This window comes from Chanodichthys erythropterus, chromosome 19, assembly GCF_024489055.1.
Source record: "Chanodichthys erythropterus isolate Z2021 chromosome 19, ASM2448905v1, whole genome shotgun sequence".
In the NCBI taxonomy this organism is placed as follows: Eukaryota; Metazoa; Chordata; class Actinopteri; order Cypriniformes; family Xenocyprididae; genus Chanodichthys; species Chanodichthys erythropterus.
Window position 1 is genome coordinate 30,415,294 of NC_090239.1, and position 63,651 is coordinate 30,478,944.

The 63,651-nt window shown below is 35.6% G+C and overlaps 3 protein-coding genes across 5 annotated transcripts in view; all 3 read right to left on the reverse strand.

The window, feature by feature from the left end:
* The window catches only part of smarcd2 (SWI/SNF related, matrix associated, actin dependent regulator of chromatin, subfamily d, member 2), a 21,483-nt gene extending 10,678 nt beyond the window's left edge, over positions 1-10,805 (reverse strand). For both annotated transcript variants that reach the window (XM_067369678.1, XM_067369677.1), the window contains exons 1-5: positions 10,453-10,805; positions 5,576-5,772; positions 916-958; positions 707-829; positions 167-286 (exon numbers count right to left, since the gene is read on the reverse strand). In XM_067369678.1, coding sequence (XP_067225779.1) covers positions 167-286; positions 707-829; positions 916-958; positions 5,576-5,772; positions 10,453-10,611 — 642 coding nt within the window. In that variant the 5' untranslated portion in view covers positions 10,612-10,805. The remainder of the gene's footprint in view (positions 1-166; positions 287-706; positions 830-915; positions 959-5,575; positions 5,773-10,452) is intronic.
* A 3,990-nt stretch (positions 10,806-14,795) lies between these two features.
* Positions 14,796-26,709, reverse strand: atxn7l3b (ataxin 7 like 3b). Of its 2 annotated transcripts, none has more exons than XM_067369682.1 (8): positions 26,467-26,709; positions 25,703-25,823; positions 25,333-25,465; positions 19,952-20,123; positions 19,742-19,839; positions 19,574-19,596; positions 19,182-19,227; positions 14,796-16,457 (listed from the first exon to the last, which is right to left on the reverse strand). In XM_067369682.1, exons 2-8 carry the CDS (start codon positions 25,751-25,753, stop codon positions 16,453-16,455), a joined length of 528 nt encoding a protein of 175 aa, XP_067225783.1. In that variant the 5' UTR covers positions 25,754-25,823; positions 26,467-26,709; the 3' UTR covers positions 14,796-16,452. The 2 variants fall into 2 exon arrangements, with proteins under 2 accessions (XP_067225783.1, XP_067225782.1); XM_067369681.1 differs by having other exon boundaries at positions 14,799-15,792.
* A 7,613-nt stretch (positions 26,710-34,322) lies between these two features.
* On the reverse strand, positions 34,323-58,198 carry slc4a1b (solute carrier family 4 member 1b (Diego blood group)). The gene is made up of 17 exons (XM_067368852.1): positions 58,169-58,198; positions 54,724-54,904; positions 53,992-54,127; positions 52,388-52,454; positions 50,799-50,841; positions 50,469-50,653; positions 47,815-48,025; positions 44,768-44,971; positions 41,023-41,171; positions 40,732-40,926; positions 37,038-37,286; positions 36,625-36,714; positions 36,221-36,387; positions 35,500-35,741; positions 35,243-35,412; positions 34,937-35,110; positions 34,323-34,503 (listed from the first exon to the last, which is right to left on the reverse strand). Exons 2-17 carry the CDS (start codon positions 54,890-54,892, stop codon positions 34,423-34,425), a joined length of 2,532 nt encoding a protein of 843 aa, XP_067224953.1. The 5' UTR covers positions 54,893-54,904; positions 58,169-58,198; the 3' UTR covers positions 34,323-34,422.
* Between the last annotated feature and the right edge of the window lie 5,453 nt (positions 58,199-63,651).

Consider the following 63,651-nt stretch of genomic DNA (forward strand, 5'->3'; position numbering starts at 1 on the left):
AAGACTGCCAAATAAAAAGCATCAAGTATAGGGGCGACATGGTCAGCTTTATCTAGATCTGTTACTTGTCATGAAACATTGTAAATGGACTCCACTGCATGATTGCTCAACCTTGCTTAGAGTTACACATACATGCCAACAAGTGAACATGAAAATCATTACATACATCCTCCAGGAGTTTGCCTTCCACTCGAAGTTCCCAGGACGCCACCTTTTCAGCCTCCTCTCCCTCTGGCTTGCCAGGTGTATAGGTGTTAGAAATGTAGATCCTCAGTTTGCGTTTTTGCTGGATGAGTAGAACAAAGTGCAATGAGATGATAAACAATTGATTAATTTCTTTATGTTGGCATAGAGAAAAAAAAAAGTCTAGTAGCCTGAGATTACTGAAGCTAAAGCATAAAGGGTTAGAGTTCAACCAAAAAATGAAAATTTTGTCATTATTTACTCGCCCTTATTTCATTCCAAACCTGTATAACCATCTTTCTTCTGTGGAACACAAAAGAAGATATTTTGAGAAATGGAAGTCAAAGTTCACCCAAACGGTTTGGTTACCAACATTCTTTAAAATATCTTCTATTGTGTTTCACAGAAGAATGTCATACAGGTTTGGATATGACATGAGGGTGAGTAAATGTGTGACCTTCCCTTAAAATTAGCTGAACTAAGAATTAATTTCTGAATTGCTACTCCAGTCTACTACATCTACCGTGATTGGCTTTTTGATGGCCTCCTGTATTTCCATGCGTTTGCGAGCAATGGTCTGGTCCAGCTTTCTCTCAAAGGCCAGAAGGTCCATGTAAGCCTGAGACTCTGGGACCAGATCCCTGATCTGAGAAAAAACAAAATCATGAGAAACTATGTACTTTCACAAAAAAAAAAAAAAAAACTGATTTATACTATTCTGGTTAAACTCACCCTCTGTGGGAGCACTTTGTCAGCCATCTTACGCCTCTTCACCCTGTAAATGTAAAGCAGATGTGTAAGAAACATGACTCAAAGCAAACATATGCTCAAACATTATTTCAATTATAGTACTGGAGATCTAAAGTGTAAGCCACATAATTATTCTCAAACAAACATAACTTTTTCCACACAAGATTTAGAGTGAAACAATCATTATGCTTAATAAAAATGTGAAAATTATGTATCTTTCCTCAAAGGTTGATTGAGCTCAAATGCCGAATTACTTAAACATAGTAAACTTCTTATTCTATTTGAATATATTTCAAAATGTAATTTATTCCTGTAATACAAAGCTGAATTTCAGCAGCCATTACTCCAGTCTTCAGTGTCACATAATCCTTCAGAAATCATTCTAATATGCCAATTTGCTGCTTAAAGGGTTAGTTCACCCAAAAATGAAAATTATCCTATGATTTACTCATCCTAGACTATCTTCTTTCGGACGAACACAATCAGAGATATATTTAAAAATATCCTGGCTCTCCAAAAATGTATAATGTATAGTGAACAGGGCCAAAAATAAATGCATCCATCCATCATAAAAAAAGTCCATAAGGCTCCAGAGGGTAAATAAAGGCCTTCTGAAATGAAGCGATGGGTTTTTGTATGAAAAATATCCACATTTTAAACTTTATTAACTATAATAACTAGCTTCCGGCAGACGGCCGTACGCATCGATTTGTGGTGGAAGAATAACCCCTGACCTGACGCAATGACGAACACGGAAACACAGAGAATAGAGCAAAACAAAACACCGGTCACGATTTGACGCCGGGGAAATACATGCATATAACTACAATATAGGTAGGTTTAAATCCGCGTAATCACTTATATCAATGTTATATAAATCGTCATATCGTTCAGCCCTAAAACATATATAGTTTTATAGTATAGTTTTTGTTAGTGTTTATTTTAAAACACACAATTATGCAGAATATAAGATGGAAAATATTTAATTGATGATTTGTCAACATAATATATAACAATACAATATATATGGAATGATTTTACCTCAAAATCCAACAATTTGACACAAAATGATAACTGCAAATCCATGTTTCTCTGCCTGGAGTCCAGTTGTTTCTGTGAATTGCGCCGATCCATTTGCTTTCTTTTTTCTGTAGCTTTCAGCAGTTTTTAAATACCTCTGGAATACCTCATTATGTATTTGTAGCCTACTTAGTCATTTTGATAGTAGGCTAATATAACTAATATACACTTACAGCCTGTGTTGCCTTCATATAAGGCTTATAGAAGGCTTTTTAATTTTTTGCGGCTCCAGACAGATTTGTTTTTTTGGTCCAATATGGCTCTTTGAACATTTTGGGTTGCCGACCCCTGCCCAAGGGCTGTATGGATTATATTTATGATGGATGGATGCCTTCAGCTATAAATAAGAGATTTCTCCAAGTTTAAATCCATTCTGCCCCAAAATAAAAATAATAATAAAAAAAAAAAATAAATAAAAAAAGATTTTTTTACATTTCCAGTAATTCCATTTGGGCCTGCTTATAACACAGTAAACTAGATACAAGAAGAATGAGATTTATAAGGAGTATCTGTTACTCATTTTGTTAAAATAAATGTGTAGCAGTGCATGAAGCACCACTCACACAGAAGTCACTTTCAAACCATGCATTTCTGTTGGTCAATGTGGCTAATTCGCGAGACCACCTTGAACATGAGTGAAATCCAATGGTGGATGAAGTACACAAATCAAGTACTTGAGTAAAAGTACAAATAAATAAAATACGACTCCAGTATAAGTATTAAGTACTTCTTTTCAATTTTACTTGAGAAAAAGCACAAACGTTGTAGTTTTTTTAGTGCTGTCCGTAAGATTTGCCTTGGATGAATCTAATGTTTGCTGTCAGTCACCATACCGGTGTGGATACTGTACTTCAGAATAACAGATTGTAGTCTTGAAGTATGACCAAAGTAGGAATTTTCACCGGAAAATATCATCTGAACAAGTAAGTAACATGTCTGACACTTTTGTTATGACAAACTGAGGGGAAAAGCATTAGGCCTACAATAAATAGCGCTGCCAATGATGATTAAATCTAACAATCACTTAGCTCATATCATATCGCATCAAACGTGCAAATTATTATTGTTATACATTGTTCTCAAATTGTTAATGTTAACAACATCAGCATTGCATGACTGTGTATTTAGTGTGTATTAGCGTTACCTATAGATTTCAATTTCTGTAGCCACTCCGCAGTCCGAAGTCTTTTGCTTTTGACTACGGCTGAATCTCCAGTTGTCACTGATGATTGTCATTTCTGGATTACAATCCCCCATCAAAATTAGAAGTTTAATCATTTCAGCTGCTGTAAGAAAAGGCTATAAATGATCCGCAGCATCCTATATGCAGGGACTTCTTTCCTTCTGTTTACAGATATGATGTAATGACGCAAAGGCGAACTGCTGTACTCTTGAATTTCTCTCGGAAATCCACCAGTATCGATATATTATAAAACATTATTACAAGCTTACAGTTGTGAATCAGGCTAAAGTACAGAGATAATTTTGAACACTGCCTGGTTATGTACTTGCTCAAAAATTGATTTTGGATCATTTTCAACCAAAAAAAGTTACGGACTGCAGCTTTAAGTTTTAAAAAATACTTACTGATTGCATTTTTTGTTGTTGTTGCAATTTTATATATTCCACCTTACTGCTTTACTGCTCAAAATACGTGTGTACGTGTGCGTGTGTGTGTGTGTGTGTGGGGGGGGGGGGGTGAATGTACTAGACACACAAATATAGCTTAAATAGGATACAACATCAAAACTAACAAATACATCTGGCTTATGGTTCAGTCTTCTAGTTTATATCATGAAATATCTATAAACCATTTTTAATTTCACTGCTATGCTATGCTTCTTTGGTAAAACAAATGAGTCTCTGAGTTAGAAGGACAAAAAAGCCTTTGGTTTTCAGAGACAAGCGCCTATCTGGTGGCAAATGACACTTTGGGTTCAGTACTGGACACTCACTGTTATGTAAGCCGAATCATATGCTCTCTATACGCTGCACCATACACATTGACATTACAATAGAGCCAGACCACTTTATTGACACATTTTTAAAGTCAACTTTAAACGAAGGTTGTGATGCTCTTTTCTTCCCGATTGTGATGTATATCCAAGTAAAACTGCTTCTTGAACAAGAGAAAATGTAAGCACTTTACAGTAAGATTAATAATATTCTGAGTAGGACTGTTGTGATAATCAATATATTGACTTATCGCAAATATTTTGCCATCAGTTTGCTATCAGTTGTCAGAAGATAAAAGTGATTTAGAATAGCCTTTCAACATTTGAGGAGATTTCCTATGACTGGAATCAGCGCTGTTCAATGTATTGAATCAATGAAGTGTATCAGCTTCAGCGTTACCCAGGTGATGAATTGATCGTCAATCATGCTTTGTGAAGTGGCATTGTAAGGTTAAATTAATGTCATCACCTTTTTTAATTGATAAATGAATTCGTGTTTTTAAGTTCATTATGAACAATTTTTTGACGGATATTACGATATTGAGACACTCAAAATCACCACAAGAGAAATTCCTTTACTGCGACAGCCCTAATTGCTTATTCAAAAAATAAATACTGTTTTGGCGCTGTTTTATGTGGCGTGACAGATCACTGTAGCGCAGCGGAGTTCAAGAGAAGCGGCAGCACGACACACGTGAACCAAGGTATGTTAAAAGATACAGTACAACTAACCTAAATCCATATCATGTCAAGTGTAATCGCTCAATCAGTGTTTCAACCACGGAAAGACTTCAATAAAAACAACTTGTAAACCATGTCACGTCACATTTACCTCAGAAAAACCATATTAAGTGACCATAAACTCGTTAGTCAGGTAAAAAATGTTTTACTTCTGATAAATATATGCATCATATTACATATTCATTTTAATTTTTACTGTTATTCAATATTTAATGCATGTTTGAATAAATCAGTTATGACAGCCACGATTTAAATGCTTATATTTCAAAAAACACATTGGAGTAAAAATATGATTAGTATTAAGTATAAGTTAGTATTATAAAACATATAAAAAAAAAAAAAACATCCTTGAGTGTAATTTAAGAGTTTGTATATAAATAAGTTAATTTTAACCTTCAATATTATAGTAATGTAGTACCAACTGACTCTTGATTTTTTTCCTTGAGCAAATTTGCCATGCACTGTATCCGATATATATCCAAAATAATCAATATCGAATCAAATTGAAATCAAATCAAAAGCATGTGAATAGAAATCAAATCAAATTGTGAAAATTTTGTCAATACCCAGTCCTATTAATTATGAGGGCACACAAATTAAAATAATAATAATAATAATAATTATGTGCATAAATAAATCATTAATAATAAATACTGCAATATTCCATTAAAAATAAAAACTACATTTTTATTTTATGGTGACTTTAACATCATCTAAAGCAAACTCAAAGGGGCTCAAAAAATAAAACCCTCCTTTGATTGTAAAGCCCATAACCCAAACCCAGAATTGTGAAGTGATATGAATACTAATGTCACTTCAAATGTTTTGACCATACATGCATAAACAATAATACAAAATGTACTAACCCCCTTCTCGGGCCCATTAGACCCCCGGACTGCTGCTGTTGCTGCTGAAGGAGTCTCTTCCGGGTGGGGTCCATCGCAGCTTGAGGCATCCCGGGTCGCATGGTCATGCCTCCGCTATAAGACGGACCAGGTAGAGGGGAACCCATAGACCCCATGCCCCCCATTGGCATTCCTCGGCTGGGTGGCATACTTGGGCGCTGTGGGTACAATTGTAGGATTTGAGTATATTTTTAACACTCAGATAGCAGACTGTTATTACAGGTAAAGAATGCTCAACGTAAAACTTCATGTAGGACTAAAATAGCCTATAAAGGCAGCTTACAAAACAGTAACACTTAACAATACAGTACCATTTGTTAAAATTAGTATTAGAACTAAAAATGAAAAATACTTCTAGAACATTTAATAACCTTAGTTAATTTTATCATTTACTAATACATTATTAAAATCAAAAGTTGCATAGGTAACACTTTACAATAAGGTTAATTAGTTAAACATTAGTTAATGTATTAACTAACATGAACTAACAATCAATACATTTGTTACTGTATTTACTAATCTTTGTTAACATTAGTTAATGAAAATGCAATTGTTCATTGTTTGTTCATGTTACTTCACAGTGCATTAAAGGTGCAGTATGTAGGATTTCTGTCCGCTACAGTTCGCTAGAGGCCTATTCAAAACAAAGGCGTAGCTTGATGATGCCAAGTTTAAGCGCTGAATCTTGAGACATGTGGTCTTCACCTCAACGGACGGAGGAAACCAATTGGGATAGGACTCGGGAAGAAATCATGTTCATGGATGAGATTATTAACGTTACTGTAGTATGAAGCAGAGCAGGACCGAGTGTTGTGGGAGCTGAACGAGGCCACTGGAGCGATTGCGCAACACACGCCACGAGCAGCGGAACCTTTATTATGCCACAATCACCGGCGCCGCTTCCGCTTTTCCGGTCATGAGTATGAGGTAACGCAGCTCTGTTTATCATATCAGATACATTTGAGAGTGTTGAAAATGATGTTATAACGTTACTCTGAGCGTTCACTCGGTGGCTGCTGTGAGACACTGTTACACACTGCAGTAAGCTAGATCGATTTTAGAATATCATATTAACTGCTGGATGGCTTGTGTTGATAAATGGCATGCAATTCGTTTTAAAATGTATTATATGATGGAGAAAATTCTGTATTACTGTTACTAAAAATAAAGCTGCATCTGATTTTGCTATGTTAGCTACTTCACAAAATAGTGTGTTTCTCTGAGGCATGGTTAAGCATGGTACAGGCAAAAAAAAAAAAAAAAAAAAATCAAGAAAATTACTTTTAAACAATAAGACTAAACGTGTTGAGCTATATAACAATAATTAGTTTTCTGTCTATAAATATATCAAAACAGTTGTTCCCTTGTTTTTTAAAATGTGTAATATATATTAAAGCGTCTTTGGTGTTTCCATGGTTACTACAAAATAAAACCGGAGGGTAATGCGGGTATGACGCAATTGAGTAGTTAAAATTGCAATTATCACGATTTACAAATAGTTGCAAACATTTGGGATATTGTAAGTACTCAAGTGAACAAAAATTATAACACTGGCCTAGTGTTTTTTTGGATATTTTACTGTAAAAATCTTACATATTGCACCTTTAACTAATGTTAACAAGATTTTAATAATGTATTAGTAAATGTTGAAATTAATTGTTGAATATGTTGAATAAACTAATGAACCTTATTGTAAAGTGTTACCATTGCATATATTAATATTTAATGGACCTGAGCTAACGTGAACAATGAACAATTGTATTTTTATTAACTAATGTAAAATAAGATTAATAAATACTGTAACACATTGCTCTTTAAAACCGATTTTAGTTAATTAAATAACTAATGGGAACTTATTGCAAAGTGTTATCAAAAATACTGTAGAGGTACCATGATGCAGTGATGGCTTTTAACTTTCTTTAGATAAATATCATGAGATAATGAATGAACGAACACCATATTCATATACACGGAATTTGCGTGGTATTCAACAGCGCAGTAAATAATATAATAATACATGTTAAAACATCTTGATATTACCATGTTATACATGTCCAAACAAAATCGTATTTCCATGGTATATAACAAAATGGAATCGGTCTTTGTCAGGTGACGTCACACTCGTGAAAACCGAAGTGCATTATGGGTGTCGCCGCCATTTCTGAGGTATCCAAACAATCTCTGTATCAGTGCAGAGTTATTTCTTCTTTGGCTACTTTTCATTGTAAAAATGGCACACTTTTGTTGTGTGAAAAGCTGCAATAATATGTCCCACGATAGAAAATGTCAAAAACTTTACTACGAGATTAGATTTAGTCGGTTTCCTACTTGAAAAAAGGCTGTACGGAGAGTATGTAGAAGCAATAACAGAGGCGCCGGATCGCATGGGTTGCCGCGGTGATCGCAAAACATCACTTTCGTCAAGATATCTCCATTCATGTATGTTTGCTTTCTACATTTCACAAAGGTAAGTTAGAGGTTTCTGTTTTCTAAAGTAGAAAACGTTATAGCAACGCATTGTTTTGGATTGTATGTGCTATGAAACAAGTCAATTTAAACTGAATCCCTTTACTTGAATATGTCTACATTTTTTTCTTAATTTTGCTACAGCATTTTTATACTTAAGGTACGACATTTTTGCTCTGTATCCATATACTGATTCTTATTTTCTGACTACTTTTTACAGCTGTGGTCTGTGGACCTTTTTCATCATTTCATTGCAGATCAGCCTGCTTAAAGATTATGGAGACTGACCCTGACTGGACACCATCCCTCCCTACATTAAGGCCACATCAGCATTAAACACAGGCTGTGTCTCAATCAGCTCCCTAGTTCATTAGTTAGGGCACTGATCAGGACGGTCTCAGTCACAAAATTTGTATACACAATATACTGATTCAAGAGCTCAGAGCTGATTGAGATGCACACACAGATGTAAGGAAAAACAATCCAGTCAGCTACTTGGGTAAAGTTGGTTTTATATTTGCACATTCAGACTTCTGATAAATTGAGACTTTCCAATAAATATGCAATAAATTAATGTTTGCGAATTTTAAGCAGCGACATGATATTGACAACCAACGATTGTCAACTTATAACATTTTTCACAGTAAATCAAAATAGGCAAGTATTGTTTAATGACATATTTACTTGTGAATGTCCACTGAATGTCCAATGTAGTGTGATTAACAAGGCTATTGAATACGGATGTGCGAATATAAAACCAACTTTACCCAAGTTAGTCAGCTAACACTATGGTCCATCAGGCTGGAGAGAGTGATCATCTTCACACTGAGAAGATGCAGGAGGCTGGAGGAGATGGTGATCTGCATGTGCAGAAGTAAACCGACTTGATATGTACAGGATGTCTGATGTTTGTTTTGGAGATGATGATGTTAATGTACTATACGGGTCTGCCAAACCTGGGAACCTTTATGGCGTTATTACAATTTTTTTTTTTTTGTGCCTCTGCGCATGTTTGAATCTTTTGTAGAATTGTTGTGTAAAAATGTGCTGATGCTTTATCCAGTCTTGCATGAACAATAAAGCATGTATAATTAAATTTTTCAGGGTGATTTGTAGATTTATGTTATATGCACTTATAGTATTAACAGGATAATTAATAATATACACAATCTGTAAATCAGATATTTAACTTGCATGACATATCTTTGTTTTTATTATTAAGGCTTTTGGACAAAAAAAAAGACTCATAATGTCATTGACCCAGACAACACAGAGGTAGATGGAGGACAATAATTTACAAATTATTTTGGCTCTAAAAGGTATACTATATCAGAATGTACTGTAATAAAATACACTATTAAATTCTACATACATCTCTGATGATGCCTTGTTTATTGGAACAATGTTTATAGTGTTATACATTGGTTTATGTACTTAATGCAATAAAGAAAAAAATGCATGAAAAAAAGGGTAGTATTAGTTCAAAATTCTTCCTGATAATACTAAACCATCCTTAATCATGCACTTGTTATATACGGTAGTTAACACGACATCATCATCATTATCGTTACTATACTGTGTTATCGCAGTCCTTCCTTCAGAACATAAATAAATCCTGCACCCATTAGTGAAATATCTGTGAGCTTCGAGGGATTTATAGTTTTTAAATTGTTCACTATGCGTTTATGCCATAAACAAGACAGTTAACAATATTTAAGTATGATGATTTAGGTAGCAATGCGGGGTCAGTAGCACTCCAACTTACTGCAGTCAGTTCGTACAGATCTATGTTATGAATGGATGGAAATTTCTCCAAATAACGGTCCCTGGCATCTTTGGTGAGTTTATCGCGATATGAAATTTTAACTTTGTTCTTGTGCTTCTTCATATTTGCGAGTTATTTGCTTGTTATCTCAACTCGTGTAATCTCTTTCATTCTCACAGTCAGCAGGGATACCACAAATATGGCGCCGCGGTGACGTCACACACAACAAAATCACGTGTCTGACAAAGACCGATAGTATTACCATGGTACTTTTTTAGTGGCTGAGCCGATTGTTTGCAGGTAACTTAGTTATTCAAAGTAAAGCACGCGCGTTTTCTTCAGGGCATTCAAATGCGGAAGTACATGTTTGTTCTTCGTGGGCCTCAGCGCTCTTAAAGTGTTTTTAAACCTTTTCTATTTGTATTTTTGTAAAGAAGCATTCTTGTAGATTATTTTCTGACAATATTTAATGACATAAACGTGCAAATAAATCGTAATTGTTGCTAATGAAATGACACTTCCTCTATTAAGACAGAAGGGAAGACTGAAGCTATGGCGTGATGCTAAACGCTTCAGATAAGAAATAAAGAGTGGTTTCTACACTTACTTGGTGATACTGGTTCGGAGTATTGCCCATCCCTCTGTAGGGTGAATTCTGCGGCATTGCTGGCATTCTCAGTGCGCTGCTGTGACCCGGGTTCATGGGGTTCATGCTGGGGTTTATTGGGGTACTGGAGTTGACGGGGAAACCCGATCTAGAAGCCATTTTTGATTATTTTCACCGCTAATAACTGTTAAGAAACGAAATCAAAACCGTTACTGAGTCACTCGACGAACGTAAGTTGAAGTCACGCGCAACCACATCGCGTTCAAATATCGATTTATTCTTCCGTCTCTAATTGTCGATCGCTGAGTGTGTCATCTCTTCCTCTAAGCTTGTCAAACCCCCATTTGTACTAATGGTTTCCTCTCAACAACATTTAAAAGCCTGACCAATGTCTACAGTTATCAGTGTGTGTGGCTTCTCAGATCTCCTCCCCCTGGGTTGCCAAATAACTTTCCCTCATAATAATCTACCTAGGCTCGGGGTTTTCAAACTTTTACATGCCTCGGACCCCCAAATGCGCTGATCACCTTGCGACAAGACCATTTTTTTAAAGTCTATGGACAAGACCCAGGGTTGGTCAAAAATACATCAAAATGTATTTTAAAATAAAATACAAAATACCTTAATTTTAAGTGCATCAAAATAAACTACAAAATAGCCACACCATATATCAAAAACTTTAAAAATACTAAAAAACACTTTTACAAGGGAGCATGAAATTTCTTCGCAAACCTTCCATCAACTGGCCTATTTGATCTAACCCTTCACCATTAATTTACACTGACTCAGTTGATTAAGTAAACAATGTTTGATAGCAACAGCTTTTCTCTGCCTGAATCATGCAATAAATCTGACATATGCAACCAGTTAAAAGGCACAATATGTACAGCAGAATCTTTGGATTAAAATATCTAAAAACCACTAGAACAATGTTATATATTTTGTTGACTTGTGTACTTACATTATCCCAAATGTTTCCAAGAATGTTTAAATCCAGAGAAATATGCAATTTTAACCAGGACACGGGCCGTGTCCGTGCGTCGCCTGTCAATGACATCATACCCACGTTACCCTCAATGTCCATGGAAACACCAAAGACGCATTATATTCCTCATCTGTCTAATAAAACATATGTTTATTAGACAGATGAGGAACTGTTTGGATTCATTCATCGACTGAAAACTAATCATGTTATATAGCTTCTTGTTTAAATCTTGTTTTCTTGATTTACCACGAGAACTATGTTTTACCATGACTAATATCGATCTAGCTTACTGCAGTGCGCAACAAGTGTCTCACAGCAGCTGCCAAGCGAACGCAGAGTAGCATTATAACAACTTTCAGTACACAAATGTATCTAATATGATAAACAGCGCTGCATTACCCCACATACACTAAAAAAGCGGAAGCGGCGACTGTGGCATACTAAAAGTTCTTGTGCTCTTGAGTCATGTCGAGCTAGTCTCTCATTAATCTCTCCAGCGGTCTCATTCAGCTCCAACATCACTCGCCCTGCTCTGCTTCATACTACAGTAATGTTAATAATCTCATCCATGAACATGATTTCTGCCCGAGTCCCATCCCGATTCTTTTCCACTGGCATAGACGTGAAAACAACACATTCCATGATTCCACAAAATCAAGGATAAGCCACAGAATAAGCAACCTCTAGCAGTGAAAATTTACATATTGTGGATTTAACAGATTAAATATTCACATGCGATATCCCTAGATGAAGGATAGTTTTAAAGTAACCAACAGTTTAATTTTTAACAGTTTGTGAATGATTCATAATTGTATCTTAATTTAGTTACTTGGTGTTTGGTAACGAAGGGCCTACTTTGCATCAGCAACACTGACTCAATGACAAACAAGTCATTCATAAGAAGACAACTTCATGGCAACTAGTTTATAACTAATTAATCAATTGATTGTTAATCATAAATATAGGGGGCTGCTGCTCAGTATAATAGTTTTCAAGAACATTATGTAAATTGGTAAATTATTTAGCTTATAGGCAACTAAAACGAACACCAAAACTTAACATCTGTTCTGAACTCAACAAGTCTGGGCAAACCACTGAGTATTAAGCACCAATCAGAGGTTGCATTTTAATGTCATCATGTAGATTTCATACAAAGTATTTTACAGTATTTTAAAACTACAAAAAGACAAAACACAAGTATTTTGATAAAAAATACAAAGCCATTTTCATCAACCCTATCAAATTAAAATTACAAAATACTATTTTGTATTTGAAATACATGTATCATAAATACTGCCCATCCCTGGACAGACATCTTCCTAAAATATAAAGACAGATATAATTTTTAATGTATAAAAGCCTATTTATACTTGTAAAAATATTAAATGTAATAGCCTATTATAAAAAGAGCAAAATTTTAAAGGTGCCCTAGAATCAAAAATTGAATTTACCTCGGCATAGTAGAATAACAACAGTTCAGTACATGGAAATGACATACAGTGAGTCTCACTCGGTTTCCTCCTTCTTATGTAAATCGAATTTGTTTAAAGGACCTCTGAAAAAAACAGGTGAATCTCAACATAGCACCAAATGTTACGTAACAGTCGGGATCATTAATATGTACGCCCACAATATTTGCATATGCCAGCCCATTTTCAAGGCATTACACAAGGGAAGGCAGTATTAACGTCTGGATCTGTACAGCTGAATCAACAGACTAGGTAAGCAAGCAAGAACAATAGCGAAAAATGGCAGATGGAGCAATAATAACTGACACGATCTATGATATCATGATATTTTTAGTGATATTTGTGAATTGTCTTTATAAATGTTTTGTTAGCATGTTGCTAATGTACTGTTAAATGTGGTTAAAGTTACCATCGTTTCTTACTGTATTCATGGAGACAAGAGCCGTCGCTATTTTCATTTTTAAACACTTGCAGTCTGTATAATTCATAAACAACTTAATTCTTTATAAATCTCTCCAACAGTGTGTAATGTTAGCTTTAGCCACAGAGCACTATCAAACTCATTCAGAATCAAATGTAAACATCTAAATAAATACTATACTAACATGATCCGAAGCATGCATGCAGCATGCATGACGAATATCTTGTAAAGATCCATTTTGAGGGTTATATTAGCTGTGTGAACTTTGTAAATGCACTGTATTATAGTCGAGAGCTCGGGGGGCAGGGAGTGCGAGATTTAAAGGGGCCGCAGCCTGAATCAGCGCATAGTTAATGATGCCCCAAAATAGGCAGTTAAAAAAATTAATTTAAAAAAATCTATGGGGTATTTTGAGCTGAAACTTCACAGACACATTCAGGGGACACCTTAGACTTATATTACATCTTGTGAAAGAACGTTCTAGGGCACCTTTAAAAAATTAATTGCCTTTTATACTGTTGTACTAAAGCAAAAAAAAAAAAAAAAAAAAAAGACAGCATATCTGAGATCAACACTAAAGTTATATGCACATTTGATTTTTCTCATGATTTCTGACCAGTCTTTTGAATATTAGAATATGATCCAGTATCGAAAAAACAAACAAACAAAAAAAATTAAATTTTATTAATATCTTGTGTGCATGTAACTTTGACAGCCCTAAAAATACATTTTGTAAAATATTTATTTTCTCTCAAATTTTTTACAGAACCTCTAGGACTTGCTGATTGAGTTGGCCGGTCAAACTCACTTGTAAGAACACAAAGCTTCCGCAAAAAGAAATAGTTCCAAGACGAATGAACACGAAATGAAAGCTGCTATATTTGTGTGCGATTATAGACAGCGGTACGTAATACAGAGTACTACATTTGATAAAGTTTGTGTCATTAAAATGTGTGTTTTCTAAAAGTATCCATGAGTATAGTGTGAGTGCAATCTGGACATACAATATCCGCCATGTTGCCATTGTCAAACACACTACATACTATTTTCGTCTAAACGGGAATATTCAGACACAAGGTCAGTGCTGTTGTACTAAATATCAGAACTCCTGGACTGAAGCTCATACAGTCAATTCTGAGGACCAGAACTATCTGTATATACAAAACTTTGGCTTATTTTGGAACTATTTTCATTGGCAACTAAGAAATATACATATTACTTGGCAAAGCCTCAAACATTGCATTTTACCATGGGACGCACAAACTGTAACAATGTATGTGAGTGGATCCGTTCTGTAATCACCCAGCTCAAACTTCACTTACTTTGAAAAATGATTATTATAAATTTTTGATCCAATTTCATGCAAAATCTCTCTTGGTGGTCCGAAATGAGTGCCTTCACAACACCCACATTTCTGAAATAAATAACTGTAGTACACACATGAAGCATGTTCAGAGTTCTGATTTTTTTTTATTACATGGATGACATGCTCGTAAGCGTATGGCTCACGGTCAGGATAGCAGCATCTTTCACCTAGTCAAATATATATATAAACACACCGTTACAAACAAAGTGAGACCGCACAGGACACTTTACACTGTAAACATCTAATACATAAAAAAAAAAAGAGAAAAGAAAAACAAGTTACAATGATAAAGATATTCTCAAGCCTTAATTCTTTTAGGAGATCTACGCCTCTCTTTATAACCAATAACTTACTATTGAAAAAAAAAAAAAAAAATGTAGTATGATAATATGCTAAAGAACTAGTGACATAACAGTACAAATGTACCACATTTTGGCTATTGAACTACAGAGGAAAGAAACAATTATACTGGGTCATGATTCTCCAAAAAAAAAAAAAAAAATTGTGTAGTAAATACCTGATGGGGAACAGTTCACACTGATTTATGATCTTGATTTGCTATTAATCTTTAACAATTTCATTATTAGATGCAAAATCCTCCCAGAATGAGAAATTACATATGAGAATGTATGCTTTTGAGAGAATCCTGCACCTTAGTTAAGGGAGAGCTCAACTGGCCCAGGTTCTACGACTCGGCTGTTTCTGGCTGCCGATATGATGATCTGAGTTCTAACTTCCTCCCTGAGAGCACCGTGCAAGTTCCTCTATCCTAGATGTGTCATTTTTGAGAGACCAGCCATCAAAGCTGCATGAGCAGGATATGAGAGATTGTGCAAAAATGTCTGAAGACGAAGAAAAAAAAAAGAAGAAAAAAAAAAGAAAAAACTAATGTAAACTGAATGACAGAAGAATTAGTCCACATATCCTCCACTGATCAGCATAATTCAGCTCACACAATCCTGTGATATGGTAAACCGTGTGGCACTGTGGGTAGTGGGTGACTCCTGCTACCCACAGTGTTATTGAGAAAACGTCTCATCTCTTAGCAACACACACGAACTGTCCTGATTCTCCACACGTCGCTTAGGACCCAGCAAAGCTTTAAGAAAATTATTCACCAGACAGTTAATTATAATGTCTTATCTGTTTTTCAATAACTTTCAATGACTTAAACACTGATAGCATACAATATTGCTTGCAAAATTTTTCAACTAGCATGTAAAGCTTTGAAATCGGACATGCGAAATGCACCATAAGAGGCCATTCACAAAGAATCTGTTTTTGCATTCCACTGCGCTACATTTCTATTGGTTTCAATGTAAATATGCTATATGCATGTGTTCGTTGCACTTGTGTCTTATGCAGCGTCACGGCATTCTAAAAACACTGTGCTCAAGTTAAAAGTAGTTCAACTTAAAAAAAAATAAAAATAAAAAAAAAATTTATTTGCGCGTTTCAGTCCGTTATTCAACGCAAAAACGCGTTCTGTGTGAAAGGCCCCAAAAGGCCCCGATACACTTCAAGCAAAATTGAAGAACGTTGAACTTGTGTGATGTAATTTTGAACAAAATCAGGCCAAAACAAAGTTTGTTTGGGGAGTTGAAACAGCTTGTCAAAGCGAACTTTCCGGAAAAGTATGCTCCAGCTAGTGAACCCCTTCGAACTATCAATGGTCCGTGGCGATTACGTAATAGGTAGGTGTGGCTCTGAGGCTCCGCCTTCTTTGACGTGGAAATCTTCTCCAGTTCATTTCTTCTGTTCAGTCTGTCGAAACACTGGAAAGTTGTAATTCTAATTCAAAGTGACACTGACACTGTTTTTTCATGTTTAATACTGTAAAGCATCTAACAATCTATTGTATAAAGTGCTATATAAATAAACATGACTTGAAGTGATGAACTGCTGAGTGATGCAAACATATCCACATCGCTATTATCAGATGCTTTCTTAACTGTCGTTTTCTCACCGCTGTCATTTTTGTAGGTCTGCCCTTGACTAACGATTTTTGTAGTCGACTAGTAGTAGTTCATTTAAGTGATTAGTCGACTAATTCCACAATGTCATTTCAGAACTAGTAACGGAGGCTTGAACATTGAAAGCAGAATAATACCGCTAAAACAGTTATTAATGTACTTGAGAGAGAGAGAGAAAGAGCGTATATGTGAATTAGCCTACCTGAGTGTCTGTGCCTCTCTCATGGCAGCACTGTCTCTGCTAATAGCGAAATGAAACTATAAGTTTATCTACCTCAAGAATCACACAGTTATTACCTCGCTGGGGAGCCATTTTAATGATCGATTCGTCAGAGCAGCGCTGACAAAACGTTTCTGTGCGAGTGTGTGTCCGTACTAACGTTATACAGTACGTGTGTACGTTTGAAAGAGCGAGAGAACACGCTTTCAGGACACAATAAAATGCATTTTATGGCAAAAAACATGACACTAATTTGTCGTTTTCATCCTATAGTTCAATATATTTATTTGCTTGGTCAGTGTCATTGTGGGTTTTGTTTCTTATGCTGTTATAGGCTGTAAGGACCTTATGAAATAACTGAAATCATATGGAAGTGATATGGAACTGTAATGCGGTCAAGACCTACTTTAGTCGTGCGTTTCCCTGAAAATAATTGCACACCTTAGAACGTTGATCAACCAATCAGATTCAAGCATTTAACAGCCCTGTAGTATAAATATATAATACATAGCCTAATCAGCGCTAAAACACACACATAAAAACTTGCCACCAACAAAAGTAATAATGAGATTGTCTAAAGAATTGATAATGTTTTTGGCTGCAGAGATTAAGTCGACCATGCTGACTCATCTCCGCAGTAGTGGATGCGCCTGCACATTTCATATGGATTACATAATCTGAGAATATTTGTTTTCCACTTCAATTGGTTGACAATCACTTGACATTTTAAGCTTTCTATAGATGTATTTCTCATGTCTGTGAGGCAAGTATACACCCAGTTTTGGTTTATTTTTTGACGCACTCAAGTTCACAGAGACAGATGGCAGAAAGCACATAATGTTTGTTTTCTTTATTCATTTTATAAAAGGGATGTTCTTGTTATTGTGAGTTTACACAAATAAAAGTAGACCATTTACAATTGAATTATGTATTACTCTTATCTGAATTATCAAAAATGACGGCATATTTTAAAGGGTTAGTTCACCAAAAAATTCTGTCATTTATTACTCCCCTCATGCCGTTCCACACCCGTAAAACCTTTGTTAATCTTCGGAAAACAAATTAAGATATTTTTGGTTTTTGGCTCAGTGAGGCCTCTATAGGGAGCAATGACATTTCCTCTCTCAAGATCCATTAATGTACTAAAAACATATTTAAATCAGTTCATGTGAGTACAGTGGTTCAATATTAATATTATAAAGCAACGAGAATATTTTTGGTACACCAAAAAAATAAAAAATAAATAACGACTCATATGGTGATGTCTGATTTCAAAACACTGCTTCAGGAAGCTTTGGAGCGTTATGAATCAGCGTTATGAATCATGATTCGGATCACGTGTCAAACCGCCAAACTGCTGAAATCATGTTTTGGCGCTCAGCTGATTCGGCACGCTGATTCATAACGTTCCGAAGCTTCCTGAAGCAGTGTTTTGAAATCAGAGATAACCATATAAGTCGTTATTTTGTTTTTTTTGGCGCACCAAAAATATTCTCGCCGCTTTATAATATTAATATTGAACCACTGAACTCACATGAACTGATTTAAATATGTTTTTAGTACATTTATGGATCTTGAGAGAGGAAATGTCATTGCTCCCTATGCAGGCCTCACAGAGCCATTGGATTTCAACAAAAATATCTTAATTTGTGTTTGGAAGATTAACAAAGGTCTTACGGGTGTGGAATGGCATGAGGGAGTAATAAATGACAGAATTTTCATTTTTGGGTGAACTAACCCTTTAAGTTGTTTTCACTGTTATCAGGGGAAAAAAATGCAAGTGATCGTGCCGGCCATATCTTGCAGTAAGTGTGCTAATATTTCAGCTTCCGCAGAAATACTTGGATATGCTAATAATAGTGCACATTTATCTAGGTTAACGTTAGAGCGAGCAGCCATGTAAAGTTTCTACTAGTACTTACGTTTCAAATGATAAAGCCATATTTGAGGTCGATGGATGGCACACATACAGCAATTTCCACTGTGTGACTTTGCCCTTTTTTTCTGTGACTAACCGACTCAAATTTTTTGGTCGACAAAGCCTCTTCTAGTTGACTAACGATTAGTTGAATATTAGGGGCAGCCCTACATTTTTGTTTTGTTTATTTTGCTATTAAGAGAAAAGTGCGCAATGCATATTAACATATTCATAATCGTTACTCTGAGTAGTATGGGTAAGCGAAGAACAAAAAAAAGAACTTCGCCTTGAGTATATCGGGGCCTTAACACTTGAATATACTGTATACTGAGATTTCAAACAATCGGTTTGTTTTGGATGGACGAGCATATACTTACCATTTTTATGTTTCATGGATTTGGATCTTCTTGGTGAATTTGGATTCTGTACAGAAAGAAAAGAGACATCAAACATTAGCCTGCAGCCAGAATATGCAAATGAAACCAATGAAAAGACATTGTAAAATCAAATTCAGGCACAGTAAGCTACAGTCCAGCACTGATTAGAGAGCTAATGTCTGTATGAACAGCTTGTAGCCAAAACATTATTGTTGATGGGAATTGTGGATAAGAATTCTACACCCTTTAATAAACTAATGCTACAGCTAACTCTATAGCACCAGATTCTGTGGCTACAAATGCAGAGAGGCCATCTAAGAGCAGAAAAAACATCTGTAACAGTAAAACAAACTTACCAAGAGTACAGGTTGTTTCAAAGAATGTAAAAATACCTTATCTGACTTTCTCTTCTTGGCTGAAAAGCAAAATATTGTAATATAATATTAAAATGCAAAAACATTCATAAATAGTTGCAGTCACTATTTATACAATGAAGTTCCTTGAGTGGTTTAGCAATAATTTAGAATATTCCAAAGAAAGGTGATTTATAACGGTCTCACCTTTCTTTTCTGCCCCATAAGACCAGTCATTGTCGTTGACATCATCATTGTCTTCTTGATCGCTCTCTGATTTGTTTGTGTTGTTGCCGCTTGCAATTCTAAATATACATTTATACACACAGACACACATTGCCATCACATGTTACAAAAGTGCAGCACAACAAGCACAACCCTTTATGAACATTTGAAGGTAATGTTTAGTCATAATACCTGCGGTTGGCAATGCGACTGCTGTTGCGGCCCATGCCGAGGCATTTCTCCAGGTGAGGAGCAAAGCGTGAGGCGGCGATGCTCCGGCTGCAGTTGGGACACACACACTCTTTGTTTTTCCACTGGTTGTACACTTGCCCGAAAATGTCTACTCCAGGCTGGTCCACAATTTCTTTAAGAGACACAGTCAAAACGTATTTCAGGTGGATGTTTGGTTAAAGATAGCTTAAATTTGGGTCTGCTCCTCCAAATACCACATCTATCAAGACAGTTCACTCACATTACAATGAATGTGAGAAAATCTGCGTTCTAGCCATGTCGTAATTACCATAACGATTCTGCACTGTAAAAAGCCTTCACGTGATTATAGAACTTGTATTTACAACATGTATACTCGTAATTTTCTGTGAGCAACGACTTGTACCTGCTGTAGCACCTGACCACTGCAGATCTAAGGTGTGTTCGACTTGAAGCGGCGCTGTGCAGATCGATTGGTGCATGACATCAAAGTACCGCAAGAGCGATTGAAAAGCATACAGAGCTTTATTTATGGTAATTACGACATGGTGTGAATGCAACAAAAGTGCAAATAGGCAGAACAAGTCCCACCTTCGAAATACAAGTTGGTATTTATGATTTGGTAAAGTCTGCAGCAGCCATTAGAAGGCTGCCATATTTATGTTTAAAGTCAGCATGAAATAGTCTTTTCTTCTCTATTGTGACATATTGATGTGAAATTACTTCTTGAACAAGGATAAAATGTAGGGTGAGACTTTGTCCATCTGAACTTGATTGGATTGTTGGATAATTGTGGTTTGTTAATGGGTGGGGTATTTTGATTAAAGATTATTGTAAAAATAATCATGTGCACAAATAAATCATTTATAATAAATACTGCAATATTCCAAAAAATAAGAATTGCCAATTTTGCCTTCATGGTGACTTTAAAATGTTTATGGTATAGCTCATATCAAATTTTGTTGCTGATTTGAAATACATGTTATTTAAGTTTGAGAAAGCAGCTGAGAATTCGGTATTTCACTATTTAATAAAATAGAAGTTAAAGCCCGTTCCCACCAAGAACTATACCTATAAAGTAGGGCTGGGAATGTAATTAGATTAATTACGGAAAAAATAACACGTTAATTTAACGTATTTAATGCACAAGTTCTTTAAAGCAGGATGGATTCTGATTGGCTGTCAGTGTTTTTGTCATTCGAAAAACACAAAAAAAGTGAGAAAGTGATTCCGACGATATCGTTTCTCTGTGCCCTTATCTTTATAGTTGTGTTGTGAACTCTGCTATTCTTTTATATATTTAGAACGATTTTTAGAACTATATCTTCATCGTTATAGTCCTTGGTGTGAACGGGCCTTTAGTCTTGAAAAAGCATCGGATACATTGCAAATGGTGACTGGGTGTGTTCACACTTGTCATGTTTGGTTCGATTGCTCGGTTAGTGTGGTTCATTTGAACATATGTGAACGCTGCCATCTGAACCCTTGTGCGCACCAAACAAGCGGACCGAGACCTCTGAAAAGATGGGTCTTTGTCCGCTTCCAAACGAACTCTGGTGCGGTTCGAATGATATATGAATACAACACGGAAAAACTGTAAGACGAGACCCTAAAAAGGACAAGCCACGCAATATCACGTTCATATCGCAGATGAATCGCCTTCGATAATGAACGCGATATTGTGTAGCTTGTCAGTGAACTACGGCTCTGTCTATTAAATGCCGCTCCATTTGAAAGCAGGTGATGGCGATTTAGCGGTAATCAGGGAACCGGCTTTACTGACGAAATGCGCGTGACAATCGCATGCGATATATCGGTCAGCCCTAGTCTCCACACAGCAGATTGTTTGTGTGTGTGACGGATGGATTCCCGCCGCTGTTTTGACTACTTTACATATTTTAAGGCAGGAACACACCAAGCCGATGGTCGGCCGTCGGGCAGTTTTTGTTCGTCGGCCGACTAAGTTTTCTCAGTGTGTTCCGCACCATCAGCTAAAGTTGATCCTCGTTGGCTTTTTTTTGGCCGATTCAAAATGTTGAATCGGCGTCAGAGCTCATCGGGCCATCTGATCATTCTGATTGGCTGTTCAGCTACAGCCACCTGCTGGTTCGGAAAGGCATTTCATCTCACGCAGGTTCAGAACTGACATGCTACTTGGCCGTTGGCTGTTTAACGTCGGTTTGATGTGTCAGGGAAACTTTGGACACAGACACTGGTGACATGAGCCAACCCCACAGTCTGCTTTCTTCTCAACTAGTTCATCGCCGTCGGCTTGGTGTGTTCTGGCCTTAATAAGCTCTTCACGAGTTCCCAGCTGGCTAGAATACCATCACATGCAGGCTACACACACACACAATGAGCGCATTTATCTCAGCACACAGCATTGTTTTGGATGTTCTGTAAGTTCCGTCTCAAAATAGGCAATACGTCAAAATCATGCCAATCACGTTGTGAATGTATCCCTATGCCTTAAGGTTCGGTATCTTTTGGTTCAGTGATAAAATTGCCAATCTGAACGCTAATCGGACCAGGACTACATTTTTTTTTTTCCCTTTGGTCCGGACCAATTGAACCAAACGAGCCTAACTACAGGTGTGAATGCACCCTTAGTGAACTGATTTCTCTTAAAAGGGACTTTAGTTGTAAGAATTTAGCCGTTTTGGATTATAGTACTTCTACGGCTTTTTGGAGCTTGAGCGAGCCTTAACATTTGGTTCGATTGCTCGCTCGGTCAGAATCAGAGTTTTGATCCCCCCTCGCCCTGCTGGATTGTTTCACTGTATTTTTGATTGTGTAGTATGTATGCATCAAAGTGGCAATTGTTTGCCCCTGTTGCTAGGTAAGAACCACACAGGAGAAGGCGGTAAAATGTATAACATTCCTCGCCTCACTTCAAACCTTTGGTTTTGTCAACACTACAGCGTCTATCTGCCGCAAATGTACTGCAAATGTTCTAAAGAACATGGGAGTCTGTTTCTGCTGAAGGAGAGAAGAAATGAGATACACATTCTCTTTGCTTGCAGTATGTCAATCCTGCTTGTCAGAAAAGTGATTGAGATAACACACAAATATAAAGTTTTACCGATTCATACTTCTTCAAAAGTGGTTCAATTCCACAATTTAGTATGATTGCGTTCATATCAGCAGCGAACTGAACCGAAGTTCACATGAACCGTACGTACCCCAGATCTCCTTTTTAAAGCGAACTTTCCACCTGGTATTAAGATGTGTTTTAGTGGATCAGACGTTTTGAGCTTGTCCACTTTCGACCACTTCCAAAGGTAGTCGAGAATGCATTCGACCGAATTGCTGTTGTAGTAGAAACGCATGAGTGGTTAAAAGTGTTCGAACAGCCACTAAAGACCACCTACTCTCCCCCTACTGACCTAATGAGTAAACTTTATGGAAAGCATGCTAGATGGGATTTAAACTTTGTTGGCTGAAGACCCAAGTTTGGTTTGAAGACGAAAAACGTACCAAGCACAATGTACCAAGCGCTCTGTATGTTTTTCCATCGTCTCCAGGCACCAATTTTCTTTTTTTGGGTGAACAATTCCTTTACGGCACCAGGTTGTGTCACATTTATCATTGTTCACAAATTTTCATGGTCAAAATCTAGTGCTCAATTAGAATCTACGTGTTCATGAATTTCATGTGAAGGTGAAAGGTTTTCCCACGCAGATTTTATAGAAAGTTCAAGTTGGTCACTCAAATTCATACTGTTGACCAACAAAAAGCTGCCTGGTTTGAAAGTAACTCGTGTGAGCTGTGCTTCATACATTGCTACAATAGCCCATTTTGCCAGAGAAAATTTTGCAAAAATTTCACTAATGTGAAGTTTAAAATCTGCTTTAAAATCATTATCAAAATGAACATCAATCATGCTTATATGTGTAGCTATGTTTTTACATAGTAATTGCAGTTTATAAGGTAAAATATGAATTTTTTGCTCGTGGAGGCATTTATTAACCCACTGGAGTCATATGGATTACTTTTATGATGGATGGATGCGCTTTTTGGAGCTTAAAAAAAAAAAAAGATGATATTTAATGCGATTACAAACCTGGGAAGAGCCAGGATATTAATTAATATAACTCTGATTGTGTTCAGCTGAAAGAAGAAAGTCATATACACCTAGGATGGCTTGACGGTGAGTAAATTATGGGATAATTTTTTGGTGAATTATTCCTTTAACATAGATGTGTGTTTAGGATCATTGTCATGTTGGAAATGTGCACGACGAACAAGGGCATGGAGTGATGGTAGCATCTTCTCTTTCAGTATAGAGCAGTACATCTGTGAATTCATGATGCCATCCCTCGACACCAGCAGCGCTCATGCAGCTCCACATAAGGACACTGCCGCCACCATGTTTCACTGTAGGCACCATACATTTTTCTTTGTATTCCTCACCTTTGTGACACCATACAGTTTTGAAGTCATCAGTTCCAAAAACATTTATCTTGGTCTCATCACTCCAGAGTATAGAGTCCCAGGAGTCTTCATCTTTGTCAGCATGGGCCCTGGCAAACTCTAGGCTGGCTTTTTTTGTGCCTGGGCTTTAGGGATGTGGACAGCACCCATGCATGCCATTCCTCTGCAGTGTACGCCGTATTGTGTCACGAGAAATAGTCACCCCAGTTTGGCTTTCTACTTCTTTAGATAACTGCAGTGAACTTGAATGCCGATTTTCTTCAACCCTTCTCATCAGAAGACGCTCATATTGAGGTGTTAACTTCCATGGACGACCTGGATGTCTCTGTGAGACGGTTGCAGTTAAATTTTTGTACCACTTTTGCTACAGTATTCTGACTGAAAAGTAAAGCTTTGCTGCTCTTCTTGTAGCTTCACTTTTCTGGTGTAAAGAAATTATGTTCTTTCTTAGGTCTTGTGACAAATTTTCCTCCATGTGGTGCCATTGCTGACAGCATGAAACGGGAAGGGGTTTTAACGCCCTTTTATAGTCAGCTGTCTGCTGGACACCTGTGTAATGAATAATCACTCACCTGTGGTTGAATTCTTATTAAATTAGACATTTGTAGTCTAAAATTTCATTTTTGCATCACGCTAATTTGAGTAAAAGTGAAAAATGTGTCTAAGTTATATTATTAACCTTACTTTCATGTTAGAAGTTAAACAGATGTTATATTAAACTTAGTCTTGTCAACATTTTGGAAATTGTTTTTGTGTTCATTGAGATACTGTTTAAAATGTTACTTTTCAAAGGGGGTGTACTCATTTACGCTGAGCACTGTATGTGCTAAATTTGAATATTGCATAAAACAATTTGTGAAATAAAGCAGTTTCCATCCATGTGTTTAAGAGAACAATCATTTGATTGCCATAATTAAGAAACGTCTTACCAAAGTCTTTCATACTCTCCTGGTCTGTGTCATCCAGGAAAAAGTATCCCTGTTTGACAGCCCTGTGAACTTCAAAACAAAGACCCAAACAGGCATCTTCCACCAGGTCAGACAGGATCTCTTGAGCAAAGCCCTGAGGGTGAAGATGCAACACATGCAAGCGTTAATGCGCTTGAATCGCACTGTAACCTTCAGAAGCGTGAACATCATATTCACATCGCGCTCACTGGACACAGCTGTGAAAACCAATGAAATGAGTGTAAAACGTATACCATGAGAGACGAGCTTCATAACACACCCGCATAAGGGTTTGTTTATTCAACACTGATCCAATTATAAAGAATATGATATTTGAAAAACAAAGGCTCACCTCCATCTTACTGTTGTCCATACTGGACAGAGACACGTCCTCCATTTTCATTTGCAAAAGCTCCAGGAGAAAGCACTGCTGTCTACATGCTGTAGTGCAGCAGTCATGGGCTGAGGAGAGGCTGAAACAACAACAACCCAAACAAAGGAAGACAAACACAGACACAGGCAGGGAATGAGACAGCAATATATGATCCCGGCTGTATTTATAAAGGCAGACAAAAAAGTCATCAACGTGTATTTCAGGATTTACTGATAATATTATGAACAAACGAATACATAAATGATACACACCGCTGTAAAAAACTGCAAGAAGAGTGAGTGATACTCCATGCATTGCCTCGAATTAGAGCCGTTTACACTGCATACAGCAAACACTCGAATATCATATCGCAACGATTAAGGCCGTTTCATATTAACAAGGTTAACAGATAACATATAATGTTGTTAATCGATGATTGATCACGATAACACGTACATCCCGTCTCGCCTTCACTAAAATAACAGGGTACGTTCAGAAGCGTGGACACAGATAAACTAAAATGCTGTAAGATAATAAATGAGGTATGTTATTATAAAATATAATTGATGCCAAAATGACATTATTATAAAGACTTTTACAGGATAAGATTTGCGTCCACGGGCTTGGATAGCCGCCCTCGAATTTTGAGTTTTAAGAGGTTATACTTTATACTGCCTGCTAAAATCCCAACACAGACTGTGGCGTGATTTATATTGTATTATATGGACATTACTGTCACTCACCAGCTCTGGAATGGAGGCTGTTACTGTTGTCGGTCTGTTCACTGCACTGACTGAAGCTGCTCATCTGATCAAATCAATAATGAAATCTGATAGGAATCTACTAGTTCTTTGTCCCATTAAAGGTTTGCGCATGAAAGGGAACACGTACAAAAGGTCCAAATAGACATTTCCCTTAAAGTATTTCCTCACAGACAAAACAAAGTTCCACATTCAGCGTTCTATCTCTTATCCCCGTCTGCAGACTTCCATTTCCCTTCACCCAGACCTGACCAATCAATCCTCGTTCATCTTGTTCTGAAACGCCTCACTGCTGAATCGTCTAGCCAGGTCTAAGAGAAGGAAAATGGGATTCTTATCTTGTCGTATCTGCTACATACTACTATAAGATAAATGTTAGATATTTATAAATTCTTATACAAAAATATAACAAAATTTAAAAAAAATTAACTAAAATGAAAATATAAAATTCAAAATAATATTAATAAAAACTATAATAGTATCTCACGGATACTAAAAATAACACTGATTCATTATGTTTTGCTTTGTTATTTGAAATCTTACCTGCTAGTGATTTATCTTTAAGTAAGCTGAGAGCCATATTAAAGCGTACTGTGCGTCTGCAACCATATTAATTCACATGTATGAATATCTATATCTGCTAGTATTTAGCATTTTACAGAATTTAGTATGTTAGATAATTCTGCACATGGTAAATAAAAAGTATTGGTTAAAATATTATTGGTCACCAGAGAAACTCTACCAAAATGCCTATGGTTAGAATTGCCTATGGTTTCCCATGTTACAACATTCTGTTGATGGTGACTATAGCAAATAGCAAAACAACAAACTATTAGGCTACTAGGCGTACATTATTTCGCATTAGCAGAATTTATTATATATATATAATAATATATAAGTGCTGGTCATATAATTAGAATATCGTGAAAAAGTACATTTTTTTATTGTAAATTATTTTTAAAAATGAAACTTTCATATATTCTAGATTCCCTACATGTAAAGTAAAACATTTCAAAAGTTTTTTTTTTTTTTTTTTTTTTTAAATCTTGATGATTAGAGCGTTCAGCTCATGAAAGTCCAAAATCCAGTATCTCAAAATATTAGAATATTTCCTAAGATCAATCAAAAAATGGATTTTCAAAACAGAAAAGTTCAAGTTCTTTAAAGTATGTTCATTTGTACACTCAATACTTGGTTGGCAGCGCACATTACAGCAAATGACTTGCTCCTAGCACAAATTACAGCATCAGTGAAGTGTGGCATTGATCAGCCTGTGGCACTGCTGAGGCACTACTGAGCCTTCAGATCATCTGTATATTGTTGGATCGACTGTTTCTCATCTTTCTCTTGAAAATATCCCATAGATTCAGGGGTCATGCATGTTGGCTGGCCAATAAAACACAGTAATATCATGGTCAGCAAACCACTTGGAAGTAGTTTTTGCACTGTGGGCAGGTGCTAAAGTCCTGCTGGAAAAGGAAATCAGCATCTCCATGAAGCTTGTCAGCAGATGGAAGCATAAAGTGCTCCAAAATCTCCTGGAAGATGGCTGCATTGATTTTGCACTTGATAAAACACAATGGACCAACACCAGCAGACGTCACGGGCCCCCAAATCATTACTAACTTCAGAAACTTCCTAACTTCAGAGTCCTTCAGACTCTGGACCATGATTTCAACATGAAATGCAAAATTTACTTTTATCTGAAAAGAGGACTTTCGACCACTGTTCACTGTCCAGTTCTTTTTCTCCTTAGCCCAGGTAAGATGCTTCTGACGTTGTTTCTGTTTCAGAAGTCGCTTGGTAGTCCTTTCCCTGAAGATGTCTGAGTGTGGTGACTCTTGATGCGCTGACTCCGGCTTCATTTGACTAATTGTGAAGTTCTCCCAAGTGTCTGAATCGGCTTTACTTGACAGTATTTTTAAGCTTTGTGGTCATCCCTGTTGCTTGTGCACCTTTGCCTACCCAATTTCTTCCTTCTAGTCAAGTTTGCATTTAATATGCTTTGATACATCACACTGTAAACAGCCACCACATTCAGTACTGACCATCTGTAACTTACTCTCTTTGTGGAGGGTGTCAATGATTGTCTCCTGGACCATTGCCAAGTCAGCAGTCTTCCGCATTAGTGTGGTTTCAAAGAACAAGAGATACCCAGAATTTATACTGTAGGGATGGTCATTTAATGAAACTCAAATGTAAATATTCCAATATTTTGAGATACTGGATTTTGGACTTTCATTAGCTGTACGCTCTAATCAAAAAATAAAAAAAATATATATAAATAAATAACTTTTGAAAAGTTTTACTTTACATGTAGGGAATCTAGTATAAATGAAAGTTTTATTTTTAAAAATAATTTACAATAATAAAATGAACTTTTTCATGATATTCTAATTATATGACCAGCACCTCTCTCTCTCTCTCTCTCTCTCTCTCTCTCTCTCTCTCTCTCTCTCTCTCTCTCTCTCTCTCTCTCTCTCTATATATATATATATATATATATATATATATATATAGTGCTGCAGTGCATGCTATTTTTTATTTAGTACTGTCCAGAGTAAGATATTTTACATAACAAAATGTTTACATTTTAATCTTCAGATTTCCAGCATTTTGCATATTTGAACCCTTTCCAGCAGTAACTGTATGACTTTGAGATTCATCTTTTCACACTGAGGAAAACTGAGGGACTCAAACACAACTATTAAAAAAGGTTCAAACATTCACTGATGCTCCAGAAGGAAACACGGTGCATTAAGAGTCAGGAGTGAAAACCTTTTGGACAGGATAAGATGTCCAAATTTTCTTATTTTGTTTAAATATCTTTCTTTTTTTTTCATTTAGTACTGCCCTTTGGATGCAACAGAAGACACTTAAATGTTTGCCAGAAGACAAATTAAGTACAATATTCCTTGATCTTCAAATTCAAAAAGTTAATACTTCATGCATTGTGTTTCCTTCTGGAGCATCAGTGAATGTTTGAACCTTTTCTCAAAATCTCAAAATCATACGGTTACTGCTGGAAATGGTTCAAATATGCAAAAGATGCTTGAAAACTGAAGAATTTTTTAGACTGGAGGATTTTTTTGAAGAATATTGGGCAGTTTAACTGTTCAGGACAAACAAGCGACTCATGAACAACCATCACAAAACAAAAACGACACACAGTATTAAGAATCAAGGGGTTCATAAACTCTTGAATTCAGCTATTTTTATTTTTATGTAAACATCTTTAAAGTAAAATATCTTATTCAGGACAATACAAAATAAAAAATGACATGCATTTTGTATGATCTCTCTTATTTTGTTAAAATTATTCACATTTTCACAGATTCTGCAAGTGGTTCACAATCCTTTAAGCAGCACTGTATATGAAGAGGTACTTGAAGAGTGCTTGAATTATTGAAAGACAATATATATATGAAATTAGTGTTTAATTTTAATTTTATTGATAAACAATCTTTTTCACACAAAATTAACGCTGCTATATGCTGTCTGATATAGATATAGTTCCATTTCACATGGCTTTGAGAGTGATATTGCTCATATATAAATATCTGAGTAAATGATACAGCTTTCATTCTTCAGGTCAATCATATGTTTATGGGAGAAAAAAAAAGCAGTTTGAATAAGGAAAGCAGTATCTTTGTCATAGTATCCTTTCAATGCTTAAAGTTAACACAGTCATTGCATGTGCTGCATTATTTGTATCATTCTGTTTTGTTTATTTTTATTTATCTATTTACCTTTTTTTATTATTTTAAAAGATAATAAAGATATTGTTTGATAAGTGAGATCTCTGATTGTAGTCCTTGAAAACCAAAAAAGCAGTATTTTTGTCGAATCAGCGGTTCAGAGCGCCAAAGTCACGTGGTTTCAGTAGTTTGGTTGTTTGACACGCGATCCAAATCATGATTCGACACGCTGATTCATTATGCTCTGAAGCTTCCTGAAGCAGTGTTTTGAAATCGGCCATCACTAAATAAGTCGTTTTTTTTTTTTTTTTTTGCCGCACCAAAAATATTCTCGTCACTTTATATTAATATTGAACCACTGTACTCACATGAACTGATTTAAATATGTTTTTTAGTACCTTTATGGATCTTGATAGAGGAAATGTCATTGCTGGCTATGAAGGCCTCACGGAGCCATCGGATTTCAACTAAAATATCTTAATTTGTGTTCCGAAGATTAACAAAGGTCTTACGGGAGTGGAACTGCATGAGGGTAAGAAATAAATGACAGAATTGTCATTTTTGGGTGAACTAACCCTTTAATTTTAACATAAAATCTTGATGTTGCCAAATAACATGAACATTTTTGACATAAAGTACATATAAAGGTCAATTACTGTTGGGGACATGAGCTGGAGGAGACTGAACCTGCTGATCTTCAGCTGAGAGGACATCAGGACCACTGCTGCGAGGTTCCTGAAGACCATGTTTCTCTACAGAACAGCTCATGTGCTGTAGAGCATCCTGATCTAAAGGGCACATTCACCAAAAGCTGGTTTCAGTCAAATATTATTGTTTATGGCATACTTATAGTGATTCTTCAGTGCTTCTGTGTTTGGAAAATGTTAGATGTAAATGATAAAATTATCCTAAGGGACATTAACGTTCCCCTATAATTAATTAAAAAGAATATTTCTTAGCTGAATATGAAGACGAGACGTTTTAATGTACAGAGCTCCAGTAAACAAAAACCACACTGGCATTCACATCACATGAGATTCACCTTCAGTACTTCTCTGCCATGCCGGCGCAGTACCCTGGTCCTCCACTTTTACTTTCTGACCTGAGCAGGCTCTCAGGTTAGAGTCATATTTTGACTTCAGTGAAAGTTACATTAATAGCCTATGCCACGAGATGGCGGCAAAGACTGTCTTTATGAATGAGTCAGTCAGTCGCAAAGACTTTTGTATTGAAACAAAGATGTTGTTTTTACATTAAACAGGTTAAATTAGTGATTATGAATTAAGATTAACCTGAAGATTATCAGCTAGATGCAGGTAATACACTCACTCAGGCGATCTCTCTCTCATAATACTCTACATATTACAATGAGTTTCAATGAAGTGACTCAAAGTTACGCGTTCTAAAGTGTAACCGAGGCTTGGGTTCAACTGTTAAAGGGTTAGTTCACCCAAAAATGAAAATTATGTCATTAATTACTCACCCTCAGGTTGTACTGCTCAAGTGTGCTGCTTATACTGAGCCAGCATTCGGACGTAAAAACAGAAGCCTTCACTGTACTTACTGGCAACTGCGTAAGGATAATAACAGGGAAGAGATTGTTGAATAAAGTCGTTATTTTTATTCATTTATTTTGTGCACAAAAAGTATTCTCATTGCTTCATAAAATTAAGATTTAACCGCTGCAGTCACATCAATGATGTCTTTAGTTCCTTTCTGGACCTTCAAAGTGGTGATTATGCCATCTATAAACGAGTCATATTCCTCTCGGATTTCATCAAACATATCTTAATTTGTGTTCCGATCATGAACGAAGGTCTTACAGGTGTGGAACGACATGAGGGTGAGTAATTAATGACAGAATTTTCATTTTTGGGTGAACTATCCTTTTAACTGTAAACTTAAAACTTAAACTCAAACTGTAAGATTTGAATCCACACTCATGCCGTCAAACTGTTGAATAAATGCAATATCACGAATCACAGCCGTGCTGATATGTGTTATATTGCTCATATATATATATATATATATATATATATATATATATATATATATATATATATATATATATATATATATATGCCAGTTTTATGTAGTGTCACATTGGCTGTTTTGTCTTTTCTTTACCTGTAACATGTAAAGGAAATAAGCTTATATGTTGTTTGATGTAGATCTATCTGACAGCACAAAATATAGGGGAGAGTGGGGTAAGATGAGCCAGTGGGTAAGTTGACCCACCTCCTGTATCTTGGCAACTATACCATTTTATTGTCATGTGACCATATATTTTAGAACCTCCCATCATTTCTGCCAGACTGTGAAAAGGAGAAGCACATGGGTGGAGTGGAAGTCGCTTATTTACTTTAAAAATTTTAACATTATGGATGTAAAGGCTGTTTCATTAAAGCAAATTTGTCCAGGTCTAAAAATATTTATGATGCATATTGGTGATTTAACAACGTATAAAACCATGCAAGTCATTTAGCCAAATATTATTCTGAATTGGTAAGCTAGCTGGCTTTTCCTAAAATGGCAGCTATGGGGCAAAGTGAGCCAAATGCTGTGGGGTAAATTGAGCCAGTGTTTTAACTTACCCCACCATAAGGCGATGAATTTAAGTTAAATCTGAAGTATAAACTAGTGTCATTTCAATGTAATATTACACTGTAATTACATGTAATATTACATATTACAAAATTACACTGGTTTAGTTTATCTTTATTTTCGAGTTTATTTGATAGGAATAGTGTACAAGTACACCAAATCCTTCTCTGATACGTACCAGAAGATGTTTAATCATATATATCTTAACACCTGTAGTCCCTAATGGCCTAACATGGTCGACATTGCAGAAAAACTACCATGTCAAGAAACTTTTGACCAAAATGTTTATTAGTTTCAGTGACATTAATTCTTATTTAGTTTTTATTTAATTTTACTCATCAAACTCTCTGTTTAGTTTGTTTATGGGAAAGTTAGATCTTTTATGTTCAACATATTGTTTCAGAAATGTAATTAAAGATACTGAAATTTCAACTTAATTTAGTTGGTTTTATGTTGTTAAATTGAGCTTTAAAAAAGGAAATATTTGTAAAAGGAAAATTAATTATTAAATTGGTTTTTAAAATAGGTACATCAGCTTAAAAATTTCACATGGGTTTGATTCAGATTCAGTTAGATGGTCAGTTTACACCCACCTGCTGACTCGGTTCAACTTACCCCTAACCTGGGGTAAATTGAGCCAGAGGAACACTTTTTTAAAGAAGCCATATTTTTAGAACCCTTTGTCATAGATGTATTCTGATCATTTAAAATTATAGGGACCATCCTGAAATTACTTTAAATACTTTCATTGTACTTCTGCCTTAATTTCCCTTATCTCGAGGACCACATAAGTAAAAAGTGGCTCATCTTACCCCACTCTCCCCTATGCATTTAAGAAATACACTGCAGGTCAAAAGTTTGGAATAATTAAGATTTTTGTTTATGAAAGATCATTACTAGTCCAGTAACATCTGGACTTGTAATAGCACATCTTTTTATGAGGGGCAAAGCAAATCTTCTCCTCCAACAAAAAAAAAGCATTTGTAAAAAAATACCTACATTAATCATTTCTTTAAAATGGTAACACTTTAAAATAAGCTTCATTAGTTAACATGAACTAATAATGAACTTATACAGCATTTATTCATCTTTGTTAATGTTAATTTCAACATTTACTAATACATTATTAAAATCTTGTTAACATTAATGCACTGTGAACTAACATGAACAAACAATGAACAACTGTATTTTCACGAACTAATGTTAACGAAGATTATTAAATACAGTAACAAATGTATTGCTCATGATTAGTTCATGTTAGTTAATACATTAACTAATGTTTAACTAATGAACCTCATTGTAAAGTGTTACCGTGCATTTTAAAGACCTTCATAATGCAGTACCTTACTCAAAATTAGTGCAAAAGATATAAAAGGCACATTTAAATTTTGCATGTCATGATGACATGTCATCTTGTAAGAACTGAAATGGACCATTATAATAACAATTTACAGACAGAAAAACCACATACACCAGTAAAATCATTTTAATTTATCATTTTTATCAAAGGTTGAGTTGGGAGTTGGGGGGTTGGAATTGGGCAACATTTTGTCAGAATTTTGTGCTGGCTGCACTCTAATTCTGTTGACATGAAAAGTCGATTGTGAAAAAATGAGTTTGGTCACAGGAAAAGTATCTATAATGGCATCTGAGATTCGGAATATACGTCCACTCCTGGCTCCTCTTCAAATGTTGCCTTGGAATCATCACCGTCAAGCTATTTTGAAGATACAAAGTACAAAGGAAATTAATTAAGATATGTTAAATGAATAGTTCACCTAAAACAAAAATGCTGTCATTATTTACTCATTTACATTATTTACTCTTCCAAATCAGTGGAACTGATAGTGGAATATAGCATGTAAGTCAAATGGACTATTTCTAGGGTGCTTTTTTTGGTGATCATTTGTTATTTTTTGGAGCTGTGGTTGCTATGAAGAGTTGTTGTATTAAAGGATTAGTTCACTTTGAAATTAAAATTTACTGATAATTTACTAACCCTCATGTCATCCAATATGTTTATGTACTGTTACTGTTTTTTTTTAACTTGAATATTATGAAAATGTAATGGTAAGTTCAATTCACTTTGTTTTCAACTTGCAATAATCCATTTTTTGTTGTCTCTGACTGTCATTGATTGTGCCACTTACATATTTCATCTCTTGCTCAGTGAAAAGTCGTCCAGTCATGAACATGCGCAGAGGGATGGTGAGTATCAGGATGAACGGTAGAGCCAGTGACACGGGGCTCGATTTCACCATCCACAGGACTGCCAGACACACAATCTGGATGGCAGTGAACACGTGCATCCTACTGGTGCTGACCTGCAGAGGGAGACAGAGACCAGGATCAATTGTTTTCATATGCAAAAGGCAACCAACCTCAAGAATGTAACATTTACAAGAAAGAGAATTTCGAAATGCAAAGTATTCCAACAGAGTAATGGTAGCACATACTCTTGTAGCATAAGGTTCATCAGGGTGATACTTTTTCGGAATAAGGAGGAGCAGCATTCGATCCCAAAGCTGAATCCCACTGAGGGATGTGATTCCCATGTAGAGGAAGATTCCAAACAGAGCCGTAATGGGAATCATTTTTAGAATGGGCTCCATGAGGATTGAAAGACCTAAACGGACAGACAGAGAAGATGCTAATGTACCTTTAGGAAGTATAGTACTGTAAGAACCAGAATTTTAGACGTATGTCAACATACCGACAAGCAAAGCCACTATTACTCCACTGACTCTCTGTTCCAGAACCTTCTCAATCTCAGGTTTTGGGCCCTTGCTCATGACAGTCAGGGCATTGGCATGAGATACGGATCGGACGGTTGCGGCACTCAACCAAGGAACGCCAAATATTGCACTCAGACCTCCCATGCTCACCAGGAGGAGAAGATCCATGTGGAAGCCAGAACCCTTGGCCATTTTTCTCTCTGGTTTACTCACAATTAGGCTTGAAAAACGAGAGACAAGTGAAAAGACCAGTTTATAAACTAAATTAGCATAGAAAGTCATTATTCAAAGAGTTTTTGTTCTATTTGTTCAAAGCATTGGTAGAATCTTTCATCTCCAATGTTGGGTCATCACACTGACCCAACCAGTCGCTTTCAGTTTCTGTCACACTATGTAATACTGCTCCATATAACTGTATATTTTACTTTATGTTGTAATGGCACAGAATTATGCATTAGTACGCAAATTGGGATTCTATAGATCCTTTTTCCACTAAAAGAACCTTTTGTGCAATCTTAAGATTCCATGGATGTAAATTATTCTTAATGGAACCATCAATGGCAAAAGAACCTTTATTTTTAAGCGCATGTGCAGCATTTTCACTGGAGTGAGGACAGAAAATTTATTGAAGCCTGATCCTGTCAGTTAATGGGGAAATTGATTGTACCAAATCATCTTCCTCCAGAAAACATCACTCACGTGGTGATCTGAGACTCGAGGAAGATGAGGATGAAGACCAACATAGCTGGAACAACGGAGGCGAACATCATCCACACAGGGAAGGGCTTGTGTTCACCCATAGGGTTGATTATCCAGCCCCGCATCTTAGGGTTGGACACCTGAAGACCCTTAGGCACTACCAGTTTCTGTGACACAAGTCAAAGGTCAGAGAGGTCAAGACAGTAACTTGACAAAATCCAGACAAGATTGGTTCTGGATTGGTGCCCTAAAAGTCTTTTCTGTCTATAAAGGCAGCCATTACCCATCAGAAACCTAAAAAAACAATGAATCTACTTATAATCTACAATGAAAATAAGATTTTTAATTAAATGGAATTCCATCATAATTCAATTATTTACACAAATACTAAATAACAGACATACCTGAGTGTATGTATCCTCAATATTGATATCGACAGCAACCATGAGGAAAATTGCAATGGGAACTCCAAAGTCACCAAGCAAACGTCGAATCTATGCATCAAACAGATCTTTACATTAATGGAACCTACTCAATGGAAAACCAGCTGTGCGTAGGTTACAGCTTAGCTTAGTTGTGATGTAAATGGCTTACACACTACTAAATAATTGCACCATTACATTTAGTTGAAACGTAACTCTATAAATAAACTAAACATTTACATAAGTCTCCAACCAGGAGTAAAAGCCCGTTCACAACATGGACGATAACTAGAATGATAACAATAAAGATACACTATAGTTTTAAAAACATTCTAATTTTAAAAGAATAAGAACTGGAATCGCTAAGAATCGCTAAGAACTAACAATCTATTTACCTTTCCTGGCAGGAATTTGCCATTCTTAAACATGCGTAGGTAGTATGCAATAGAGAAACAGCCAAACATGAGACACATGGACAGAAGAGCGGTGTTGGGATAAGGCTGGTGTTGAACGCTTCTCACGACAGATACATTTCCTGTAGCATTATCTAGGAGTCTCTGATAGTTGACAACTGAGTGCCAAGGGTCCTCGACCGTATTGTTTAAATGTTCGTAATTCAGGATAAGAGGGTGTTCTTTGAAAACCTAAAATAAAGGATGAAACAAAGAGAGAAAGGTATAGTATATTATTGTACAATATTATAGTATATTAATTCTTGAGTGAGCATCATCACAACTATGCTCTAGAAATTTAAAATACATAAATACAATTCTTGTCTTGTGCAGGCAGCCTATGGAGGGACAGAATGCTGTCAGATTTCATCAAAAAGATCTTCATTTGTATTCCGAAGATGAACGAAGGTCTTATGGGTTTGGAAAGACATGAGGGTGAATAATTAATGACAGAAGTTTCATTTTTGGGTGAATTAACCCTTTAAGTGGTTGTGTGACTGTGTTCTGGGTGCAACTTGCTAAGTGGTTATTACTTGTCCAAGATAAAAGACAAGACAAGTAATAACACTTCTCTCCTCAACAACCCATGCATTTTGAGGCTTGTAATTTGCCTTTGCAAGCACCATCAATTAATAATTCTGCATTAGAGCGATTAGTGTTGAAAAACCTTTGGAAGATATTAATTTTGAAAGTATGATCAAGTAAACTATTCTCTATAGGAGTAGGAGATACCAGTCATGATTAACCGGTAGAAATTTGTTAACAAGTAGAGATTTTGAACTATCATTTCTATCGCAGTTAGACTCACGTGACATTGCCATGCTGCATCGTCATGAAAGCTTATCGTTTGCGTGCATTTTTTCTGTTTATATGAAAAATTGGGTAGATTTAGCAATATAGTGGTTGTATGATGCACTGTATATAATGATGTTATGATGAACTATATGCCTTTCTCCACTGTTAAAGGGATAGTTCACCCAAAAATGAAAATTTGATGTTTATCTGCTTACCCCCAGTGCATCCAAGATGTAGGTGACTTTTTTTCTTCAGTCGAACTCAAATTATAATTTTTAACTGCAACCGCTGCCGTCTGTCAGTCAAATAATAGCAGTGGATGGGAACTTCAACTATAACAGTAAATAAAACTTGCTTAGACAAATCAAAATTAAAACCTGCGGCTCGTGATGACACATTATGTTCTAAGACACGAAACGATCAGTTTGTGCGAGAAACCGAACATTATTTATATAATTTTTACCTCTAATACACCACTATGTCCAACTTCGTTCAGCTTCCTGTTAGTGAGGTCAAAAAATGCGTTCTGGTGCTGGAAGTGATGTCTCGCCCATATACTTCAATGAGCGCGAGACATCACTTCCGTTGTCAGAGCGCGATCAGACCTCACTAACGGAGTTGGACATAGTGGTGTATTAGAGGTAAAAAATTATATAAATACTGTTCGGTTTCTCGCACAAACCGATCGTTTCGTGTCTTAAGATATCAATGTGCCGTCACGAGCCGCAGGGTTTAATTTGGATTTGTCTATGGAAGTTTTTTCGACTCTTATTGTTCAAGTTCCCATCTACTCTTATTATTTGACTGACAGATGGCAACTGTTGCAGTTAAAAATCATAATTTGCGTTCGACTGAAGAAAAAAAGTCATCTACATCTTGGATGCCCTGGGGGTAAGCAGATAAACATCAAATTTTCATTTTTGGGTGAACTATCCCTTTAAGGTGTTCAAAGCATTTCTAATGATACTGATTGTTAGAAGGCATCTGTCTGAATCGTGAACGGGAACATGGCTTGTGTAAAATTAGCAACACATTTTTAGCTGTTTGATAATAGTCAAGCAAAAGGCTAATCATATTAATTACCATTATGTGTCTGGCGTTGTAAAAAGCTATACAACTGTGCAGCGTTTACCTCAGTAAGTTCACAGAGTGGATCTTGAGCTCATGTGAGTGGAGGTGGGGCTAATTAGCATATTCATATATCTGAGTATAATAAATGAGGCAAGGGTGTAGAGTTACATTCAAGCTATTTTAAGGCTTGAAGACATTTTTTTTCACAGGAAAATTTTTTAAATGTGTCATTTTGGTGATCAAAGATGAGTTTTAAAGGTGCCCTAGATTGTTTTTTCAGGTGTCCCCTGAATGTGTCTGTGAAGTTTCAGCTCAAAATACCCCATATATTTTTTTAAATTAATTTTTTTAGCTTCCTATTTTGGGGCATCATTAACTATGCACTGATTTTTTCAGCACGGCCCCTTCAAGAGATGCGTTCCCTCTGCCCCACCAGCTCTCGACATACATCGCATAAACAAAGTTTACACAGCTAATATAACCCTCAATTGGATCTTTACAAGATGTCCGTCATGCATGCTGTATGCATGCTTCAAATTATGTGAGTAAAGTATTTATTTAGATGGTTACGTTTGATTCTGTGTGAGTTTGAGGCTGTGCTCTGTGGCTAACGGCTAATGCTACACTGTTGGAGAGATTTATAAAGAATGAAGTTGTTTAAATGGATTATACAGACTGCACGTGTTTAAAAATGAAAATCGCAACGACTCTCGTCTCCGTGAATACAGTAAGAAACAATGGTAACTTTAACCACATTTAACAGTATATTAGCAACATGCTAATGAAACATTTAGAAAGACAATTTACAAATATCACTAAAAGTATCATGATATCATGGATCATGTCAGTTATTATTGCTCCATCTGCCATTTTTCGCTGTTGTTCTTGCTTGCTTACCTTGTCTGTGCACAGATCCAGACATTAATACTGCCTTCCCTTGTCTAATGCGTCCAATGGGCTGGCATTATGCAAATATTGGGGTCATACATATTAATGATCCCGACTGTTACGTAACGGTGTTATGTTGAGATCCGAGTGTTTTCCGGAAGTCTTTTAAACAAATGAGATTTATATAAGAAGGAGGAAACAATGGAGTTTGTGACTCACTGTATGTCTTTTCCATGTACTGAACTCTTGTTATTCAACTATGCCAATATAAATAAAATTTTTCATTCGAGGGCACCTTTAAGGTATAAAATTATTGACTACAGGGGGACTTTAAACCGTTGAAGTTCAATAAGCAGCGAAAGCGAGCTCATTTCGGTATATGTGTGTGCTGTCTGAGAGATGGTTTCTGAGTGTAGTCTGAGAGACGCGCAACATGATGCAGCTGCTCATAGAGTGCGTGAGTACTGAACTGTGTTCTTTTTGTAGGTCAAATACACACACTTACATATGTCAAAATGCCTGTCTTTGCGAGTATCCGTGTAAACGTCATTTATGTCTTAAGTGAAAGTAAACAGTTGAGAAATAAGCCGCATGTGTATCAGTATATTAGATCAGTGCATTCGGTCTTAAAGTGCCAGCAGCCTAATATATCTGCTGCTGTCTATGTTTTTAATGTATATAAGATTTTGTTCATATTGCCCACCCCTATTTCGGTTGTCTTTTGCATATGATAACAGCTGAGCATGACCTTCTATCTCCGGTTAACTAAATTCCTAAAATTGAAATGAGCAAAAATGTTTGAATCCAAAAGATATATAGGAAATGGTTACATGAAGATGTAAAGAATTCAGCAAAACAATAAAATGGCAAATAAAGTGTGTACCCTGCCGAGTTTTGCAAAGGTCTCGTAGATGAAGATGAGGGAGATGAGGATGGAAAAGATCTCTTGAGTGAAACGGGAAATGAATCGGACCAGGAAGCTTCCTTCCAGTGCAACAATCACCACCACGATAACCACCAGCCATGCACCAACCCACACTCGGCCTACAATGTATTCAATGCCCTGAGACTTGCAGAACTACAGCCAGGAGGGAAAGCATGATGGGAGAATTTCAGTTACACAAGATCAATGCTGTATGTCAAATAAACAGTGTAAAGAGAGACAAACACTCACATTAAAAAAAGCCTCTTCAAACACCAGCAGCGGCCCAGAAAAGCCGATAACAAGTATAGGTTGGGCAGCAACCAGACAGAAGACAATGCCCAACACTGAAGTGGAGATCATCAGCTCCGACACACCCATCATGTTATCCACCTTATCAGCTGTGGAGAGAAGCAGTGCCAAATAAAAATGTATTCAAAAGTCTTGATTCGTGTCATTCTCTCTCTTCAAGCTTTGTTTAGAAAGGCAGAAAGAATCAGATTGATTGTGAGTGATCAGCTGAAAAACATGAAGACCCATGGTGATTTTTTTTGTATGCCACATTTTACATCTTTGAATTTATAGTTTGAAATTTCTGAACATTTAAAGGGTTAATTCACCCAAAAATTAAAATTCTGTCATTTATTAGTCACCCTCATGTTGTTCCACACCCATAAGACCTTCATTCATCTTCGGAACACAAAGTAAAGGTGGCATCGAACGTTTTTTTAGATGTAATATAAGTCTAAGGTGTCCCCTGAATGTGTCTGTGAAGTTTCAGCTCAAAATACCCCATAGATTTTTTTTTAAATAATTTTTTTAACTGCCTATTTTGGGGCATAATTAGAAATGCGCCGATTCAGGGCTGCTGCCCCTTTAATTGCTCACGCTCTAACCGTGTAAGTATTGTATTTATTTGGATGTTTACATTTGATTCTGAATGAGGCTGTGGCTAACGGCTAACACTACACTGTTGGAGAGATTTATAAAGAATGAAGTTGTGTTTATGAATTATACAAACTGCAAGTGTTTAATAATGAAAATAGCGACGGCTCTTGTCTCCGTGAATACAGTAAGAAACGATGGTAACTTTAACCACATTTAACAGTAACATGCAAACGAAACATTTAGAAAGACAATTTACAAATATCACTAAAAATATCATGTTATCATGGATCATGTCAGTTATTATCTCTCCATCTGCCATTTTTCGCTATTGTCCTTGCTTGCTTACCTAGTCTGATGATTCAGCTGTGCACATCCAGACGTTAATACTGCCTTCCCTCAGGGCTGATAGTGAAAAAAATTCCTGAGCCTGAACTTTTTTTCCTTGCCCCCCGAGAGGGTACTATGTATGCGACGCACTTTTAACACAACTTGTTGGCCCCTGGGCCCAAATATATAAACAGCCTAAGTATGTATAACCCTGATCATCATTATTGACAAGTGGCTCTTTTTTAGATATTTTCATATTTGCATTATGCCCTCAGTATTATTCAAGAAAAGACAGCATTTTCTTCTCAATATGTTCAGTGCCTACATTGACCTTATTAGCCCATCTTAGTACAATCACTGGAAGTAAATGCTGCAGATGCTACAGTCATACCAAGACAGGTCAGTAAGTGGCAATAATAGGGCTTTCCGTCGCTACCCACATCCTCAATCCAAGCCCAGCGCCATTTATTCTTTATGCTTTTATCAATGTCTTTAATGTCTTCCCCTGGCTTCATAAACATAGCCATGACTTACGTTTTGAGTTGAGAAATATGAGACACAATTGTAAACACCTTCGCGCATGGAGCATTGCCTTAACCTGTATCAATCTATTTGACAAAGACACGAGGCCCGCCCCTTAACTACTTCTGATTGGCTCATGAGTCGTTGAGCGTTAAAGCTGCTCTCTGACCTGCGCATCTCAGATCTAAATGACAGATGAATACGACGACATATAGTGCCATGTTAAAAAAAAAAAAAAAAAAAAAAAAAAATCTAAGTTTCCGAGATTAAAGTCGAAACTCCGAGATTAAAGTCGGAATATTCAGAGAATAAAGTCGAAATATCTAACCTCTGCAAAAAATAATAATAATATTAATAATAAAAATAAAGTCGGAGAATAAAGTCGAAATGTTCCGAGAATAAAATACTTTATTCCGTGCGGAAACAAGGCTATGGTTGTGACGATGACGCGCTTGATTTATTAGCCTATGTAGCCTACTGCTGTTCTGTTTGCATAGACAGAACATAGCAAAACGTTTAGATATCGTTTCAGCTATTAAAACAGTTCCGTTTTGTATGTATGACACATTGATTCCTTTTTCTGTTTTATTAAGTTCAGTTCCGCAGTAAAGAGACTTCTGCAGATTTCGTTTGTCTGTAAATACACGGTGCGCTGTCATTCATGATGAAAATAAAACTAAATGTCATTCTCCATGATTTCAATGAATAATCCACCTGGTCAACATAATGTTTTATTCATTGATTTTTAATTGAATAATGCCTATCACTTGAAACAGTTTTGCTGATTTGTATTTATTAAAACGATGTATTTTAAATTTATATTAGTCTACATCAACTTGTATTCCTTGTACATAACAATGAATGTGTCGGAGGGTAAGGGGATATTTGAATTATTTATGAATAAACTAGTGTATTCTAAATCAGTGACGCAAGATCCTTAATAGAAATCTCCACTTTGACGCGAGAAATGCATCTTTACAGATATAATGAAAGAGTTTTTGGTTTGATTTGTTTTATTTCGTTAAGCAATAATTTAAATCTCTCCATCTATGTATTTGATGTCGGTAAGGCATGTATTGTTTTGAGGATAATTCGTTTCCACTGGATAAAAAAAGTGCAAGTGACGGCTCTGGCGCCTCTGTATTGCATTGTGCAAGCTTCCACTCTCCGCACAAACCAATGGATATGCGCCTATACCTTATTTATATCTGACGAATAAAAAATCTTCCCATTACAACTTAATTAATAAAAACAGAAACGAAATCACTGCCATACATACAAAACGGAACTATTTTAATAGCTGAAACGATGTCTAACAGAACAGCACATATTCTCTTCTGTGCTTTTAAAAACAGACATAAACATTAGACAATCTTTATTATTATTATTATTATTTATTTATTTATTTATTTTTTAACATGGCACTAAAACGCCGCAGTAGACCAATATAACCAGAACCTGATTTTTTTTTTTTTCCCGCAGCCACAGTAGCCTACGACGGAAATCCGGCGTGGTGCCGGAACGCTATCACCCCTGCTTCCCTTGTGTAATGCCTTGAACATGGGCTGGCAAATGCAAATATTGGGGGCGTACATATTAATGATCCCAACTGTTACGTAACAGTCGGTGTTATGTTGATTTGCCTGTTCTTCTGAGGTCTTTTAAACAAATGAGATTTATATAAGAAGGAGGAAACAATGGAGTTTGAGACTCACTGTATGTCAAAATGCCAAAGTCACGCCCCTCAGTGGTGAACCATTGAAATTTCGAAACACTTATGATGTAACAAAGCCTTGTTTACTGAAATCACGTGCCTTTCACGTTATTATAAAAGTCGTTATTTTGTTTTTTGGTGCTCAAAAAGTATTTTCGTTGCTTCATAACATTAAGGTTGAACCACTCTAGTCACATAAACTTTTTTAAAATATGTCTTTAGTAGCTTTCTGGGCATCTGAAAATGTTAATCATCTTGCTGGCAATGGAGACCTCACTGAGCCATCGGATTTGATCAAAAATATAAAAATTTGTGTTCTGAAGATGAACAAAGGTCTTACAGGTGTGCAACGACATGAGGGTGAGTAATTAATGACAGAATTTACTTTTTGGGTGAACTAACCCTTTAACGAAATTGAATGGTTTTTCAGGCATATATTTAGATTGTAAAATTGCAGCCTCAAAATTCTGATGCTTGAACTTCGGTCTAGGTTTGGGACTTGTGTGCAGTGTGAATGAAGTTTTCTTTCTGGCAAAACACACATACCAAGGAGACCTCCGAAGGTGATGGCAGGTGAGAGTGCAGCAAAGTAGATAAAGATGATGGCAGCAACAACCTGAGCATTCAAGGCATCAGTGATGTCACTGACGTAGTGTTGGTATCGTCTCTTCATGTCTCTGATCATGCCACCGAACGGAACACCAGTACGTGCTAGTGGATCTTCTGGAGGGGGTCCTGAGGATTTTGAAGCTGTTGGAAGATAGATTAGCATTAGAAATCTGTGCTCAGTTAACAGTAAGATTAAAAAAAAAAAGATTTTTAGCATTAATTTACAGTCAGTCATAAGTAAACGCCAACAAGGCGATCATGACCCAAAGTGGAGGTGTCTTATATCACCCAGAAGGTTATCACATTGCCTGACTGTAATTAATGGACCTGAGCTAACATGAATTATATATGTGCACAAATTTAATTTACATTATTTCCAATTTTCATTATTTATTTATTTTTTTTTTTTTGGTTAATAACTATGGTCAGTGCAAATTCAATCAATATTTCACTTTTTTTTTTCAATACTTCTGAATCCAATGGTCACACGCTTCACAAAAAAATTTTTTTCGGGAAATATTTCTGTCATTTTACATTTTCTAAAAGCTACCTTTTCAAAATCATCCTAGACTGTAGGTCCAATTTACACACAATTTAAAATGTATACCATCTAAAGATAATCCTGCCAAAAAGTTATTCTTAAAATTGGGTTTCATTGAGCATTTACCACATATGTGACCCTGGACCACAAAACCAGTCATAAGAGCCAATTATTTGAAATTGATACATCAAAGCTGAATAAATAAGCTTTCTATTAATGTATGGTTTGTTAGGATACGACAATATTTGGCCGAGATACAACTTTTTGAAAAATTTGAAAATCTGGAATCTGAGGGTGCAAAACGCCTTTAAAGTTGTCCAAATGAAGTCCTTCGCAATGCATATCCACTCACAAAAATAAATTTGATATATTTATGGTAGGAAATTTACAAAATATCTTAGTGGAACATGATCTTTACTTAACATCCTAATGATTTTTGGCATAAAAGAAAAATCTATAATTTTGACTCATATTTATTGTTGGCTACTGCTACAAATATACCATTGCGACTGGTTTTGTGGTTCAGAGTCACATATGAGCCAATGAAAATGTTGGGTGTGGCTTGTATTAACCAATGTCTATATCTTCTCTGGGACATGTCCAAGCTTAACTAAACTAAGTGACGAGAATTCTTTTTGTGTGCCAAAAAAACGAAATAAGGACTTTTCAACAATATTTAGTGATGGGCGATTTCAAAACACTATTTTGAAGCTTTACGAATCTTTTTTTTTGAATCATCGGTTCAGATTGCATATCAAACTAATAAAGTCACATGAACCACTGAAATTTCGAAAGACTTATGATGTAACGAAGCCTTGTTTACTGAAATCACGTGACTTTGATGCTCCAAACCACTGTTTTGAAACAAAAGATTTGTAAAGCTTTGAAGCAGTGTTTTGAAATCACCCATCACTAGTTTCACTAGTCATCACTAGTGAAAAGTCGTTATTTAGTTTTTTTGGTGCACAAAAAGTATTCTCGGCGCTTTATATTTTTAAGGTTGTACCACTGTAGTCACATGAACTGTTTTAAATACATCTTTAGTAGCTTTCTACGCATTGAACGTGTTAATTGTCTTGCTGGCAATGCAAGGCTTCACTGAGCCATTAGATTTTATCAAAATAACTTTATTTTTGTTCTAAAGAGCAGGATGAAGCCGGATGGATTCTGACTCACTGTCAATGTTTTTATTGTTCATCTGCTGGGAAAAATCTTTCTGAAAGTGACTCCAATTATATTGTTTCAGTGCTGTTATTGTGGTGTGGACTCTACGGAAGAGGATTAGGGCCAAGCAATAATAAAAAAAATAAAACCATCTCGAGATTATAGTTGTTAAATTTTGAGAAAAATCTCGTTAAATTTTGAGAAAAAAGTTGAAATAAAATGTTGAGAATAAACTCGTTAAATTTCGAGAAAAAAATAGATACATTTCGAGAAAAAGGTTGAGATAAAATGTTGAGAATAAAGTCATTAAATTACGAGAAAAATGTTGTTAAATTACGAGAACAAATTCATTAAATTATGAGAAAAATGTCGTTAAATTTTGAGAAAAAAGTCTAAATAAAATGTTGAGAATAAACTCGTTAAATTACGAGAAAAAAAAACTCATTAAATTTAGAGAAAAAAGTCGAGATAAAATGTTGAGAATAAACTCATTAAATTATGACTTTATTCTCAACATTTTATCTCGACTTTTTTCTTGAAATTTAACGAGATTTTCTCATAATTTAACGAATTTGTTCTCGTAATTTAACAACTTTTTTCTTGTAATTTAATGACTTTATTCTCAACATTTTATCTCTACTTTTTTCTCGAAATTTAACAACATTTTTCTCGTAATTTAATGAGTTTATTCTCAACATTTTATCTCGACTTTTTTCTCGAAATTTAACAAGTTTTTTCTTGTAATTTAACGAGTTTATTCTCAAAATTTTATCTTGACTTTTTTCTCGAAATTTAACAACATTTTTCTCGTAATTTAATGAGTTTATTCTCAACATTTTATTTAGACTTTTTTCGCGAAATTTAATGAGTTTTTTTTTTTTTGTAATTTAATGAGTTTAAAGAGAAACGAAGGTCTTGTGGGTGTGGAACAACATGAGGGTGAGTAATTACTGACAGAATTTTCATATTTGGGTAAACTATCCCTTTAAAGTAGTTTTAGACTACTTTTAGACTACAATTATATCCCATAACATAAGAATTGAGGTTTCAACTGCTTGAACCCCTCATCTGCTTATAGTTATTTTTTTTTATTACTCTTATGCAATTATTTATCATCATGAATTTTGTGTTTGCCAGTAAACACTTGAGTTTTTATTCAATTAAGTAAAATATTGATCTAGTGCATATGCCCCCTTAGCAGAAGAACTGTTGGAAGTATGCCCATATACAGTTTTCATATCCTTTAATCATGGGTTGTACTTGGTGTATGTGTCCTTACGCTTGCGAGGTTTGACTTCCAGGCGGAGTTTGGGGTCAGAGGGGCGGAGTTTCTCTTGCAGTAGTCTCTTTTGGAAGGGGATGAGTGATGTTAGCATAGACTCATCCTGAATCTCAGTGGGCGGAATCACAATGCAGCAGTCCATGAAATCTCCCACGGCATCAGTCAGCTCCCGGTCACTCTGAGCCTGGAAAGCTGCTTGGTTAAACACCTGTGTGTGAAAGACAGATGTAAGAAAAACATAAAATGTGCTGTTTCTCATTTATATCTTTAATCTTCAGTTTGGCCTATTAAGATGGAAAGATGATTGTTTTGTGGTTCACATTCTCCTTTTTCCTAGCATGCTCTGGGGCATGAATAATTAATATGGTTGCATTATTAGACCACTCCCCTTTTTACATTGTTGTAGATTTTGTTGTCATATTGGTTTTCTATTGAAACTTATAGGTCATGTTAAATATATTTGTAATTACACATTTTTAATGATGAAGTTGCTATTGAGTACATTGAAAAATATTTTAACTTTAAAACACAACAGTTAAAATTATATCAAGTACATGTGCTTTAATATGTCAGTCAACACATCAAAATAAGTGTACTTCTTTAAAGCATTAAAAAAGATTAATACATGATGATATAATTGTACTTTAAAGTAAAACTTTTAATTTGACATGATTACAAAGTGCACTTTTAAAAGTGTACTTAAAAGGAATAATTGACCCAAAATTTTGTCATCATTTACAAACCCGATTCCAAAAAAGTTGCGACACTGTACAAATTGTGAATAAAAACAGAATGCAATGATGTGGAAGTTTTTAAATTTCAATATTTTATTCAGAACACAACATAGATGACATATCAAATGTTTAAACTGAGAAAATGTATCATTTTAAGGGAAAAATAAGATTGATTTTAATTGATTTTAAATTTCATGGCATCAACACATCTCAAAAAAGTTGGGACAAGGCCATGTTTATCACTGTGTGGCATCCCCTCTTCTTTTTATAACAGTCAGCAAACGTCTGGGGACTGAGGAGACAAGTTGCTCAAGTTTAGGAACAGAAATTTTGTCCCATTCTTGTCTAATACAGGCTTCTAGTTGCTCAACTGTCTTAGGTCTTCTTTGTCGTATCTTCCTCTTTATGATGCGCCAAATGTTTTCTATGGGTGAAAGATCTGGACTGCAGGCTGGCCATTTCAGTACCCGGATCCTTCTTCTACGCAGCCATGATGTTGTAATTGATGCAGTATGTGGTCTGGCATTGTCATGTTGGAAAATGCAAGGTCTTCTCTGAAAGAGACGACGTCTGGATGGGAGCATATGTTATTCTAGAACTTGGATATACCTTTCAGCATTGATGGTGCCTTTCCAGATGTGTAAGCTGCCCATGCCACACACACTCATGCAACCCCATACCATCAGAGATGCAGGCTTCTGAACTGAGCTCTGATAACAACTTGGGTTATCCTTGTCCTTTAGTCCGGATGACATGGTGTCCCAGTTTTCTAAAAAACACTTCAAATTTTGATTTGTCTGACCACAGAACAGTTTTCCACTTTGCCACAGTCCATTTTAAATGAGCCTTGGCCCAGAGAAAATGCCTGCACTTCTGGATGGCTTCTTTTTTGACCTATAGAGTTTTAGCCGGCAACGGCGAATGGCACGGTGGATTGTGTTCACCGACAATGTTTTCTGGAAGTATTCCTGAGCCCATGTTGTGATTTCCATTACAATATAGCATTCCTGTATATGATGCAGTGCCGTCTAAGAGCCTGAAGATCACGGGCATCCAGTATGGTTTTCCGGCCTTGACTCTTACGCACAGAGATTGTTCCAGATTCTCTGAATCTTTGGATGATATTTTGCACTGTAGATGATGATAACTTCAAACTCTTTGCAATTTTTATCTGAGAAACTCCTTTCTGATATTGCTCCACTATTTTTGCTGCAGCATTGGGGGAATTGGTGATCCTCTGCCCATCTTAACTTCTGAGAGACACTGCCACGCTGAGAGGCTCTTTTTATACCCAATCATGTTGCCAATTGACCTAATAAGTTGCAAATTGGTCCTCCAGCTGTTCCTTATATATACATTTAACTTTTCCGGCCTCTTATTGCTACCTGTCCCAACTTTTTTGGAATGTGTAGCTCTCATGAAATCCAAAATGAGCCAATATTTGGCATGACATTTCAAAATGTCTCACTTTCATCATTTGATATGTTATCGATATTCTATTGTGAATAAAATATAAGTTTATGAGTTTATTCATTTTCTTTTTTATTCACAATTTGCAGTGTCCCAACTTTTTGGAATCGGGTTTGTACTCACCCTCAAGTTGTTCCAAACCTGTATGAGTTTCTTCCTTCTGCTGAACACAAAATAGGATATTTTGAAGAATGTTGGTAACCAAACAGTTGATAGGCCCCACTGACTTCCACAGTATTTTTTTTTCACCATACTATGGAAATCAACGGGGCCCATCAACTGTTTAGTTACTGACATTCTTCAAAATATCTTCTTTTGTGTTCAGCAGAAGAAATAAATATAGGGAGCACTTAACATACTGTAGAGCTCTTTTTAAATTGATAGACTCATGCTAAATCTAAATAGGTAACTGTTGCAATTATTTGTTTTTCCTGTCAGTTCTCTTACTTTGTCAGCTAGTAGTGCTGCCATCGCTCGGCCGCACTCACGATAGTCCATGTCAATTGTGGATGGGCCAATCAAGATAAAGATGAACCGCACAGGCACAGGAGCTTCCAGAGCCGACTCCAGCACCACAGCATCCCGTAAGCGCACAAATGCTACTGTAGGCCTCTCCAGGAACTCCAGAGCACCTTACACACAAACACACAAAATTAAACACTGTCAATGTTTGCTAACAGAAACACATTAATTATTTAGTAAGTCTCACTTTTTTTGGAATGTAAATGATATAAGTGGGATTATTTATAAAAACACAGAAATTGATATTATCCTCACCTACGAGCACCATCGAGGCTTCTGCACTATCAGCTGTGTCCCTCTTTGGTTGAGAATATAACCACATAGTCAAAAAATATCAAATGATAAGTCATTTCATTCAAAACCAAGAAAATAAACAATAGATGCAATGTGTTGAGGCTAGTTCACACCAAAGACGATAACTTTATTAGCGTTCACACCAACAGAAGATATTGTTCTGTTCATTTTAAGCTCGCGCTGCAGTTTTGTTATCTGCTGCTTTAAATACTCAAGCTCTTTAAAGCAGGATGGATTCTGATTCGCTGTCAATTGTTCATCAGCTGGGAAAAATCTTTCTGAAAGTGACTCCAATGATATTGTTTCAGTGCTGTTATTGTGGTGTGGACTCTACGGAAGAGGATTAGGGTCAAACAATAATAAAAAAAATAAAACCATCTCGAGATTATAGTTGTTAAATTTTGAGAAAAAAATAGTTAAATTTCGAGAAAAAAGTCTAAATAAAATGTTGAGAATAAACTTGTTAAATTTCAAGAAAAAACTTGTTAAATTTCGAGAAAAGGTTGAGATAAAATGTTGAGAACAAACTCGTTGAATTTCGAGAAAAAACGTGATAAATTTCGAGAAAAAGGTCGAGATAAAATGTTCAGAATAAACTCATTAAATTACGAGAAAAAACTTGTTAAATTTCGAGAAAAAAGTTGAGATAAAATGTTGAGAATAAACTCATTAAATTACGAGAAAAAAGTCATTAAATTATGAGAAATTTTTTTTTAAATTATGAGAAAAATGCCATTAAATTTCAAGAAAAAAGTCAAGATAAAATGTTGAGAATAAACTCGTTAAATTACAAGAAAAAAAACTTGTTAAATTACGAGAACAAATTCGTTAAATTATGAGAAAAATGACGTTAAATTTCGAGAAAAAAGTCGAGATAAAATGTTGAGAATAAACTTGTTAAATTACAGGAAAAATATTCTTAACATTTTATCTCGACTTTTTTCTTGAAATTTAATGAGATTTTTTCTCGTAATTTAACGAGTTTATTCTCAACATTTTATCTCGACTTTTTTCTTGAAATTTAACGTTTTTTCTCGTAATTTAATGACTTATTTCTTGTAATTTAACGAGTTTATTCTCAACATTTTATCTCGACTTTTTTCTCAAAATTTAGCAAGTTTTTTTCTCGTAATTTAACGAGTTTATTCTCAACATTTTATCTCGACTTTTTTCTTGAAATATAACGATTTTTTTCTCCTAATTTAATGAGTTTATTCTCAACATTTTATCTCGATTTTTTTCTCAAAATTTAGCACGTTTTTTCTCGTAATTTAATTAGTTTATTCTCAAAATTTTATTTCGACTTTTTAATTTTTTTTTATTTTCTTTTTTCGAGTTTTTTCTTGAAATTTAACAACTTTAATCTCGAGATGGTTTTCATTTTTTATTATTGCTTGGCCCTAATCCTCTTCCGTAGGGACTCTGATATTCTTTATATAATGTTTTTTTGATCTATATCTTTATCTTTATTGTTAGAGTTATCATTCTTGGTGTGAAGAATTAACTTTATAGTTATGCTCAGAACATTTAAAACAAGAAAACATGCTCACTTTCTCTGTTACAGAGAATTTCTGCATCTCCAAGCCTGAAGTCAGAGGCTGGGTCTCTACTGACTGACTGGAGAGAGTAAAAGAAATGAAATTAAAGCTTTTAAAGGTGAATTGTTCAGGGTGACTACTGCTTTCAACACTACACACACTACTAATTCTAAAGATAATGAGGCTCATATGAGTCAAATTCACTGCCACGATGCTATTCTGTTGTCAGTGGATGCTAAGGTCTTCTTCTTCTTCTTTTTTTTACGCAAATACATCATAAAAAACACCCAATATAAAGTGGGACCATCATTTTTGTAACTGTTAGACAGGTATTTGAACAATGTCTTGTATTTTTTTCTTGAAATTAGGAATGCAATGGTACACACAAATGACGTATCAGTACATACCTCAGTTTTGAAGTCACGATACAGACAGGGGAAAAACAACTTAAAATTGCTTTTTTTTTCCAAAATGGAAATAATCGTGTGACTTTAACATTTACAGATAAGAATGCAATCACAAGATGTAAGTTACGTGCTGAGGAAAACAGGTCTCAAATACATTAAGCAGCACATATCTGACAGGAGGAGAAACCGCTTTAGTCTCATTTAGGCCACATAAGAAAAAAAAAAATCATGCTTTTGTAAATTATTGTAATGAGATGAAAAGTCAAAATTATGACATACAAAGTCATATTTATGAGTCATATTTATGACATTAAAAGTCTAAGTTAGTATGTCATTTCGACTTATTTCATAATTGCGACTTTTTATTTCATAGGCTAATTATTACTTAGCATATCCTAATAATGACATTTTATGTCATAATTTCGAAGTTTGTCAATTTTGACATAATAGGTAAAAATTATTAATATGTCAAAATTGTTTTATGCCGATACCAATAGTTATATATTCTTGAACAAAAAAAATCTCTACCAAATAATGCTGCAAACTATACAGGAAACCCTGGTACACTGTAATATTAGAGATAACAATTAACAACAGAGGTTGTGGAAAAGGATTCATTAGAACTGTCTGTGCACTAGTCCAGATGGGTGTGTGATCACACTAGTGTGTCCATAAGGACACCTGAGGCAAGGATTCAGTTTCCAGAATTTAATGGAATGATTAAGATTTTGACAGCACAGTCAGACCACAGGGCATTTCTTGTTCAAACGTCTCTGATAGCGGACACTTGTATAGATGTGGTATCTTTCCAATGACTCATGTAAATAAACATTCACTTTACAGAAAATTATAGTTCAGCGTCAAAACACTTAATGCTTCTCTCTCTTCAGCAGGCTAACACTGGCTGACGTCACACAGTAACAAGCGCGCTTATTGGCTGTGCCTTCTTAGCAGAGGTATTATATTTTATGCATCTCTAATAATTTTGACTTTTCATTACATAATTAAGATTTACCAAAGCATGATAGGAAATGGGCTTACAAGCACATGAATTGTGCACTTTTTCTGCAGCAGCTTGCTTTGTGTTCTCTGCTATTTTTTTTTTTTTTTTTTTTTGATGCATTTGCAGCCATGTTTAGTGAATGATTGCAAACAATTATTTGACACTTTTTAGTACTTCTTTATGTGTAAAACTTTTGTGTGTAGTACCTCTGTTGGTGCATTAATGCTTGAAGAACCTTATCTCTGTCCCCTGGCTGAATCTGCCTTTTGCTAACTAGGGCATCCACAATCTTCTCAATAATACTGGAGAGCATCTTCTCCTCTCTGTCCAGCATCACCACTCCTGATCCAAGCAAAAACCATGAAAAAAGAAGTCAATGCAAAGGAAAGAGTAAGGCAAAAGAGAAGATGAGGGCTATGACTGAGGCTGAGCTTTACCACAATAAACACAAACATATGGCCAAAGCTGAGGAGCACAGGTAGAGCTGGTTTTACGGGACACTAACTATCTACTACCATCTCATCTGAGCATGTGCAGTGAAGTTACATTCTTGCTCACATTCCACGCTTGCTAATACCCATGCTAACCTTCTGACCAAATGTCAGGACAGGACTGAGACTAGAATGTGAGTGTAGGTTAATCTTTGGGAACACTTCCGGAACTGTCATTTATAAGCCATAATCAAGCATACATATACCTAATTCTTAATATATTAGTACAGTAGTTTTATGTACATCAATACAGTATTACAGTATATTAATATTTGTTAATGTTAGTTAATAAAAATCCAGCTTAAGCATTATATAGTGTTTGGTAGAGTGATAATGAGACAGCTTTGACATAGGAAATGTGAAGCTTAATGTAAATTAAATGAATTATATTGTATATAACTACTAAAAGAGGTGAGCTGAGGTTTGACTTCACAGTCACTCCCTCACCTGTGTTCATTGTCCTGCGTAACTGCACCAGGCTCTTTAAGGTGAGGTAGGAGATGTGGGAGGGGCCCCAGCGGCCCGCCTCAACATCATAGGTCTCTTCATAGCCCACCCATCTGCCTGTCTCCTGCCAATAGCTCTGCTGGTTTGGGTTCTTCACCGACTCGTTCATCTCCACATAAGTCTGACGACAGATGACAGTAAAATGACACAATAAACAGCTCTGCTAACTATCATATAGGTACGCTAAGCATCACAATGAATTTAAATGCCACATTGTTTTTTCATGCATACATGTACTCCATCTAACACAAATTCTTAATGATTGGTGACCAGTGCAGGTAGATTACTTACAAATTGTAGTCTAGTACTGAATACAAATTACATGATTAAAATTGTAATTAGTAACATAATTTATTACATTACACATTTAAGGTAATATAATCTGACTACTTTGATTACTTTTAGATTACTTTTAACCTAACTTGATTATAACATTGATTTGAATGGTATAATAATATATATTAGTTTTTTTTTTTAAAGGAAAATGTAAACGTATTTTAAAACATAATACAATCTAAATACAAGTATTTCAGTTTTGGAGTTTTTGGAGAATTAGATACTATCCAGCTCGGTTAGTGACTAAGAATGATAATAAAATAAATAATTATGAAGCATTTGACAGGCGAATTCCCATGTCACCAATCATGTTTTCTCATCATCATTTTGAAATTAAGGTTATATATATATTTCTAAATTAGCAATTTGGGGTGTTAGTATATATTTACTTATTCTCTTTGACATAAAATACAATTTATTGTGATACATATTTTTTTATGTGTAAAACCATTAAATTAGTTTATGTCTCTTAAACTCCAATCCACCTTGTTACACTGGTGCTATTTGCCCTTTAAAATCTTAAGTGTATGCTCTAAATCACATTACTTACTAGAAGTGACACCATTTCCTTGGAGGGAAAGCAAACTTACGAGCATAAACATTTCTCTCTTTTCCTCATCTAGAATACAATTTTTTTTACAATTTTTACAACGGAAATGATTCAATCAAAAACTTACTTTAGCTCGATAATAACTTTTTCTTAGAGCTGCTGTAAATCCAAAACAATCTCTGTATATTAATTTTCCTATTATCACTGTGTAGCAGCTTTGAAACAATCTGTATTGTGAAAGTGCTATATAAATGAAGATGACTTGACTTGACCTAGAAGACTTATCTGGCGTAAAACATAACATGTCCACCCTGTTGTCATTTTTATACCAGGCATTAAAATGTTTAATTATTTTTAAAATACATTTTATATCTGTTAAAATTCTTCATGAATGTTAATTTTCTGCTAGCATGTTGTTCTTTCCAAGCTAATAGGCTTTATTAGCTTAAAACGTCCACCTTGTTAAGGTCCACCCTGTTACACATTGCATTGTCATGTAACAGGGTGGACAAATTTTCTCCCTCTGATAAGACTAAGAAAATAATTTAATTTTAATTAAAATTAAACAAACATGCTCTGTCCAAAATCCACCAAACTGTAGAATGTAAAAAAAGAATTGTTGGTTTAACTTTAAAAAAGTACATTTCCTGGTTGGCTTAATTTTGAGTTCATTGAAATTAAAAACTTTGAGTTAATACAATGAAGGCGATTGGTTTGTACTAGAAGTGACATCATTTCCTTGGAAGGAAAGCAACCTTAAGAGCATAATGATTTCTCTGTATGGAACATCCTGTATGGAACAACTCCATGTTATTACTTTTTAGTGAATTGAAACAGTGAGATGTCATATAACATCCTTCTTGTTCTACTGGTTGTTATAGTTCAAAGCAGAGATGTAGACAACTTAAACATGATGGCTGGACCTCTGGTATGACAGTATTTGTGTGTGTGTTTCCTGTCCAGTGATGACTGATAAATTAAAGTTCATGTTTACCCTCCAAACATCAGGAGTGTGAGTGCTACAAGGCAGACTGCAAATGTGGAAACTTATCAGTAAGCGTGTCTGTCTGCTGTCATATTAATCAAATCAAATCAAAGTAACTTTAGAATCATGGTGAATTGTAAGGAATTGGAATATGGATGCTTACCAGACAGTGTTCTTTATTATTGGTTTTGATGTTCACATTCAGAGCAGCTAGAAACAGTTTTGGGGGTAACGCATTTGTATGTAAGTAACGCAAGTTACATAATCAGATTACTCTTTTAAAGTAACTAGTAACTAGTAATAAGCAATGCATTACTTTTTACAAGAAAATATCTGCATTACTTTTTCAAATACACAAGTAATGCAAGTTACAAGTTACAGCTTTCCTAACCACTTGTTGAGGGAAATGGGGAATAAGGTGTAGATGTGTTCGCTGTGTGAAGATGATGGTAGTTCTAGAATAAATGTGAGCATTTACTCATCTCACTTGCACAAAAACAGTCAGTATTCCTCAAAATTAATAAAAACAGTGAAAAGCAAACTCAGAATGGTACACAAACCTGCAATAATTACATTTGTTAAATGACACAAATATACTTTATGCATTTAATCTCACTTTATTGACCAGTGTCTTTGCTGCTGACCTTCGATGATCCAATTCAACCATACTAATAAGCATAAATAATGAATGACTTTAGATAAACATCACATTTGTTTTTTCTTTCTTTATTTTCTCTCTCTCTCACTCTCTCTCACTCTCTCTCTCTCTCTCTCTCTCTCTCTCTCTCTCTCTCTTTTTTTTTTTTTTTTTGATGAATGTTGAACTTTCTTCTCCAGTGTCCTGTTCTTCTGCAATACAGAATGACTGCACCACTGAAAGGTTTGTTTGAGCTGCACCATCTACTGTACAGGCATGTATTAACATGCAAACAATACTTTGATCTGGCAAGGCTGCAATAATTTAAAATGTACAATACTTAAACTGTTTATCGACTTATTAAAGGCTGAGAATTATGTTGCCGTTGTACCTCTTGAATGATACATTTAGCCACTAAATGTGGTCTGTGGGTCTTTTTAAGGTTAGTTTGTGTTGACCTTTGTACATAAGAAGTGTGTAAATAAAATATGGCATGAGACCAATAATTTCAGCTCATGCAATAATTTGTGCTATTGTTTTTGTGCTCAAACTGTTGTGTAGTCTAAAGTGCCTTCACATTTTTAAGTCATCATTTATTCTATTTGCTTAGTTATATAGCAATTATAAGTGTAACTTTGTAAAAAGTAATTTTGTTCTATTCACTTCAGCATCCAAATGTACAATTCATTGTAAAATGAAAATATTGATTTTTTTTATTTAATTGCATTTTCTATTTTGAATAGAATGTTTCAAATATTTGATAAATATCTATAGCAGTAAAGCGCAGTTTAAAAAATTAAATGAAAACATGACACATATGTAAAACAATTTAAATCAACATAATTAAATTGCAGTTAAAAACCAAATTTGCACTTACCTTAAATATTCTCTGACCCTACGGCTCAAGCAATATTCTCTGTCATAGACCCTCACAAAAGTGCGCAGACCTTTATAAAGTCTGTGTACACCTACAGCAATCAGACACACCTCTATACACATTCTTCTGTACATACACAGTTAAAAATGCCTGCAGACATTTTCTAATCAAATCATTGCATTAGATTGCAATCTAATCATTGCATTAGAAAACAACATTTTATTGCAAAAAAAAGACAAAAAGTGTTATTTGTATTACAGATAGCTTATTAAAAAAGTATTACATATAGGCTATACTTTTTATAAATCTAATATACTTTTTGAAGTCGTTTTATGTACAGGTTCATATTTGACTTTAAACACATAAAATTATTCAAATGTATCCATATCTCTTTTTGTCTTTTTCTAAATAAAGACGATATGTTCTTGGACTCACCCATAATATTGATGCAGTAAACAGTATGTCTTGATAACTGTGCACTGGTTGAAAAAATCCAGTCTGTGTGTGTGTGTGTGTGTGTTTTCTCTGTATCTTATCATACTTATAGAGCCAGTGTCACCTACACACACTCTAGTGACACTAGTTTCCTCTCACCTTCAACATCTCTATGAACAGTGCACTGCCTGAGGAAGATTCCCCTCCTCTTCATCTCTCGTCCCATATCTTTGTCCATAAAGGCTCACAGGGTAAAGACTCGGGTCATAGCATCCATTAGGATCTGGGCAGGCCTGCATGAAAACAACTGAGAAAGTTTTATGTGTCAATAAACATAAAAATAACATTGTGCTTTAGCAAAATATAGTTGAAATACAAAACAATGTTTAAATAAAAAACAAAAAGTAATGTATAATACTATTAGTTTATTGAATTACAAACATTATTATCAGGATATATATACTGTATATTTTGCCTGAATAATTGAATTATTCATTTTAATGACTTATTTTGAAAAGTGGGAATTGGTAATAATTAAGAATGAACAGGTGCACTTTTGTATATTTTATTCATGAATTTTGTATTGTGCATTTAGAAAGAGTTTGGTTAGGGTATGTGCACAATTTCCAACAAAAACAACTCATGTTGGAAAATATTTGTGAAAAAATGAAGCAGCATCACATCTCCCTTATAGGGATGAGTTTTGTGATAATTCTTTGCATTTTGAAAAATGCATTTTATGATAGGAAATGTAAGCAAAAGTACATTTTCTAATATATTCTTGTAATAAAATTAAAAATACTTGTGCTGTGTTTACAGCATATATTTAACGTATATTCTACATATGATTTGGCCAGTATTATATAAACATAATAAACATGTTTTCTTATGCTCAAGTCACTTATGCTCATACCAGGCTGCATTTATTTGATGGCAAAGATTATTACAAAATATCTGTTTTATACTTTAATATATATTTTAAAATATAATTTATTCAATAAACAATTAATTCTCAAGGGACACATTTAGAATGTACAGTACAACATGTACAGTAGTGCTCAAAAGTGATGTCCGAACTAGGAAATTGGCTTTTTAAATTAAATATTTATTAAATATTTTGTATGCATGTTGTGAAGTTATTCCTGAAGTGTAAAACTAATGTAAACACTCAATTGTATCATTTGTCATGACGCAATGAAACATACAAAATTGTACCAATTTTGCACTCATTATTTCCAGCCTATAAATCATTAAATCACTATGTGGCAAGTACAAACCCGATTCCAAAAAAGTTGGGACACTGTACAAATTGTGAATAAAAACAGAATGCAATGATGTAGAAGTTTCAAATTTCAATATTTTATTACATATTTAATACAACATAGATGACATATCAAATGTTTAAACTGACAAAATGTATCATTTTAAGGGAAAAATAAGTTGATTTTAAATTTCATGGCATCAACACATCTCAAAAAAGTTGGGACAAGGCCATGTTTACCACTGTGTGGCATCCCCTCTTCTTTTTATAAGTCTGCAAATGTCTGGGGACTGAGGAGACAAGTTGCTCAAGATTAGGAATAGGAGTGTTATCCCATTCTTGTCTAATACAGGCTTCTAGTTGCTCAACTGCCTTAGGTCTTTTTTGTCGTATCTTCCTCTTTATGATGTGCCAAATGTTTTCTATGGGTGAAAGATCTGGACTGCAGGCTGGCCATTTCAGTACCCAGATCCTTCTTCTACGCAGCCATTATGTTGTAATTGATGCAGTATGTGATCTAGCATTGTCATGTTGGAAAATGCAAGGTCTTCCCTGAAAGAGACGACGTCTGGATGGGAGCATATTTTGTTCTAGAACTTGGATATACCTTTCAGCATTGATGGTGCCTTTCCAGATGTGTAAGCTGCCCATGCCACACGCACTCATGCAACCCCATACCATCAGAGATGCAGGCTTCTGAACTGAGCGCTGAAAACAACTTGGGTTGTCCTTGTCCTCTTTAGTCCGGATGACATGGCGTCACAGTTTTCCAAAAAGAACTTCAAATTTTACAGTCCATTTTAAATGAGCCTTGGCCCAGAGAAAACGCCTGCGCTTCTGGATCATGTTTAGATATGGCTTCTTTTTTGACCTATAGAGTTTTAGCCGGCAACAGTGAATGGCACGGTGGATTGTGTTCACCGACAATGTTTTCTGGAAGTATTCCTGAGCCCATGTTGTGATTTCCATTACAGTAGCATTCCTGTATGTGATGCAGTGCCGTCTAAGGGCCCGAAGATCACGGGCATCCAGTATGGTTTTCTGGCCTTGACTTTTACGCACAGAGATTGTTCCAGATTCTCTGAATCTTTGGATGATATTATGCACTGTAGATGATGAAAACTTCAAACTCTTTGTAATTTTTCTCTGAGAAACTCCTTTCTGATATTGCTCCACTATTTTTCGCCGCAGCATTGGGGGAATTGGTGATCCTCTGCCCATCTTGACTTCTGAGAGACACTGCCACTCTGAGAGGCTCTTTTTATATCCAATCATGTTGCCAATTGACCTAATAAGTTGCAAATTGGTCCTCCAGCTGTTCCTTATATGTACATTTAACTTTTCCGGCCTCTTATTGCTACCTGTCCCAACTTTTTTGGAATGTGTAGCTCTCATGAAATCCAAAATGAGCCAATATTTGGCATGACATTTCAAAATGTCTCACTTTCAACATTTGATATGTTATCTATATTTTATTGTGAATAAAATATAAGTTTATAAGATTTGTAAATTATTACATTCCTTTTTTATTCACAATTTGTACAGTGTCCCAACTTTTTTGGAATCGGGTTTGTATAAGCTATATTATGTTTTGTTTTGTGGGTTTTAGTTACCAGTTGGAAGGAGCCAGCCTTTGTAACCAAGGAGGATATTGTTTAAAAGGTTAAATCTGGCCAATTGTTTTTGGATATTGCTCATGTTCAGGATGTGAATGGTCATAAAATCCACAGAATTACTTCAAAGCACAGTGCACTACCATGCAAAATGTAAATTGCTGTGACTGGTATAGGGAAAAAACTAGTGAGCATTTTGACAGAAGGATGAAAATCACCTGAATGTGAGACCACCTCAAAACAGCTTCTAAAGCCCTGGATGAGACATGCAAACCTCCAATTTAATGTTGAACTGTAAGCAAACAGCTATAAGAGGCTGGATTGAGAGGTTGTGTACCAGTAAAAAAGCCATTTATTAGATTTATCAACTGCAAAAACCACCTTGGTATTGCCAAAGAAATTAAGGACGAGAGTTTAGAAGATTGGAGCCGTGTTTTGCAGTCCAAGGAGTCAAAATTTAACAACTTAGAAATGCATAGTGCCAGGTATGTTCATAAGAGATGACTGGAGTGTTTTAATACCAAATGCATACTTGGCGCCATTAAGCACGGCAGGGGAAACATAATGGTATTGGGGACACATGTCTGCAGCAGGTGTTGGAAGGATCTACAAATAGCTGGCACTTTGAAAATGGACAAGTACTTGGGATTCCTGCTGATGACAATGTAGCCAAGTATGGAGGATCTGTTTCTAGAGCAAATGTGTATTTTCTAACATGATAATGATCCCAAACGCACTGCGAATGCAACGAAGTTGAATGCAATAAGTGATCATGCTGAGAATTTTGAAGTCTTTAAGTGGTCTCCTCAGTCCCCTGATCTTAAAGCCATTGAAAACCTTTGGGAAATTATAAACCTGCATTGTGAGAAGTCATGCAGGTCTTCCAGTGAAGCTCAACTTTGGGAAGAATTTTATTTATTTATTAGAAATAAGTTAAGCACGACACATGTGCAAAGTTTAGTGAGTCAATGCCCAGGAGAATGGCTGCTGTAATCAAAAACAAGGGAGAAACAACTAAATATTAATAACTGATTACATTGTATGCTTGATTTCCTGTGAGCTTTTTGTTTTTCTCTTTTTAAAGTTATATTTATGGGCTTTTATTTGGAGAGGACAGCAGAGAACAGACAGGAAAGCACTGGGCAGAGAGAGCGGGGCAGGATCAGCAAGGGACCTCGAGACGGGAATCGAAATTGGGTCGCCGTGAACGCATTTGCACCATATGTCGGTGCACTAACCACTAGGCTATCGCCGCTGACAGCCTTTTGTTTTTCTATGAATTTTTTGCATAATACTATAAAACCCATTCCATGAAATGCTGCCTTTCATGCCAAATAATTTTGTCATTTTAATAACTTACCCAAGTTTAGTGTATTCTGCTTCCCAGTATATCATACTCCTCATATATTGATTGTTTAATTGAACCTGAAGGGTCATTAGAAACAAATATTGTGCAAATATCCCCTCCAGACATCACTTTTAGCCATTACTATATGCAACACAAGTCCAAATGTGGTCTAGAATGACTTAATGATATGCTTGAGGAAAAAATAGGTCTTGATGATAACAAGATGATACGATAAAAGTTCAAATACTGACAACCATTTAAAGTGTAAAAAAAGCAGCTCATTAACACACATCTTGTTCTTGTTACTAGAATGTGTTGGAATACAGACATAAACTCAGTGTCATCAGAAAGCATGTTAAGAAATGAAGATGTTCTTCCAGCCTCATAGTAAAGGATCCTGACGCAGAATCTGAAAGAAGAGAGAAAATATCTCATTAGATATCTTTGACAACATCGAAGCAGTTACACTGCACAGAAAATACAACTGAAACTATAACCAGAGAGAAAAGCTTATTGTAGTGAAGGACAACAAATGTTCTCAGACACACTTGTATCCAATTTAGGGCATAAAGAGTGTAAACAGAACCTGAGAAACTGAAACAAATGTCTTCTGGTTTTTGTCATACGTTTTGTTTTGTTGTAATAACAGTAGTGACAGTTTTGTACATAATGGTTACAGATTCTGCATGGCTACATAAGAAAACACAACAGGATCAGAGGGCCCTCTGGGTGAAAGACTCTTGATTTCATTCTCTACCAAAACACTAAATAGCAACAAACATCACCACAAATCTTTAACTTATTTAGTGTTCTGACAAGTAAAACT

Excerpts from the sequence above, each read along its gene's own strand:
- atxn7l3b (XM_067369681.1), bottom strand. The coding sequence starts at position 25,753 with ATGAAAATGGAGGACGTGTCTCTGTCCAGTATGGACAACAGTAAGATG. Across the intron at positions 19,228-19,573 it reads AGAAGAGAAAGTCAGATAAG|AATCCAAATTCACCAAGAAG; the intron begins GTATTTTTACAT and ends CTTTCTGTACAG. Across the intron at positions 15,793-19,181 it reads ATCCATGAAACATAAAAATG|CTTTGCTGGGTCCTAAGCGA; the intron begins GTAAGTATATGC and ends ATTTTCTTAAAG.
- slc4a1b (XM_067368852.1), bottom strand. The coding sequence starts at position 54,892 with ATGAACGAGTCGGTGAAGAACCCAAACCAGCAGAGCTATTGGCAGGAG. Across the intron at positions 41,172-44,767 it reads CACCTTCGGAGGTCTCCTTG|CTGATAAGGTGGATAACATG; the intron begins GTATGTGTGTTT and ends TTCTCTCCACAG. Across the intron at positions 36,388-36,624 it reads TTGAGGATACATACACTCAG|AAACTGGTAGTGCCTAAGGG; the intron begins GTATGTCTGTTA and ends CTTGTGTCACAG.